The sequence below is a fragment of the Lepus europaeus genome, chromosome 5 (genome assembly GCF_033115175.1).
Source record: "Lepus europaeus isolate LE1 chromosome 5, mLepTim1.pri, whole genome shotgun sequence".
Taxonomy (NCBI): Eukaryota; Metazoa; Chordata; class Mammalia; order Lagomorpha; family Leporidae; genus Lepus; species Lepus europaeus.
In genome coordinates this window covers 125,925,090-125,997,178 of record NC_084831.1, presented here as the reverse complement: position 1 = coordinate 125,997,178, position 72,089 = coordinate 125,925,090, and the positions used below count along the sequence as shown (strand labels likewise).

The 72,089-nt window shown below is 42.8% G+C and overlaps 1 protein-coding gene across 1 annotated transcript; it reads left to right on the top strand.

Moving 5' to 3' along the window:
• The first annotated feature begins 32,795 nt into the window (after nt 1-32,795).
• SLAMF1 (signaling lymphocytic activation molecule family member 1) lies at nt 32,796-70,545 on the top strand. Its single transcript, XM_062193716.1, has 7 exons — nt 32,796-32,871; nt 41,850-42,188; nt 44,735-45,025; nt 57,415-57,513; nt 62,140-62,213; nt 68,968-69,060; nt 70,495-70,545. The coding sequence occupies exons 1-7, from the start codon at nt 32,796-32,798 to the stop codon at nt 70,543-70,545; spliced, it is 1,023 nt and encodes a 340-aa protein (XP_062049700.1).
• Nucleotides 70,546-72,089: the final 1,544 nt, after the last annotated feature.

Genomic DNA, 72,089 nt, shown 5'->3' with positions numbered 1-72,089 from the left:
CAAGATGGATCAAAGACCTACATTTAATACCTGAGACAATGAAGTTTTTGGAAGAAAATGTAAGAGAAACACTCAGAGACATTGGTGTAAGGGTCAACTTCTTGGGTAAGACCCCCAATGTGCAGGCAACAAAAGCAAAACTAAACAAGGAAGATTATATCAAACTCAGGAGCTTTTGCACAGCAAAGGAAATGATCAATAGACTGAAGAGACAACCAACAGAATGGGGGAAAAATCATTTAAAATTTTTGAAAAAGGATGCAGGAGTTTCCACAGTGGGCATTGCAGATGGTACCCAGTTTTCAGTTGTCTCACTCCTCGGGTCACCAGAGAAGCAGAACCCAGCAGCAAGAAGCTGTTTGGTTCAACGTCAGCGGAAGGAAGACCATAAGGGGCCAAGCACGAGACCACCTTCCACATCAGCACACTTTTAGTGTAGAGCTCCCCACCCCCATCAATGTTGCATAGCCCCCTAACACACTGGCACCCGTGCTCCATAAACAAGCCAACACTTACATGCCTGCCATAGAATCATCCACAGTGGGCCAGTATTAGCCAGAGAAACAGACATAACCAACAACAGACAAGTAACTGAGAACTAGTTTGAGCCTCTCCTCTTTGCCTTATATTACTCAAGGAACTGGAATTAAATGAAGTAGCATAGGAGGGAAAGATCAGACCATACCCTCTTCACTATTATAGATTTGTAGACCATGAGATAAGCTTGAGCAGAAGTGACAGGAAGAAGCAAGAGGGGAGTTTTACGTTGAACTGTACTGTTAAATTACTGGAAGTAATAAAAATGAAACTAAGGGATTTGCCCAAAACATCCTTAAGCAATGGAAAGCACATTTTACATGGTCCTCATGTGAATGGAGGAAAAGAATGCCTTTTGATTTTAGCTCCCAACCAAAAGTAGGTTGTTTTTAAAAAAAAATGGTTAGCTACATTATTGAGCAACTTCTATGATTCAAGCCTTGTTCTAGATTTAATACTGAAGAAGATAGACAAAGATCTTGCCTTCATACAGTTCATATTATAGTCTGAAAGGCAGCCATAAGGAAAATTAGTAATTTAATTTCAATTATGACAATAGCATCATGTGTCAAACATAACTGCTAGGTAGGAGAAGTGCTGAGGACTGAGAGGTCATAAATCAGGAAGGGTGGATCAAGTTTTGAGGGTCATAGACAGCTTCCCTTTGGAATCAGGGACTGGAAAATTAGGTCAGGGGCATGTGTGCTCAGAAACTGCTTGTGTGCAAGAGATCCGAACTAATGGAAAAGGTGAACATTTTACTGCCAGGTTTTGGAGTAACCTGAAGAATCAAGAGAAAAGTTAAACATTGGCATCTAGACAGCAAGATCTAACAGCAAACTTGTAGAGTTCTCCATCAAGATGAATCTGCTCCAGCTGTGTTCCACGAGTGTGACACTTTGCTTCAGGTGCAAATTTCCATACACCTGTACCATTTCTAAAGTGTTCTGTCCTCCTGAGATCTACTGGTCCATTCGGTAAAGAACTTTATACAAAGGAAGGAGGAGGAAGGGTGGGAACGTGGGTAGGAGGGAGGGTAGGATTTGAAGTACCACTATGCTCCTAAATCTGTCTATATGAAATACATGAAATTTTTACTCACCTTAAATTTTTTTAAAAAAGAAAAGAAGCAAAAGAACAAAATAAAATAAATGATGATATCTTAAGAAAAAGAACTATATACACATCCATGGTAGGGTGAGGTGTATTTTCTCAAAAACCTGGAAAGGCAGGAGTTACTCTGAAAAAAAATGCCAGTCATCAATTGCCAGTCTCTTGCAAGATCTCTGGAGAAGCGAGGCTGGAGGCCAATCAGATTAGTAGAAATGGGCAGATCACAGACCAGCGATTATAGAGGCACTATCTTCTCATCTTCTACCTCCTCTTACTTTGCCCCAGCACCAAAGATACAAAATTGAACTCCTTGATTCAGGAAGAAGAGGAAGTCTGGCATCCCCAAGTCACTAAACAAACATCATTAAAAGCAACAAAACCAGAGGGCTAACCTGATTTCCAGATTTTCCATGTCATATGATATTAAATGTCCAATTGTACCAGAAAATTTCAAAGCATCTAAAAAAATGTATGATCCACTTCACATGAACAACTAATTAATAGAAATTATTCCTGAAGTGCTAAATTGGGCTTACTGATAAAGTCTTTAAATCAACTCTCCTGGGGCTGGCGCTGTGGTGCAGTGGGTTAAAGCCCTGGCCTGAAGTGATGGCATCCCATATGGGTGCCGGTTCTAGTCCCAGCTGCTCCTCTTCTGATCCAGGTCTCTGCTGTGGCCTGAGATAGCAGTAGAAGATGGCCCAAGTCCTTGGGCTCTTGCACCTGCATGTGAGACCTGGAGGAAGCTCCTGGCTCCTGTCTTTGGATGGGTGCAGCTCTGGCTGTTGCAGCCATCTGGGGAGTGCACCAGTGGATGGAAGACCTTTCTCTCTGTCTCTACCTCTCTCTGTCTTTCAAATAAATGAAATAAATCTTTTTTTTTAAATCAACTGTCTCAAATATGCTCAAAGAGCTAAAGAGAGTTAAATGAAACCAGTGTAACAATATCTCATCAAATAGAAAATAACAAAACAGATAGAAACTATAAAAATGAATCAAACCAAAGTTCTGGAACTAAGTACAATAACTGAAATGAAAAGTTCACTAGAATGTTCAAGAGCAGATTTGAGCAGGCAGAAGAATCAGCACAGTTCACAATAGAAGAACTGAAATCATATAGCCTTAGATGTGAGAAGCCAAACTAGAGATGAGGTAAAGAAAGAATAGTTGCAAAGATAATGACCAAAAATCTCCCAGATTTGATAAAAGATATTAACTTGCACATCCAAGAAGTCCAGTGAATTACAAGAATGGTAAACACAGATAAAGACACAACTAGACACATTGTAATAAACCCATTGAAAGTCAAAAATGCCTGGTGCAAGAGAGAATCCTAAAAGTAGCAAGAAAGAAGCAACTAGCCACATGTAGGTCAGAAGACAGTGAAATGACATATCCAAAATTCTGAAAGAAAAAGACCACCAACCAAGAATTCTACATGCAGAAAAACTATCCTCCAAAAATGAAGGAGGGATTTAGAAATTATCAGATATACAGCTACTGAGAGAATTCATCACTCACACATCTGCCTTGTTAGAACTCCAAAAGGAAGTCCTTCAGGATGAAGTAGAATACCGAAAATAATTCAAATCCATCTAAAGAAATAGAGTACCAGCAAATGTAACCACATAGATTAAAAATACTACAAGTGTATTTTTGTTTGCAAGTCTTTTTCCCTTATTTAAAAGCAGTAATTATCAATTAATGTTATTGGCATGTCTGTATAAGGGTGTTTCAAAAAGCCCATGAAAGTGAATATTGTGAAAAAATTATGCTTTGTTTAAAATTTTTTACACCACAATACTTATTTTTAATCCAATTTTCCATGAACTTTTTGAAGTACCCTCATCATATAAAAATGTGATTTGTATGGCAATAACAACACCAAGGAGAGGGCAGGGAAACCACTCAGGAACAAAGATTTCTATATTACTGAAATCAAGAACATTGCAGTGTCCTAAGCAACCATGAAGAAAACAACTTTTTAAAATACAAGCCGTGGCTCAACAGGCTAATCCTCCACCTTGCTGCGCCGACACACCGAGTTCTAGTCCGGGTCGGGGCACCGGATTCTGTCCCGGTTGCCCCTCTTCCAGGCCAGCTCTCTGCTATGGCCCGGGAGTGCAGTGGAGGATAGCCCAAGTGCTTGGGCCCTGCACCCTCATGGGAGACCAGGAGAAGTACCTGGCTCCTGCCTTTGGATCAACGCCGCCGTGCGCCAGCCGCAGCGTGCCAGCCACGGCGGCCATTGAAGGGTGAACCAACGGCAAAGGAAGATCTTTCTCTCTGTCTCTCTCTCTCTCTCTCACTGTCCACTCTGCCTGTCAAAAAAAAAAATAAGTAAAAGATGGGAAATTATATGCTATACAAACATTAACAAAAAAAGAGGAATGGTGATTCTAAGACAGTTCAAATACAATTTTAAGACAAAAATATGACAAAGAGGACATTTCATAATGACAAAAGGATCAATCCATCAAGAAGATATAACAATTACTGACATATGTATGTCATAAAACATACATATGTCATATATATGACATACAAATACATATATATGTCTCCAAGAACAGAACCTAAAAATAAATGAAGCAAAAATGTACAGAATCGAAGAAATAAATAGGTAATTCAACAGTAATAATTGCAGACTTCACTCCAATTTTCAATAATGGATTGAACAACTAGATATAAGATCAACAAGAAAGTAAAATATTTGACTAACACTATAAACCAGCTAAACTTAATAAACATACGTGGAACATTCTACTCAAGGAGAATACATTCTCCAGAAATGCATGAACCATCCTCCAGGATAGATTACATTCTAGGCTGTAAAACAAGTCTCAGTAATCTTGAAATTATTAGTTGTAGAAACATTGAAAGAAGTATGTTTCTGATTACATCAGAAGCATGTTTCTGAAATCCTAAGTCAATAGCAGAGAGATATTTGGAAAAGTCAACAGTGGTCAGAAATGAAACACTACACTCCTAAATAACAAAAATCAATCACAAGGAGATTAGAAAATACTTTGAGACAAATGCAAACAAGAAAACTTACGAGATGCAGTAAAGGCAGAACTGAGAGAAACGTGTATAATTGTAAACGTCTCTACTTTTAAAAAAATCTCAATCAATAACCTAAGATTTTACCTTAAGAAACTAGAAGAAGGAAAAATTAAATTCAAAACAAGCAGGAGGAATTCAATAATAGGGAGAAGAGTGAAAAGAAATGAAATAGAGAAGAAAAACAAAAGAGAAATATTTTTAAAAGTTAGTTCTTTAAAAAGATCAACAAAGTTTACAAACCTTTAACTAGACTGACCAAGCGAAAAACAGGAAGACCCTAATAATTAAAATAAGAAAGTAAATAGGGGATGTTACTGAATCTAGACAAATGCAAAATTATTACAAAAGGACACTATGAACAATTGTATAACAATAAATTAGATAATCTAGATGAAATGGAAAAATTCCTAGAAACTACAAAACTGACTCAAGAAGATAGATGATGATAGTGGTGGTGGTGATGGTGATAGAGACAGAGAAACACAGAGAGATCTTAGATTCTATGCGAACAAATTGTTCTTAACTAAAACAGAAGTGAAACTATGGGATGGAGAAATCTGACAGCATCTTAACCAGCTCAGCAAAAATAGCATCACCAATGAGAATGCAACATGGGCCTCTAGATGTGATACTTTGAGAAAGATAGATTACTTATGTAGTACCTGGTTTGGGGCTACCAAATCTGAATCTAATTATAAGGAATTATCAGAAAACCTCCATCGAGGAGCTTTCTGTTAAAAAATGAGGGAGTGGAGAGGTTGTGTAAATGATTAATTTTAAATCTTCAACTTGACCTGATTAAAGAATACCAGAGAGGCCAGCACAGTGGTGCAGCGGGTTTCTGGCTTCAGTCTGGCCCAGCCCCAGCTATTATGGCCATTTGGGGAGTGAACCAGCAGATGGAAGATCTCTCCCTTTTGTCTCTCCTTCTCTCTCTCTCTCTGTAACTCTGCCTTTCAAATAGGTAAATAAATATTTAAAAAAACAATTTCAAAAAGGAATAGCTCGAGTGAAGAGGTTTTTCCAGAAGAGGTTAAGAAATGAGTCCGAGTGTAAAAGGGAACATCCAATTGACTGGACACCCAGATGGAACAAACACAGAAGGTGAATTAGCTTCTCTCCGAGACCTAAAATAGATACTCCTGTTGCTGCCTTGGACATCAGAACTCCAGGCTCTCTGGCCTTTGGACTACAGCACACGCACCAATAGCCTCCCAGATGGTTAGGATTTTGGCTTCAGCTGAGCCTTACACTCTCAGCTTTCCTGCTTCTGAGGCGTTTGGGCTTGGATTGAGTCATGCTACTAGGACCTCAAGGTCTCCAGCTCACAGGCAGCCTGAGCCAGTCCTCTAAGAAATCCCCTCAGCTGTTTATAAACACGCTCTACTGGTTCTGTCTTTCAAGAGAATCCTGACTAATACAGATTGTACTCTTCCAATAAATCCATGCTACAAAGGAGAAAAAATGGTTGTAGCTATGTTCCAGATTAAAGGAGACTCTAATATCTGACATTGGACTGGTTAATGTGGTGATAAAAGGCATTAGGGGCTCAACTGACAACACTGCAGTAGATAAGATTAAAATAAAATGTAAAATTTACTGAAGTGATAATCATGTTGAAGTTGTGTAATACTGTCCTAACACTGCCTACTGATGCCTTCAGGGATAAAGGGATATTATATATGTCATTTACCCTCAAATATTTCAAGGAAAACAGTGTGTGTGTGTGTGTCCTGGATTTTTGAGCTAATATTAAAGGAAAATGGTGCTAAACAATGAAGAACAAGTATCATAGCCATAGAAAGCTTGAAGCTCCCTTGTGGGCCGGGTGTAGCCAACTTACAAACTGATCTTAAGGGTGTTTGTTATACCACACTTTTCTTAAAACTCTTTTGGTTTTTTCAAATCAAACAGATAAAAGACAAACTGATGAATGGTCTGCCATGCTTCTCCCCCTCAGTGGTCCTCAGGACGTCAGGATCTGGCTTGCATCTGCTGTGTCCTCTTCTTGCCCTGAACAGGTGTCTCCTCTTGCAGACCCGTGAGCTCTCAGGACATATAATAATTTCCAATCTTGAATTCACAGTAAATCCTCTGTCAGGATAGATTATTTTTCTGTTGATCCAATCAAAAGAGGAGGAAAATATCCATGAACAACAAATAGATGGAGGTCACAGTGCACTGTAGCTCTGCTGGCCTCTGCCCACGTGTCTTTCCATTATGGCTCCCAGGCTGTATGTGCACCTCCTCTCTCAGTCCTGCTAAGTCTGGCAAAAGGCAGAAGGTTCTTTTTAAAGCTCAAGTTTGATGACATTTCCATGTTTAAAACCTTCAAAGATAGCCGGCACCGCGGCTCACTAGGCTAATCCTCCGTCTTGCGGCGCCGGCACACCGGGTTCTAGTCCCAGTCGGGGCACCGATCCTGTCCCGGTTGCCCCTCTTCCAGGCCAGCTCTCTGCTGTGGCCCGGGAGTGCAGTGGAGGATGGCCCAAGTCCTTGGGCCCTGCACCCCATGGGAGACCAGGAGAAGCACCTGGCTCCTGCCATTGGATCAGCGCGGTGCGCCGGCTGCAGCGCACTACCGCGGAGGCCATTGGAGGGTGAACCAACGGCAAAAGGAAGCCCTTTCTCTCTGTCTCTCTCTCACTGTCCACTCTGCCTGTCAAAAATAAAATAAAATAAATAATAAAAAAAAAACCTTCAAAGATAGACTCTTTCGAGAATCCAAAAGCTACTACTGATCCTTATGTGACTTAGTGTCTATGGATTTCTCTGGTCTCATTTCTAGCTTGGCCACTCCCTTTCACTGATCTTCCTGGATTATTTGCAATTCCCTGAATTTACCAGTGCCTTTGCTCAAGATTTTGCACTTCCTGAATCTCTCCTCCCCCTCATTGTTGGCCTAACAGCCTCCTACTCATTTGTGAAGATTCAGACCAATTGTTGGATCACCAAAGCCCAAGAAATGTTTCTTGGTAGTAGGATACTCTCCCTCCCCAATACATTACCTCTTTCAACTCTTCTATGTCATAGAAATGATTATTACAGAGAAAATGTGGAAATCATCAGCAGGAAAGCCCACTAAATTTACATTTCTCCTTATGAGCATTTTCTTTCATCTTGGAAGAACAAGAGAGGGAAGTTGCTTGCCCAGTGCCATCTGGAAAGTTACCAACAGAGCTGAGGCTGAAGGTCGAAGACAATTTTTCTTTGCTGACGCTTATTGGATACTTCTTGGGGGTTTGATCCATTATGTATCTTATGCACAAGAGGACTTCCTGGATTCTCTCAAGCCCTATACCCATGAACTTGGCAGCACTGCTAGGATGGTAGTTTTAGAAAGCCTGCTGGCTCCTAGGGAGTGGCAGAAGCAACATTTCCATCTCCAGGAACAACACGAGGAAGCGTTTGGAAGGCTGCACAGTGTAAAACAATGAGCATGACCTTTGGAGTCTAACAACCTTGGTTTTGAGTTTCAAATCCACACTTTGTCAGATATAGGGCCTCAAGAGAAGTTAACTTTCCAACCCATGGTTTCCTCATGTTAAATGGATGATCTTTTTGTCAGGCCTAAATTGGATATCTTGAGTCATCATCCAGCACAAGGTAGTCTGTATTAGCTGCCCTTCCCCCATCCCAAGCTGCTCTCCCCTTGTCTGAGCTTATGACTTTGACTGGACTGAGTCAAGACAAGACCTCTTGGCCTAAGTTCCTCCAAGTATAAAATAAAAATGAATTGCCTACATACTTTCTGAACTCCCAAATCGTACCTTCTTTCTGCTCTGTTTGCTTTTATTGGTTTCTACATCAGATCTGTGGATTTCGTCCAGAGGGTGCCCATGGGTGTGAGCCGAGCAGAGGTTTCGCTTTCAGAGGAAGTGGAGAGGGCTTGGGAGGTACCTGGGGAAATGCAAATGTTGTGGCTAAATAGGACTTCCCTGGGTCTGATGACTTCCAAGATGTCTCTGAGATAGAATTCCAGTGACGATATGGAGAGGAGGGGCTAGTCTTACCTCAAAGAATGGCTGCAGTCAGCATATTCATTCCACAAACACTTTTAGCACTTACTGTATGTCAGGCATTGTTAAATTGGGGAACCATGAAGACAAATAGAACATAATGAAACTCCAGTCAGGAGATGGGTGCATTGGTCTAAACCCAAGAGATTTGGTTTCTGGCCGTGTGGCAAGTCCCTCAGAGGTGTTAGCCTCTGAGTTTTAACCATCTCAGGATGAGATGAGGGAGCTGAAAATGTAGATTCTATGGGCTTTTTTCATATTTTATGTCTTTTCTGAAATTCCACTTTCTATGGTAACATAATCCCTGGAGGGATGGGCATTTGGTACCATAGTTAATATGCCACTTGTGGGGCCGGCTTTGTGGTGTAGAGGGTTAAGCCACCATAAGAGCATGGGTTTGAGTCCTGGCTGCTCCATTTCACATCCAGCCCCTGGCTAATGGCCAAGGAAATCAGAAGATGACCCAAGTCCTTTAACCCTTGCATCCACCTGGGAGATCTGAATGGAGTTGCTGGCTCCTAGCTTTGGCTAGACCCAGCCGGGGCCATTGCAGCTACTGGGGGAGTGAAGCAGCAAATGAAAGATCTCTCTCTCTCTCGCTGCATTTCAAGTAAATAATATTTTTTCTTAAAAAAGGTGCCACTTGGACCCTTGTTAATTGAACAAGGACATAAGCCTCAGCCATTTTAGGTTCTTGCCTTAAAGTAGATAAAATGCCATTTTTACCCCTTATCCCTGCCTTCTTTCAAGAGACCAGCTCAGTCTCACACTCTGTATTGTTCCACACCTTACCCCCTGCATTCTTCTTCAAGTTTGAAAGCCCACGAAAAACTTGAGGAGCCTGTATGGAGAAGTTCACCTCTCCTTACTACCCCCTCCCTCTCACCCCTGCTCCAGACCCTTACCCACCCTAAGATACAAAAAGGCCCAGCCTGCTGGAGTCTGGGCCCTCTGCCACGTGTTCGGTCTGCATGCACGCTGGCAGTGGGTCACCCACCTCGGCAAATAAATTATTCAATTTGGCTGTAAGTTCAATTCCTGTTTCTTCTCTGTTTCTGTGCCCTTTTCCTTACACTAGCATCCCATATTGGGGTGCCTGGTTCATGTCCAGCTTTCTGGGAGGCAACCGATGATGGCTCAAGTACTTGGGTCCCTGCCACCTACATGGGAGAGCCATATTGCTCTCCAAGCTCCTGGCCGTGGTCTGGCCCAGGCCTGGCTGTTGCAGGCATTTAGGGAGTGGATCAGCAGATGGAAGACCTCTGTCTTCTCTCCCTATCTTTCTGCCTTTTAAACCAAATAAAAATTTTTAAAAAATTTAAATACTCCCTTGGAAATCTCCATTTGGAGTAACCAACAACACTTCAACTGAACATATCACAAGTCAACAAAATAATCTTACAGCCCTTGCTCCCTATTTTGCACCAAAGTTATCTCTACTTCCTGTGCTTCCTTTGTCAAAGAACAGCATTGCTATCTGCAAAGAGACTAAATGAGAGGTCTTAAAGCCACAGCATACAGATCACCATCTTTCACCTCACAGCCAGTTAGTCACCAAACCCTACCAAATCTTCCTATGAAATAACTCTCCAATGAACGTCCTTTCCTAGCTCATTGCTACCTCTTTAGTTGAGATCATTATTTCTTCTAATCAACCCCCAGTCTCTAGCTTAACCTAAATCTCCACTGCATTATGGGCAAGCTAATCTTTCTAAATCAAAAATACGAATAGGTCACTCATCAGTTTAAAACTTTTGGTGGCTCCCATCAACTGAATAGTTTTCCAAGAATCTATTGAACCATTTATTGTCAAAAAGGAGTTTTCATCTGCTGGAGGAGAGAGTCTCACTCCTGTGGGCAGGTCTCAGTTCATTGTTTTGTTACTCTTCCCAGGCATGAATGAAACACAATAAAGAGGGCAAGGGAACTAGCAAATATTGAATGCCTACAACATTTCAAACACTGGACTTTATACACTGTTGTTTCTACCTTCAAAAATTATATGAGATACCATAGATCAAGTTCCCCCAAAAAAACAGAGATGGTGAGGATATATAGGAAATTTGCTGGACAGCTCTCATGAAAGCACACAATACTTGCAGGGTGCAGAGAAAGAAAACTGAACAAAGGGAGGAGTGCAACTGTAGATGCAGTTGTCACAAGGGCCCTCCCGACCCCAGCCTCATGAACAGTGCTGGAACTGGAATGACCCCTCAGCGCTGTTCTAATGAGGCAACGAGGTAGATTTTTAAGTTTTCAAAACTTGTTATTATCATGTAATAATATGGGGTACCAGACAATGTTTCAACAGACATTATACAGCATAAACTCATCAAATCAGGCAATTAACATTTCCATTTCCATTTTCCTTTCCTTATGCTTAGAGCCTACTAACTCCTTTCTTCCAGGTCTTTATATAATATATACTGCATTGTTGTGAGCTATAGTCACCCACTGTACTATGGAATACTAGAACCTAGTACTTCTATATAAATGTGTTTTGTTGCCCATTATCAAACCTCCCTTCATCTCTCCCTCCTCCTATTCCCACCCTTCCAAGTTACTGACTTTTTTTAAACTTCCATGTATGAGGGACAACATGCTATATTTGTCTCTGTGTCTGGTTTATTTCAGTTGCATAAAGACCTTCAATTCCATGCATTTTGCTACAAGGGCCAGAGTTTTATACTTTATATGGCTCTGTAATATTCCTGTGTGTGTGTATATGTGTGTATCACATTTTCTTTATTCAGTAATGCATCAATATATGCCTAGGTTGATTCCAAATTTTGGATATTGTGAGCAGTGCTGTAATGAATATGAGAGTTCAGGTATCCTTCAACATGCTAATATCATTTTCTTCAGATATATACCCAGAAGTGGGATAGCTGAGTCAAATGGAAGATCAGCATTGACCTTTTTGAGGAATCTCCGTACTGTTCTCTGTAAGTTATACTCATTTGAATTCCTGTAAAGAGTATATAAGCATTCCCTTTTCTCCACATTCTTTCCAGCATTTATTATGCTTGTTTTTATAACAGCCATTCTAACTGGAGTAAAATAATATCTCATTGTGGTTTTGATCTGTATTTCCCTGTTGGCTAGTGATATAGAGCATTTGTTCACACATTTGATGGCCATTTATGTTTCTTCTTTTGTAAAATGTCTACTCAGTTCCTCTAAATATTTATATTTTAAGATTTTTTTTATTTGAAAGGCAGAGTTCCGGAGAGACAGAGATCTTCCATCCACTGGATCACTCCCCAAATGGCTGCAAAAGCCAGATATAGGTCAGGCTGAAGCCAGGAGCCTCTAGCTTCCTCTGGGTCTCCCACATGGGTGCAGGGCCCCAAGAACATGGGCATCTTCTGCTGCTTTCACAGGCACACTAGCAAGGAGCAGGATCAGATGAGGAGCAGCCAGGTCTTGAGCCAGCACCCATATGGAATGCCAGCATTGCAGGTGGAGGCTTAACCCGCTACACCAAACGCCAGCCCCTCCACCCATTTCTTAATGGAATTGTTAGTTTTAGCTGATGTTGTTGCTATTGTTGCTGACTTTTTTGAGTTCCTTATATATTCTGGATACTATTCCTTTGTCAAGTGAATAGTTTTCACATATTTATTTCCATTCTGTCTGTTGTCTCTTCATTTTGTCCATTGCTTGCTTTGCTGAGAGGAGGGTCTTAAGTAGCTGTAATCCCATTTGCCTACTTCTGCTTTTGTTTCTTACTTGTTTGAGGACTCATCTAAAGAATAATTGCCCATACTGATGTCTTGTTTCCTCTACGGTCGCTTCTATTACTTTCACAACTTCAGTCTTACATATAGGTTTTTAATCCAATTTGAGTTGGCTTTTTCAAAAAAGTTATTTTTGTTTATTCAAAAGTCACAGTTACAGAGAGAGAGGGAGAGACAGAGAGAAATGTCTTCCATCCACTGCAATTGCTGGGGCTGGGCCAGGTCAAAGCCTAGAGCCAACAGCTTCATCTGGGTCTCCTACTTGGGTGCAGGGGCCTAAGCACTTGGGCCATCTTCTGCTGCTTTCCCAGACACATTTTCAGGGAGCTGACTGGAAGTGAAGCAGCCAGGACATGCTGGTGTTGCAGGCAGCAGTTTAACTGGTTGTGCTCAATGCTGATTTTTGGATATGGTGAGAAGTGGTGGGTGGAGGGGTTGTCAAGTTTCAATCCTCTGCATATTGAATGTCCAATTTTCCCTGTACTGTTTGTTAAAGAGACTGCCATTTCTTCAGCCTTGTAGAGGTCTTTCACATACATGGTTTAATTTTTTTTCCTTACTTATGAAAGAGAGAGAAACTCCCAACTGGTGGCTCACTCTCTCAAATGCCTGTAATGGCTGGGTCTGGGCTGGGCTGAAGCCAAGAGCTGAGGATCCAGTCCAGGCCTCCCATGTGGGTGGTAGGAATTTAGTTACACCTTTACCACTGCCTGCCAGGGTTCGTTTTAGCAGGAAGCTGCATTCAGGCATGGGAGGCAGGTGTTAAACCCAAGTACTCCAAGGAATGTGAGTATCTTAGCTGGTACCATAACCAATAAACTAAACACTCCTCATCTTGGTTTAATTTATCCCAGAGTATTTTATGAATTTTTTAGCTATTGTGGCTGAGAATGCCCTTATAGTATCTTTTTCAGCAATCATTATAGGAGTATAAAAGGGCTACAGATTTTTGTGTGCTGATTTTTTATCCCATAAATTTACAGAATTTATCACTTCTAAAGGTCTTTTCATGGAGTCTTTTTAAAAATATTTTATTTAGTAAATATAATTTTCCAAAGTACAGTTTATGGATTACAATGGCTTTTTCCTCCCAATAACTTCCCTCCCACCCGCATCCCTCCCATCTCCCACTCCCTCTCCCATTCCATTCACATCAAGATTCATTTTCAGTTCTCTTTATATACAGAAGATCCATTTAGTATATATTAAGTAAAGATTTCATCAGTTTACACCCACACAGAACATAAAGTGTAAAATACTTTTTGAGTACTAGTTATAGCATTAATTCACATTGGACAACACATTAAGGACAGAGATCTCACATGAGGAGTAAGTACACAGTGACTCCTGTTGTTGACTTAACAATTTGACACTCTTGTTTATGGCGTCAGAAATCTCCCTAGGCTCTAGTCATGAGTTTCCAAGGCTATGGAAGCCTCTTGAGTTTGCTGATTTCGATCTTATTTAGACAAGGTCTTAGTCAAAGTGGAAGTTCTCTCCTCCCTTCAGAGAAAGGTACCTCCTTCTTTGATGACCTGTTCTTTCCACTGGGATCTCACTCGCAGAGATCTTTCATTTAGGTCATTTTTTTTTTTTTTTACAGAGTGCCTTGGCTTTCCATGCCTGAAATACTCTCATGGGCTTTTCAGCTGGATCCGAATGCCTTAAGGGCTGATTCTGAGGCCAGAGTGTTGTTTAGGACATCTGCCATTCTATGAGTCTGCTGTGTATCCTTTCCACTAGGGTTTTTTTTTTTTTTTTTTTTTTTTTTTTTGCCAGAGTGTCTTGGCTTTCCATGACTAAAATACTCTCATGGGCTCTTCTGCCATATCCGAATGCCTTAAGGGCTGATTCTGATCATGGAGTCTTTAGGTTTCTCTGAATACAAATCATATTTTCTCCAAATAGGGATAATTTGACTTTAACATTTCCTGTTTGTATGCCTTTTATTTCTTTCTCTTTCTTAATTGCCCTGGCTGGGACTTCCAGTACTATATTGAACAAAAGTCATGAGAGTAAGCATACTTGTTTGGCTGACCCCAGAAGAAATGATTTTGTTGAGATGATAATATGATTTTTAAAAATATTTTATTTATTTATTTGAGAAGTAGAGTTACAGACAGTTAGAGGGAGAAACAGAGAGAAAGTCCATCCTTCCGTTGGTTCATTCCCCAAATGGCTGCAATGGCCAGAGCTGTGCCAATCCAAAGCCAGGAGCCAGGTGCCTCCTCCTGGTCTCCCATGAGAGTGCAGGGGCCCAAGCACTTGGGCCATCTTCCACTACCTTCCCAGGCCACAGCAGAGAGCTGGATTGGAAGAGGAGCAGCCATGACTAGAACCTGTGCCCATATGGGATGCCGGTGCAGAGGATTAACCAACTGTGCTATGATGCCAGCCTGATAACATGATTTTTATCTTTCATTCTGTTGATGTGATGCATCATGTTGATTGATTTCACATATGTTGAACTATCCTCACATCCCTGTGATAAATTCCACTTGGTCACGGAGAACGAACTTTTTGATGTTAGATTCAAGTTTAAGGTATTTTATTTAGAATTTTTGCAACTGTATTCATCAGAGATACTGATCTATATTTTTAAAAAGATTTTATTTATTTGAAAGGCAGAGTTAGAGAGAGAGAGAGAGAGAGAGAGAGAGAGATCTTCCATCAGCTGGTTCACTTCCCAAATAGCTACAATGGCTGGGGCTTTGGGCAGGCCAAAGCCAGGAGCTTCATCAGGGTCTCCCTTGTGGATGGCAGGAGTCCAAGTACCTGGACCATCTTCTGCTGCTTTTCCAGGCACATTTGTAGGGAGCTGGATCAGAAGTGGAGGGGCCGGAAATTGAGGAGGCACTCATAAAGGATGCTGGTGTTGCCAGCAATGACGTAATGTGCTAAGCCACAGCGCCAGTTGGTCCATAGTTTTTTGTTGTTGCTATTGTTGTTGCATCTTGGTTTGCTTTTGGAAGCAAGATAATGCTGGTCTCACAGGATGAGATTGGAATTTTTCTCTCCATTTTGATTTTGGTAGCAGTTTGAGAAGTGTTGTTAGTTCTTCCTTAGAAGTTTGGTAGAATCCAGCAGTGAAACCATCTGTTCCTTGGTTTTCTTTATTGAGAGTTTTCAATTGCTGATTCAATCACATTACTTACAATTGGTTTGTTCAGCTTTCCTATTTTCTCATGGTTCAATTTTGTTAAGTTAAATACTCCATAAATGTATCATATCTTTTAGATTTTCCAATCTATTTATGTATTGTTGTTCGTGATAATCCCTAATGATCCTTTGTATTTCTGTGGTATCAGTTGTAGCATTTCCTTTTTCATCTCAGATTTTATTTATGTGAATCTTATCATTTTTTTTTCTTGGTTAGTCTAGTTTATTGGTTTTGTTTGTCTTTTCAAAAAAATCAACTATTAATTTCATTGACCTTTTGTGTTGTGTTTAGAATCTATTTGTTTCTACTATTGTCTTTATTATTTCCTTCTCTTAACTTCTGGTTTGATTTGTTCTTTAAGATATCTCATTAGCTTAATCATTTGAGACTTTCAATTTTTTGATATAGACACTGTTGCTGTAAACCTCCCTCTTTAGGACTGCTTTTGCTGTGTCCCATAAGCTTTGGTATGGTGAATTTCCATTTTTGTTCCTTCAAAGGAATTTTTCAATTTCCCTTTTAATTGCTTCAATGATTCATTCAAAAGCAAGTTGTTTCCTGTATTTGTAAAATTCCTAAAGTTTCTTTGGTTGTTAGTTTCTATACTTATTCCAGTGTTGTTGGAAAAGATATGATTTATCATTTTTGGGGAGTTTATTGAGACTTGTGCAGTGGCCTAGTATAGGGTCTATCCAAGAGCATGTTTCACATGCTGATGAAGAGAATGTGTATTCTGTGGTTTAATTTTCTGTAAAATAGATAAATCCATTTATTCCATCATACAGCTTAACTGTCATGTTTCTTTGCTAATTTTTTTGTTTGAATGACTTGTTCACTGATGAAGATGAGATATTGACATCCCCCACTATTATTATATTGGCACTTATCTCTTCCTTAGATCTAATAATGTTTGTTTTATTAAATTAGCTGCTGAATTAGGTACACATACATTTACAATCAAATCCTGTTGAACTGATCCCTGGATCATTACAGAGTGACTTCTTTGTCTCTTTTTACAGTCTTCATCTTAAAGTCAATTTTGTCTGATATAAGAATAGTTATCATTAAATTACTTTAGGTTTATGTTTGCCTGAAATATTTTTTTCTAACCTTTCACATTCATTCTCTGTTTTTAATTGTGAAGTGAGTTTCTTATAGGAAGCACATCATTGAGTCTTTTATTAAAAATTTATCCAGCCAGTCTGTATCATTTTTTATTGGGAAATTTAGTCCTGTTAAAGTTATTATTCATAAGTAATGACTTATGTCATTTAAAAAAGTCTTATTTATTTTGAGTATGATTTGTTCTTTTTCTAGTGAGGTTTATGTTTTCACGTGTGTTCATGATATTAGTTATCTTCCTGTGGCTTCTGTAGGTAGCATCATTTTTAAGACTTGATGATAATGATTTCCTCAGTTTTTACTTGTCTGGATTATTTCTGCTTCCCTTCTGAAGGATGCTCTTCATCAGTATAATATTCTTGGTTGGTAATTTTTTTTCTCTCAGGATTTATAATCTCTCTTCCTATTCTCTCCTGATCTGTAATGGTCCTGCTGAGAAAGTTGCTGGTAGTCAAGTGGGGAGTCTCCCTTAAGTGTGAGTTAGCACCATTCTCTGGTGAATTTTAGAATTTTCCCTTTGTGATGTAATTTGAAGAGTTTGGTAATTATAGTGTCATGGTGAGGATCTTTTTTGGTCTTCTCTATTTGGGGGCCTGTCAGCCTTCTATTCTTAGTTATTGATATCTTTCTCAAGATTGGGGATGTTTTCATCTATTGTTTCTTTGAATAGGTTTTCTATACATTTACTCCTCTCTTCTGCCTCAGGGATTCCCACAATTGGAATATTGTCTTGCATTAATTCTTTGTTCCTTTTTTCTTAATCAGTATGACTTAAATATTTCAAAAGACCTGTCCTCAAGATCAGATATTCTTTCTTCTTCTTGATCTAATCTATTGTTAAGGTTTGCAATTGTATTTCTATTTGTCTTATTGAATTCTTCATTTCCAAGATTTCTGTTTGGTTCTTTTTCAAAATCTCTTTCTTTGCTGAATTTCTAATTCAAATCATGAGTTGTTTTAAACATCCTTATAATCAATAATTTTTTTGACAGGCAGAGTGGACAGTGAGAGAGAGAGACAGAGAGAAAGGTCTCCCTTTTCCTTTGGTTCACCCCCCAATGGCCACTGCAGCTGGAGTGCTGTGGCCAGTGCACCACGCTGATCCGAAGCCAGGAACCAGGTGCTTCTCCTGGTCTCCCATGCGGGTGCAGGGCCCAAGCACTTGGGCCATCCTCCACTGCACTCCCAGGCCATAGCAGAGAGCTGGACTGGAAGAGAAGCAACCGGGACAGAATCTGGCACCCTGACCAGGACTAGAACCCGGGGTGCCGGCACCACAGGCAGAGGATTAGCCTATTGAGCCACAGTGCTAGCCCAATCAATATTATTTTTAAGATTTATTTATTTACTTGAAAGTCAGAGTTCCAGAGAGAGAAGGAGAGACAGAGAGAGAAAAAGAGGTCTTCAAATCTGCTGGTTCTCTCCCCAGTTGGCCACAACGGTCGGAGCTGTGCCGATCTGAAGCCAGGAGCCAGGAGTTTTTTCAGGATCTCCTATGCGGGTGCAGGGGCCCAAAGACTTGGGCCATCTTCTACTGCTTTCCCAGGCCATAGCAGAGAGCTGGATCGGAAGTGGAGCAGCTGGGTCTCTAAACGGCACCCATATGGGATGGCAGCACTGCAGGTGGCAGCTTTACCCGCTACGCCACAGCGTCGGCCCCAATATTTTGAATTCCTATAAAAAGTCCATCAATCTCCTTTTCTTTGGAGTCTGTTATTAAAGTGATATTGTGTTCCTTTGAGGACATTGTACTTCCCCCCCCCCTTTTTTTTTTTTTGCTTCCTGTGTCCCTACATTGATATTTATCTAGCCAGTGGACTAATTGTCTCTATCACTTTTAATGGGTATCTTTCACAGTAAGACATTTCCTGAAGATGTGTCTTTGGTGGCTGTTTTTCTAGGCTATTTTGGCTGGATGTCATAGTATAATTTCCCTGTATCTTCTTGCACTGTGCTCAATGGCAATGGCACTGGGGACACAGGGTGCACCTCTGTCTCAGGAGGGGTGCATGGGTGTTGATGGGAATACAGGTGCACCAGCCCTCATTCCATAGTGGCTTGGGTCATGAGAGTCCAAGCTCAGAGTCCCCGAAGAGTCACTCAGTTATCTGCATAACCAAGTAGCAAAAAAGCTGGTCCAAAACCAGGCAGAGATGTGTGAGTCCCTAAGTCCTGGTCCAAGGTTTCTATGCAATGGTTTGGCACCCACCTACCTTTCCTTCCCCAAGCAATTATTCTATCTATATTACACTGCCTGGGATTTGGGGAGGAATGAGGAGGGCAGCCCTATGGCCGCCTATGCTGCAATGCTAAATCACACCTAGAGCCCCACCCTCAGCCCTGAAATACCACCTCAGCATGAGTTAGGGCCAAGGACCACTTTCCTATGTGCTTCCTGCTGTTCAAGTAGACTTTCACTTCAAGGAGATCCTGGACGGGCTATAAGTCCAATTGGTGGCCCATGGGTCTCCAGTTGGGACCAGATAGGTCCAGAGTCTCTATCTGTAGGCACTGTCCTGGGGACAGAGACCATTAATATATGTTTGGTGATGGTTTCATCAGTTCCAAGATGCAGTCCTGTTCTCATTTCAGTGCCCTACTCAACAGTGACTAGAATCTTGCTCTTTCTTATCTCTTGACAGTTGGGAGAAGGGGGGTAAAAACAGTCTCTTGGCTGCCAAAGCTGACATCAAGGTGGATTGCACCTGAGCCTTGCAGGTATAGGGCCATGTGCCATCTTCTGGATACACACTAGGCCTGCACAAAGCTAGGGATGATTGAAGCCTAACACGCATCTGTCCTACCAGAGTGTATGTCTCTACCTGGTGTTGGGGCAGGTCTAGAGACTCTGCATATCAGTATTGGCCTGTAGATACAGGGCTCTCTGGTCTTTGGGTAGAGCTAGATCTCATTGCAATGTGATGGGCACTGAGCTTGAAGGTAAAGCACTGGGCTCACTTTCCTGCCCTACTTCCCTGTGGTTAAATCTGAGCCCTCATTCTATATGAGGTTGAGAGAGAGGTGACAGAGGCAATGCCTTGGCCACCAGGCTGAAATTAAACCAGGTTGTACCTGGGTACAGTGACCTGGCGCACACTCTGGAGTGCACACTTGGCCTGCATGGCTGGCGGTAATATATACTAAAATGAGCCCATCCCTCCTGGGTACAGATCTCTACCTGATGACAGGTCTAGAGGTCGTGTCTTCAAGTACTGGTCTGGGGATAGAAGCTTTGGGGCTTTATCTGTGCTGGATTTTGTTGTAGCAGGCTCAGCTCTGAGCTCCAAGGTGAAGTTCTAAACTCAGTTTCCGCCCCACTCCCCAGCAGATGGAGTCTGTCTGCCAGAGGTCTGGGGAGGATTGATGGAGGCAGTTATTTGATTTCCTGGCTAAGGAAGATCCAAAGGCTCAGCCTTCATGTACCGGTCTGACAGCAGGGGCTTTGGGGACCTGTCTGGCTCTAGATTTCACAGTACTTCATTGTACTAGATTGTACTAGATTGTACTAGATTGCAAATCTAGGGTCTGAGCTGAATTCCCTCTCCCTCTCACAAGCAGGGGATCAGGTATTTCTCACCATGCTATGCTACTTGGAGCTAGAGGAGGTGTGGCATAAGCAGCTCTTTCCTTCCTGCCTTCTTCAATGTGTCTTTTCTTTTTGTTATGCTGGAGCCAGCCAATGTGATCTCTCGCTTGGCTTTCTTAGCTTTTGTGAGGATGGCTTGGCATCTGATTAGCTGCTCAAATTAGTGTCTCTGGGAAGACAATCAATTGTTACAGCAGATTACTTAGCTACTGTCTTGCTCCACCCCTTCAGAGATGGATTTTTATATCCTTCCAATGACCAGTTGGGTAAGAAGGAACTAACTGTATGGGAGATCTGAGTAGCACATTCAAGCATGTGCTACATGAGGTACCTGGGAGTATGCTGTTTGAAAGATAAGGAAACAGTGTCATCAACACTGGGACTTGCCATAAGTCATCTAAGTAGTGAGTGAAATCCCTGTGGTTCTAATTCATATGTGTCTGCATATGTCTTTGGCTATCATAAGTTACACAATTGAAACTTCAATCATGTAAAAGTTTCATGAACATCAGGTCAAACTGGAACCCTTGGATATATTAAGTGGCAGCATAAATTGTCATCCACATTAATCATTCAAAGAAGAATTCGAGGTGAGCAACAATGGGCCAGGTATCTAAGGTTTTTATAAGATTTATAAGAACAGACAGTGGAAGAAGCATCAAGGTCTTGGTGACAGGGGGTAGGCTCACTGTATAATTCAAGATAAGGAAAGAAAGCAGAGCTAGGCCTGTCAAAGATTCAGTTTGAGCCTTTTCAGAAGATTGGTGGTTGAGAAAGTCAACAAGGCAGCAATCATAGACCTAGGACATGGGAGGGGGAGAAAGAGAGCCGACGGTCAAGGCCAGAGCAATTCTTAGAAGCAGACAGGAAAGACTAAAGGAAGTAAAGAGTCAAAAAATCCTTAATGCTAAGCAGAATAGGACATGGGGCACAAGGTTCAGAGAGGATGTGACAGAATGAAAGCGAGGGTCACAGCTGTTTCTTTTTTCCTGAGCTCTCCTTATCCCATTTTCTAGCCTGGGATAGTAAAGACTTTGATGATGGCTTTTCTGGGCAGCATCCATCCTGGGCCAGTGTGCCAGAGGTGGAAGATTATAGATCCAAGTACTACATATGCTATGCACTTATTCTATGTCCCCAGGCAAGTTATTTAACTCTCTTAGCCTCCGTTTCCTCATCTGTGAATTGAGGATAATCATAGTAAAGTTCCACCCAGTGCATAGCTCAAGGGAAAGATAAGCTTTTCTGCTGTAGAATTCTCATTTCTTCTTTCTCTCCTATTCTGGCACACCTGTATGAGAAAATAAAAGTAAGGCCCAAGCTACTAACGTAGATTCTTGCATTTTTTGGAATTTGATAAACACCGTTGCTTCTCCTTCTCCCTGCCCTCTGTCCAGAGTTGGGTCTTCTTGATGAGGGAGTTTCCTAAAGGAGGAAAGTGGATGCTCTCAGCTGCAGGGAGATATCTGTACAGAATGCCCTGCAGAGTGTTCTGGCTGGAGGGAGAGCCAAGAACTGCTGGATCTCAGCATGCACCAGAGTACACAGGAGTTACTACTCCCAACACGTGGGGCCCAGATGAGACTGGGGCTTAACCTTATAGGGCCTTTACCTAGATTCTGTCCTTAGAATTGAGAACAATGAACCATCCTTAAAAATCACTACAACAGGCCGGCGCCACGGCTCACTAGGCTAATCCTCCACCTGCGGCGCCAGCACCCTGGGTTCTAGTCTCGGTTGGGGCGCCAGATTCTGTCCCAGTTGCTCCTCTTCCAGTCCAGCTCTCTGCTGTGGCCCGGGAAGGCAGTGGAGGATGGCCCAAGTGCTTGGGTCCTGCACCTGCATGGGAGACCAGGAGGAAGCACCTGGCTCCTGGCTTCGGATCGGTGCAGTGCACCGGCCGTAGCGGCCACTTGGGGGGTGAACCAATGGAAGGAAGAACTTTCTCTCTGTCTCTCTCTCTCTCACCGTCTCTGTCAAAAAAATAAAATAAAATAAAAATAAGAATAAAAATAAATCACTACAACAGAAATACAGGACTCATTCCCAGAAGAAGTTCTTAAGGGACCTACTTCTAACCGTTTTAACTTTACTATCTTGCTCCACCAAGCAAAGCTTAGAAACAAACAAACAAAAAACTAAAAAAAAGGAAGCATTTGTCTCTATGGTCTCTACCTCTTTTATTCTATGGGTAAAATGCCTTCCAAAATTTGACACTTTAAACAATCTCCTGGTTTGCATTTTTTTTTCAGGGTGAGATAATGAATGCAACATTTTGAAAATACAATATTTTGGAAAAACTAAGCACTAATATGTAACATATTTTTATGGTTTTGTTAAATACACAAGAGCATAAAACTATGTGTATGCCAGTGATTTTCATTACCAATATACCTCTGGAATGAGTAACCCACTGAGGCAAGAAGAACATTCACTTAAGCCATTGCCCAGTAAGGGGCACTGCTTCCACTATGCCTACTCCAGGTGGCTGTAGCTTGACTATAGTTACTATTTGGGATTTGCCAAACTATTAGATGTTTGTTTGTTATGCTAGCTCAAGGTATTTTTTGACTTGAAATTTCATAACATATAAACTGAAGTGACCAAACCTGTCCTACAAAATAAGAACCTTACACATGTTTCATATCACTAAAATAAACAGTACTTGCAATTATTACACCATGTGATTTGGGTGTTGACTACAAAACCTTTCACACGTGAATTTTGTGAAACCAAATCAGGTGTGGCTAAGGGTTCAGTTCATGTTTTCATTCTGCTTCACATTTTCTATTCTGATTCAATTTATTTTACTGTTCCTGCTCTATGTTATACATTGGTGTTATTTTTAAGAAAGGTGATAGTCTTTGCTGAGAATTTTCAGTTCCTTTATGATAGGATTTAAAATACTTGTTGTATAAAATCCATCTTCTTGTCTTAAATTCCTTGAAGTTCCAAAAGGTAGGTAATACGCTTCTGTCTCTAATTTCTGCTGCAAAGTCATTGCTGCCTCGTTTTGTAATTTCTCCTCTTTTCTTTTCTTTTCTTTTCTTTTCTTTTCTTTTCTTTTCTTTTCTTTTCCCCTTTCCTTTCCTTTCCTTTCCTTCCTTCCTTCCTTCCTTCCTTCCTTCCTTTCTTTCTTCCTTTCTTTCTTTCGACAGGCAGAGTGAATAGTGAGAGGGAGAGACAGAGAGAAAGGTCTTCCTTTTTGCCATTGGTTCACCCTCCAATGGCCACTGCAGCCGGCGTATCATGCTGATCCGAAGCCAGGAGCCAGGTGCTTCTCCCGGTCTCCCATGTGGGTGCAGGGCCCAAGGACTTGGGCCATCCTCCATTGCCTTCCCGGGCCATAGCAGAGAGCTGGCCTGGAAGAGGGGCAACCGGGACAGAATCCGGCGCCCCAACCGGGACTAGAACCCGCAAGGCGGAGGATTAGCCTATTAAGCCACAGCACCGGCAATTTCTCCTTTTTTTCAATTGCACTCATATATAGTAAATTTTAAAATAACCACAAATGATTAAAACATGGTAGTATATCATTCTCAGCCAATAGTTTGGCAAAGAAATGAAACAAAGTTTGACAAAGCCATATTTTATTGCCGCCTCTTATAGAGAAGCCTAAGAATGATATTTTTGTAGGGTACCTGAAGCATTCTTTTTTTTTTTTTTTTTTGACAGGCAGAGTGGACAGTGAGAGAGAGAGAGAGAAAGGTCTTCCTTTGCCGTTGGTTTACCCTCCAATGGCCTCCGCGGCTGGCACGCTGCGGCCAGCACACCACACTGATCCGAAGGCAGGAGCCAGGTGCTTCTCCTGGTCTCCCATGGGGTGCAGGGCCCAAGCACTTGGGCCATCCTCCACTGCACTCCCGGGCCACAGCAGAGAGCTGGACTGGAAGAGGAGCAACTGGGACAGAATCCAGCACCCCGACCAGGACTAGAACCCAGGCTCCTGGCGCCGCTAGGCAGAGGATTAGCCTATTGAGCAGCGGCGCCGGCCACCTGAAGCATTCTATTCCACATGTATGACAACTGTCCTTGGTCTTAAGCACATGGTTTGTCACCAGCTGCATCTACATGGGGTTCATCTCCCATCACTTTTGCCCACCTTCAGAAAACAAGAAAAACAATAGACACCAAATGCAAAATGACTACTACACGCCAAGCACTGCATTAATACCTTACTTGCATTCATGTCATTCACTTCTCCAACAATTCTGTGTGGTGGCTCCTCATCTTAATCCTTTACTGATGAGGAAAGTATAGCTTAGAGAGATCTAAACACTTGCCCAAGCTGGCATGATTTTCAAATAACAGGCTGGGGCTTGAACTCAGATCTTTCTGGCCAAGGAGCCAGAGTGCTGAACCAGTCTAGTGTACTGCCTTAGAGCAAAGATTAAAAACTTGAAAGAGGTGGGGACAAAGTCAGAACACGACAACATTTTATTTTCTTTCTACTTTTTAAGTGTTCTTTGATACTGTATTCTTCTTACAACTTTAAAAGGAGGGGATGCATATTAGCCATGGTTCTCCAGAAACACAGAATATATACATATAGGTTCTGAAGAAATTTATCATCAGGGATTTATTATGAGGCTCCCATGAGTATAGAGACCGCGAAGTTCCAAGATTTGCCAGCAGTAAGCTGTAGACTCAGGAAAGCCAGTGGGGTAATTCCAGTCTAGAAAGCCTGAGAACCAAGGGAGCTGATGGTGGAAACTCTAGGCCAAGCACAGATGAGGTAGACTCTCCCAACTCAAACAGGCAGTCAGAAGAAAAAGTGGTAAATTCCTCCTTCCTCCACCTTTTTGTAGTATTCAGGCCTTCTAAGGGTTGGACGATGACCACCACATTGGGGAGGGCAATGTCTTTTACTGAGTCCACTAAGCCAAATGCTAATCTCATCCAGAAACAGCCTCACAGACACATTTAGAAATAAAGCTTAATCTGCACATCCGATGATGCCATCAAGTTGACACAGAATTAACATCACGGGACAAAATGCTAATATTTAAAACCTCCAACTCCCTTTTCTTTCCACTTGATTGTTGTTTATGGCCCTTGCCTATATTCCTGCTGAAATAGGGTCTTTTTGCTTTTCACTTCTTAAACTTATTTGGAAAAGCACTGAGCCCTTTGACTGTAACATAGATTAAAAATGTGTTTTCTCAAAACTGAAAAAAGGGAGAAAGAAGGAAGGAAGGAAAGAAGGAAGGAAGGAAGGAAGGAAGGAAGGAAGGAAGGAAGGAAGGGGAGAGGGAGGAAGTAAAGAAGGAAATGTCATCATATTCTTAGAACTGATTCATATAAACTATAGAATTATCAATTCTTAGAATTGATTCATATAAACTATAATGAATCTGTTGAAAAACCAGCTAGAAAGAATAAAAGAAAATTTAAATAAAAGACTATCTTTCTCTTAACTAGAAATATTATCTGATAAAGTCATTCAAGTGATTGATAATTTGTTACTCCTTATAAGTATTACCATATCATTAAAGGATTTAAAGGATTTTTTTAGTCTACTACATTTTCAGCCAATTTCTTTATGTGTAACCAACTGTATTTAAGGTCATAATTTTTTCAAGGCAAATGGGGAAGAAGGCCAGTAGATGGAGAAAAAGAAGCTATCGGACTCCCACTGCTGGACTTCATCAGGTGTTGTTCCTCACAACAGCTCTCTTTCCAGTGATCCCATTTAGAATTCTTCACTGAAACTTTCTAGCCTATCGCTAAGCCTTCCAAGGTGCCCTGTGTCCCAGCTCTTCCCTCCAGGCTGGACTCGCTGCAAATTAGTCCACTACCTTGGTGTGACAGGGCAGACTGCATAAATGGCCAGTGAGTATCTCAGATGGTCACTGAAAACCTCGTGGAGCATGCCCCTCCCACTTACCCAGCTCTCTCCATCTCTCAGAGATCAGAACTAGTCAGAGAGAATGGAAACCTGCACCTCACCAGCCTTCGCAGGAAGAGGGCTCAGTGAACCTGCCAAAGAGAAGGAGACCTTGGACTTTGTAGGGAGGGAAGAACACGGCTGACAGTGGTTTGTCTGGGGTTCCTAGGAAGGGTATTGTCATATCTGGCGCTCTAAGAAGTTAGATCAGTGTGAAGGGAGGCAGTTTGGGTATACAAGAAAGATCCGAGCTGGGCTAGTAACTCAACAGCCACCGTCACTGGTTCCTGAATGTTGTTCCTTCCTAGAAGGAGTATGGGGACATGGGCATTTCCCTCTCTCTAGCAACTTACGCCAGCAAAAGGCAAGCTAGCAACCTACATGGCTGTCGTGCAGGGAATTTGAGAGATAGTAGGAAGCACACCTGACCCTACCAAGAATGCTTCTAAAAATGCCTGTGGAGAGAGTCCATGGGCCATGAGTAGTGCAGGGTCAGTCCAGGCAGACCTCGGGTCAGAACGATGACTGGCTAGCATGAACACTCAGGTAGGGGGCTGAGTACAGCTGGGCCTGGATCCGGGCTAGAGCCACCTCAGACAAATTTCCTCCTCCCACTCCTCTCACTGCATGCCCCCACCCCCAGCCCTGGTCCCACCATAGGGCTATCTGGTCTATTGGTCTGCTCAGCTCCCATATCAGACACCTGCCTCATGGGCTTCCTCCCTTCACCCTGCAGGGCTGACCCCAGGGTGTTTTTCCCAGTGTTTTCCCCAGGCTAGTTTTAGTCTCTTCAACAAGGTCTGCTAGGAGATGTTTGAGAGTTTAGGGGAATTTTGTATTTTCATTTTGTTTTTGTGGGTTTTTTTTCTTTACTTGTCCAGATAAATTTGCTCATCACCATGGGTTCCATGTGGCCATATGGTCTGGCCTCTTTAGCGACCCTTCCTTGTGGGGCTGGCTCAAGCTGTAGGGGACTTCTCTGGTCACAAATTGTAACAAGGACAGACATCGGCTGGGAAGCCAAGATGTTCTGAGGCAACCAAGCCCAGACAGCACCAGGCAGGTCACTTTCCCACCCCTGGGCATGAAGTGTCACGAGACAGGTTAGTGAGTCAATAGGAGACATTTCACACTCCGAATTCGGAGCAGGAGTCAGGCCCTTTGTGTAGGACACTGAGGTTGTTGGAGAAAGGCTGTTTTCCACAGAAATATGATTGTTCCTTCTTCTCAGGGTGGGGCTGGCCATAGCCAAAGGGAAGGAAGTGATGTTGTGCACAGGCTCTGGAGGCTGGGGACAGAAGCGGTGCTCATCCAGCCACTCCGCTGTCCACACTTTGGCCCGTGCCAGAGGGAATGTTCCAAGGATAAAGGGCCATTGGTTAGCAAGAATTTGATAACAGGCTGGGGTTCTTGCTCAGCATCATGGAAGTGGTATCCTGAATAGCTGGAAAATAGACTCTGGAGTTGGATAACCCAGGATTTGAATCCAACCTTTCCATCATGTGACTGAGCCATTGGGCAAATTATTCAGCAGCTCTGCACCTCAACCTGTAGAGTGGGACAATTATAGCCACCTCTTTCTGTTATGAAGATTAATGGAATAATATATGTGGAAGTCCCAGGCGCCTGGGAAGTGTGGTTAGTGAATTTCCTCTTGAATATTCAAGGGGATAACACACACACTCCTGGGGAAGGGAAAGAGCTCTCAACCCAGAGTCAGGATTCTCAAGTTTGGTCCGGACCCTGCCTCGCAGCACCACCAGCCTTTCTTCTTTCCTAGGACTGTTAGGGGGATCACATAAGGTAGTGAATGGGAAATTTTTTGAAAAAAGCTTTGTAAATACAAGGCATAATTCTCTGTGTAACTTCTGCTGTTGATCTGTTGACATCTGTTCTTTCTAGCTCAAGGAAGAAGACCGGTATATTAGATGCACAGACTGTGCAAGCCTCGAGTTAGTCACGTTGCCCTTCGGGTCATGCATTAGCTTCCTGTCACTGCCGTCATAAATTACCATAAACTTACTGACTCAAAACAACAGGAATGCATTCTCTCACCGAGAGGCCAGAAGTCTAAACTTAGTGTGTTGACAGGGCCACACTCCTTGTGAAGACTCTAGAGGATACTCCTTCCTTGCCTCTTCCACCTGCAGATAGTTCTTGGAATGCACAGCTTCAGTCTCTGCCTTGTCTTCATGTGGCCTTTTTGTGTCTTTCTTTAAAAATATATTTATTTATTTATTTATTTGAAAGAGTTACAAAGAGAGGGAGAGACAGAGAAAGAGGTCTTCCATCTGCTTGTTCAGCTCCCTGATGGCCACAACAGCCAGGGCTGAGCCAGACCGAAACCAGGAGCTGAGAACTTCTTCCAGGTCTCCCACATGGCTAGCAGGACCCCAAGCACTTAGGCCATCCTCTGCTGCTTTTCCCAGGCCATTAGCAGGGAGCTGGATCAGAAGTGGAGCAGCCGGGACATGAACTGGCACCCATATGGTTTGCTGACACTGCTTTACCTGTTTGCCACAGTGCCGATCCCCTTTGCATCTTTCTGTGTTCTTTCTGTTTTTCTCTTATAAAAGTACTTTCACTGAATTTAGGAACTACCCTAATCCACTCAGAGAGCTCTCATATGGATCCTTGCCTGAGTTACATCTGAAAGAGCTTAGATCCAGATAAGACCACATTCTGAGATTCAAGGTGGACAAAAATCTGGGGAGGGGACATAATTCAACCTACTGCAGGGCCTGACAACCTCCATCTAATCTTTCTATAACCCTTATTCAATGCAGACTTCTATTAATGTTTAGATTGTGTGGAGCAGTGGCTGGCGCCGTGGCTCACTAGGCTAATCCTCCGCCTGCAGCATCAGCACTCCGGGTTCTAGTCCCGGTTGAGGTGCCGGTTCTGTCCCAGTTGCTCCTCTTCCAGTCCAGCTCTCTGCTGTGGCCTGGGAAGGCAGTGGAGGATGGCCCAGGTCCTTGGGCCCTGCACCTGCAGGGAAGACCAGGAGGAAGCACCTGGCTCCTGGCTTTGGACTGACGCAGCACGCTGGCCGTAGTAGCTACTTGGGGGGTGAACCAATGGAAAAAAGAAGACCTTTCTCTCTGTCTCTATCTCTCTCACTGTCTAATTCTGCTTGTCCAAAAAAAAAAAAATAGATTGTGTGGAGCAGCAAAATCATTTGGATGAATATCAATGTGTGCCTGTGCAGAGAATGACAGGGAACAGAGTGCAGACACTCCATCTGAAGGCTAGCAAAGGACTCATTTTATAGGTAAGAGGAAGGGCAAACCACACAAGTGTCGTTGCCTATCTTTAGGAGAGAGGGGCTCGACCTAAGTAGACTGGAGCTTTCAGCCCAGTATCTGTGTGGCCTAAAGAGAGAAAACACTAGTCTTGAAGTCAAACGGGCTCATTGGTTGTGCATTTATAATATGAGGTTAATATTAAGATCCCCATCAAGATGTTCAAGTATGAAACTTCATTAGCACAAAGGAGCATAGCATGGTCTTGTCTCACCAAATATGCTTTCAAAAAGTAGAATAAACATGTATCAACAACATGGGGTCCACTCTGTCTCGATGCTATCTTTTAGTTGAGTGGCTCTGTGGTCTATATGAAAGCCTTATGGGACAAGTCCTGTGGGAATTTGGGATCTCAATAATCTCATATCATCTAGTTACATTCCAACTGCTATTTTATAAATAGTGAAAGTATACCACTCAGCCCACCACTTGTATCCTCAGTTATTGTGTGCCGGTAAATAGTTAAGAACCAGGTCTCTGAAAAATATTGTATGCATACCTACACATATAACATAACTTATTATAAATTTTACTTATATAAAGGATGTATAATACATTACTTACAAAGTACAACTTATTGTGTGTGTATTTAAGATTTACTTGTTTATTTGAAAAACAGAGCAACAGAGAGTTCACTCCCCAAATGCTGCAACAGCCAGGACTGGATCACGCCAAATCCAGGAACCTGAAACTCCTTCCCATGTGGGTTGCATGAACCCACATACTTGGGCCATCGTCAGCTGCCTCTCAGGCACATTAGCAGGAAGCTGGTAGGAAGCATAGGGTAGCAGGTTCTCTAATGAGGTGCTCTGATAGAGGAGATGCGCATCCCAGGCAGCAGCTTAACCCTCTGTGCCACAACACCTGCTCTCCAATTTGTTGTACATTAATAAGATGTACATCTCCTTTTTTTTTTTTTTTTTTTTGACAGGCAGAGTGGACAATGAGAGACAGAGACAGAGAGAAAGGTCTCCCTTTTCCATCGGTTCACCCCCCAATGGCTGCTGCGGCCTGCGCACCTTGCTTATCCAAAGCCAGGAGCCAGGTGCTTCTCCTGGTCTCCCATGGGGTGCAGGGCCCAAGCACTTGGGCCATCCTCCACTGTGCACTCCAGGGCCACAGCAGAGAGCTGGACAGGAAGAGGAGCAACTAGGACAGAATCCAGCACCCCGACCGGGACTAGAACTTGGGGTGCCGGTGCCACAGGCGGAGGATTAGCCTATTGAGCTGCGGCGCCGGCCACATCTCCTCTTTTAAATTCCATATGTTCTAATGATTTTCACAGAATTTCTGTATTTATATTGGCCTAACTCATACGATAGGCAACCTGTGATAACAGTTGATGAATGTAGTTACAATGTGAATGTTGGTAAAATGTCCTCTTTCATTTTTTTTTAATGATTTATTTATTTGACAGAGTTACAGACAGTGAGAGAGAGAGACAGAGAGAAAGGCCATCCTTCTGGTGGTTCACTCTCCAAATGGCTTCAACAGCCAGAGCTGCACTGGTCCAAAGCCAGGAGCCAGGTGCTTCTTCCTGGTCTCCCATGCGTGTGCAGGGGCCAAGCACTTGGGCCATCCTCCACTGCTTTCCCAGGCCACAGCAGAGAGCTAGACTGGAAGAGGAGCAACAGGGACTAGAACCGGCACCCATATGACAGAGGATTGACCTAATGCGCCATGGCACCGGCCCCAAAATGTCCTTTTTTTAAATTAAAAAAATGTGAGACAATAAAGACATGTGTTGGAACATCACTTGTTCATTAGTGACACTGACAAATCAGATGACGGTTTTTGAATACTAAGACAATATTTTCCTTGTTTTTTTTTTAATATCATCTTCAACATAAGGGCTATAGTCACAGTACATGTTTCCCCTGTCACTTTTCACATCTAGACAGTATTATAATAAATGTTGTTTACTGATTTCCATGGTATAAATCCCTATGTCTGATTCCAAGCTCCCAATATGATGTTGTTGAATGAAGAGCTGGGAAAAGAGTTGCAGCAGCATCCATGATCTAGTAACTTACTTCCACAATAAAGAGACATTAGCATTAACAATAGTAACTTTATAAAATAATCAGTAAGTATTGAGTAATTAGAGGGTTTATTCCCTCCATTTTAAACATAATTTATTCAGTGTAACTTTGTGTAAATACATATATCTTAATAATGGCTATGTTTATCAATCAGCTCACAGTTTCCTGAAAATATAACAATTGGCTTTTGTGAGTTGATCTGTACTGGCTCTATCACAGGGTAGAGTGTAGTGCTGTGGGAATGATGGTTGGCTACTGGGTAAAGAAGGAAGAGGAACAGTGAGAATAAAGAGCAAGTTCCCACATATAACCAACTCTTATCACCCTGATCCCCTTGGGGAGGCCAATAGGAGAGTGCCTTTGGCCTTTAAGGTGGATTCCAATTATGCTAACCTGGCCTTCCAAAGCCTCCTTGACAGCACGGGTGGTAACAGCCTCTTCCCCGTGTTCTATTCTCATAGCTCAACTCAGAACAGCACGGGGTCTCCTCCACCAATTCTAACCATTTCTCTTCAATGAAAAGCCACAAATTCCAAAATAAAGGTAACTCCCCAAAGCACGGCACAGGGCTCACTATATTCCAGCACATTGTATCCACAGGGAAACTGGATTTCTGCCAAGAGATCCACCGCCCCCCCCCCATGTCTCTGTGCCTGTGGCACCAGCACTGGAGTGCAGGCAGAAGTGTTCTTTGAGATTATGGGGCAAACCCATAGGAAGAGTTCTATCAGTTCAATAAAATTCAGTCATCTAAGTTGAGCTTGGAGCTAGCACATCTGAGGCTTGGCTTGACGAAACCCCCTCTTTTCTTTGCACTCTTAGAAGAGTTATCAGAAGGAACTGCTCAGAGAAGTCATGACATCCATTTCCTGGAGACAGCGAAGGACAGTAGGAAGGGAGCCCATTTCAACCCCACTCGGGGGTTTGGCCAGGATGACTACACAACCCTTTTCCCGGCTCCAGTAATGTAAGTGCCTGACTCGTACGTGTTTCTTGAGAACAAAAAGTGACTTCAGGCCTGAAGAGAGATGAGCAATCCTCGAGACACAGGCAGAAAAAGTCCCAAGTGAGACAGGAAGCTAGTTCAGGAACCTGCTGGCTGCTGATGTGTAAACTAGACAGCAGAGGCAGCACTGCTGACACGCAGCTCGCTTCTGCTGCCGTGCCTGCGAGCGGCCGCCGGGCTCCCGGCCAGGCCCCCTTCCCTCTCCTCGCTGGCTGATGGATACCAAGGGGTACTTCTCCTGGAGCCTCCTGCTGGTCCTGTCCCTGGCTTTTGGACTGAGCTACGTAGCGGGTGAGTGTTCTTCTGTTTAGGGGTTTGAGTCCCACAGCTAGCTGCTGGGGACCAGCATAGCCTTGTGGATGGAGAGAAGGCATAGGGGCTGGGGACTGTGGGTCAGCTGCCTCTTCCTTAGGGACTGGCTGTGAGTTTTGACTGCCTCTTTCAAGGAGGAAGGACCATTATGAGTTCCTGGGCCCTTGAGTTCCCTGCCTTAACCTCATCAATCCTAGTTTCCAAGGAAACCAGGAGCTCCTAGCCAAAGGCATCTGTCACACTCAAAACCAGCCTCTCATCATGAGAGGTTCTCACTGGGGTCCTATCCCAGGGGTCGATTTTGCATGACTATCCTTCAACAAGGCCCAGGCTTTGGGGGACAGATCCCTAGGATACGATTTGTCTGAATGCTTACATATACAAGCACACAAACCAGAATCTGGCCCAACAAAAAGCAAGGGCTACAGTGAGAAGAAAGGGTAAGAAGTGAAAACCCCAGGCCTTTGGTTGAGAACAAAAACAGTGGCCACAGTGTGGTCGTACTGGTGGCTACTTTCTTGGAAGAGAAGCTTCCAAAGCAACAGAAGGGGGTAATATTGGGATTTCTGAACCCAAGGCTGGTTACAGTATGTGGGAAATGCAAATTGAGAACCCTCAGGGTCAGAGTGGCTTCAGCAGTAGAGCCAGACGGCAGCTGAAACTTTGGAGCTGGGCTTGTCTGCCTCTCAAGGCAAACTATTGTTTTCTGCTTAGTAGTTTCAGGGCTTGAGATTTAAAAAAAAAAAAAAAAGCCAAACAAGAAATAGACATTGGGCTGTTGGCATGAGGAGGAGAAGGATCTCCTGCCTACTCCCCTGCGACTTAAGTTAGACTTTGGGAGACAACCTGGAATAGAAGAGGCATTAGAGAAAGGGGCCTGGGGGAAACCCTGAGGCCCAGGGTGTTTTTGGGGTTTTCAAGACCACAAATCCATCATAGACTTTGGCAGGAAAAGCCCCGGGATCTAGGAGGGATGCAAGGAAGCCATGTGTGGGATCTGCCTCGTGCCAGACCCAGGTGAAGAGGCCTTTCCATGTCTCTCTCTCCTGCAGAACCAACAGAGTCAGGGTTCTTACTTGTGGGATCTAGAAAAGGGACAACTGAGCACAGGGCTCAGCAGGCCACACTGGACCACTTAGAGTGATCACAGGGAGAGCCAAGCTTCCCTTGTTGTACCTCAATTGTGACTTAGGTTTTCAGCATGCTTGTGTGTGACTGTAAGGAGTGACGGATTGTCCTAGCGGTTGGATTTTCTGTCTCCGTGCTTGTTTGAATGGTCAAGTCAGTTACACTGGTCAGTCCAGCTCAACGTATTTCTCATACAGCTGACAGCAGCTCCGTTTAAGGCTTTGGAGGTGGTTGGTGAGGGAGAAATGGCCCAGCCCCAGAAGGCGTGTCTACTCAATTGGCTGCTGCTCCTTCACTTTTGTTCCATCTTCTGAAATGTATACAAAATTTTTTCGGTCTTTCTCTTCAAATATGCACCCTTTTGTGAAACCCCAATAAAACCCAGACGGAAACACTTTGCAAATGGGACAGGTCAGTCATGACAGATTTACCCAACCAAGATTTGATTCTTGTAAAATCAGCAACACTCTCCTTTCCATCTCTGCTCAGCTCAACTTCCAATTCCCAGTCAAAATCATAAAAGCCTAAAAATCCACATGTCCCATTCCCAGCTCCCGCCAAGGAAATTTTTCTTAGCAGATTTTATTTTTAGAGCAGTTTTAGGTTTGACAGCAAATGTAGCAGAAGGTAGAGACTAAAACCCTCTGCCCCACACAGAGGTATGTTATCCATACTTCCTACTATGGTGGTACATTTGTTAAACTTGGTAAACCCAAAAAAGATTTTTTCCTTTTTCCATGCAGGACTTTCTCACCCCCTTCACATACAAGGGCTAAGAGGTGAGAAGCAAGCACATGGGTTCTAGCCTTGACCCAACCTTGTGTGCTTAATGGTCCATTGTATTCTGGGATGTTGATCTAGGTGCTTGTAGTTCCCAAAAGCTTTCCTACTGTGACATCTAAACTAACCCCAGGACTGGAGTGGAAATCAGAACACCAGGACATTTTGGTTTTATCCATAGATGGACTTTGGATGATACCTTTTAAGCAGCTATTTATTAAGAAAACATGATATGGTAAGCATTGTGCAACGTGTGGAGAAAGCAAATAGAATGATCACAGCCACTGCCTAGCCCCTGATACAGTTGTTTGTATGTGAGAGTGCATCCAGAAATGTTTGTTGAAGGAACAATGTTAGTACACACTTCCTACTTGGTAGGTACCGGGCACTGTTCTAAGTGCTTTGTGTGTATCTGTCATTTACGTCTCACTCCAGTGCTATGAGATGTATTATCATTATTACCATTACAAATTTATAAACAAGGGAGGAGAAGTATGGAGTAATTTAGCAGTTTCTCCATGCTCATACAGCCTGACACCGGAGATCTCAATGAATGAAACTGGAGAACATTATGCCTGGAAAGCGGAGATGATGCTGAAATTTGCATCCAGCTCTCATGGTATAAGTTAGAATATGCTTTCTATAATTGAACTGTGTGAGTTGGATTGAATTACACTGAAGTATTGCATTCTCAAATGGTGAGAAATACTGATAAAATTATAGATTGTGGAGAGCATTTAAGCAATATTTTATCTAGAATTTGGAAAGTGGGTAGAGATTTTTTTCATCATGCCAGTTTTCACTTGATTTTTTTAAGCTAACCTGTTTATTATAAGAATATAATGTTTGGGGCGCCGGACTCTATCCCGGTTGCCCCTCTTCCAGGCCAGCTCTCTGCTATGGCCTGGGAAGGCAGTGGAGGATGGCCCAAGTGCTTGGGCCCTGCACCTGCAAGGGAGACCAGGAGAAGCACCTGGCTCCTGGCTTCGGATCAGCGAGATGCGCCGGCTGCAGCGGCCATTGAAGGGTGAACCAACGGCAAAAAGGAAGACCTTCCTCTCTGTCTCTCTCTCTCTCACTATCCACTCTGCCTGTCAAAAAAAAAAAAGAATATAATGTTTGTCTATAGAACTTTAACAATATGTGAGAAGACGCATCTCCCTTCCATGCCCCTTGCTGAAGGCAACCACTGCTACCAGTTTCTTATGTGTCTTTCTAGATATGTGAGTAGGTCTAGTAGGTTGGATTTTTATGGGACTTGCAAAAGAGTGTTCTACCTGAAGGTATAAGTGCAGAGGTGAAGGGTTGTAGGGGTTGAGGGGGGAAAGCAAGAGATTTGTTGTACCGAAACTTAGAGGTCATAGCTAATATGCTTCCATCTCTTCACCCAGAAAGTGGGGAAAGGTGTTCCCATTATTTTCCCCCATACTATACCTTTTACGGATGTTATAAAGACAAAGTCAAATACATAATTATTGTAGAAAGAGGAAAATTGTCCTTCTGTGTTGTCATTTATCCACTTATCCATTCATTCATCTCACTCTGTTTTGCTCATCAACTTGGGCTGCAGGATTTACTAAGCTCATGCTTTGTCCCAGGTGAGTATTAGGGATACAACAGTGAATAAAGCAGACACAGTCCATATTCTTAGAAGCTTGTAGAATGGAGTAAGGGTGACAGACCTTGAATCAGAGTTAAAAAGGTGATAAATGATGTGAGAGAGATGCAAAGTGCTTTGAGAGCATGAGGCAGAAAAACCTAACCTATGCTAGCAGTCAGAGAAGTCTTCCCTAAGAAAGAGGTGTGGAGGATAGAAGGTGTCAGCTAGGCAGATAAAGGGTGGTTACAGGCTTTCACGCTGGGGAATAGTAAGCACAGATAGTCTAAGAAAAGATCCAGCACTCCCAGTAGCATCAAGGAATGTGAATAGGAGTTTGACTGATGGGGCTTTAGTTTATTTATGTTTATTCTGAAAGGCAGAGGGAGAGAGAGAGAGAGAGAGAGGTCTTCCATCCACTGGCTCACTCCTTAAATGTCTGCAATAGCCAGAGCTGGGCCAGGCCAAAGCCAGGAGTCTGGATTTCCATCTGGGTCTCCCACATGGTAGCAGTTACTCAAGTACTTGAGCCATTGTTTGCTGCCTCTTAGGCTGCTCAATAGTAAGAAACAGGAATTGGAAGTAGAGTCAGGATTGGAATTGAAATTGGAGTTTAAAAAGTGACCTGGGACAAGTTATCTTTTTCCTTCTAGACCTCCCATTTACCGTAAGAACAACTGGAGTCAGTAAGTCTGGTCTCTTCTCTACCTCAAAGAAAGGCAGTAAAAAGTTTGCTAAAAGTACATGTGAAGTATCAGAACCAGGTATCTCTGCCCCCCTCAAAAGTTATCATTAGGTAGAATCCCAGCTTGTGGAAGGGATGGCTAAATTCTACTAATGTCAGGCCAATATCCATGGTCCCCTGTGAATCACTCTACTTTCGAAGTAGAATTACCCATGAAGGAAAGTGAGTTGGTGGCAACAGCTCTAAATGTTTCCTCCCCAACTCTCAGTAAACAGGGGCTGACTGAATCACAGGGCCCCTGGAAAACACTTATCAGACAGTCAGACGTTTCAGGAGCAAGGACTCCACTTGACGAGGTTGATGAGCCACTTTCAAGTCCCCATTGATTTTTCCACTTGTGCTGAGGTGGGGATGATCTCAAGTACCCCCTGCAGAGCTGGCCACTCACACACTCTGGTGTTACATCATCATTCTTTGTGTGGGTTGAGGGGTGATGGGGTCTCCAGTCTTGATGAATTTTGATTCCACTCCCTATGTGCGCAAACCTCTCAGCCTTTCCTTCTTATCTTCCCCCTCCTTTTTCTTTCCCTCTGTCTCCTAATATTTTCTTTCTTTCACTCATTTATTTTTGGCTACATCATATCCCATCTTGTATCTTCTTTCTCCCTTCCTCCAATTCCAAGTTCGGAAAGTAACTGTGGTTCAAAGAAGGACCCTGCAGGTTTAGGTCGGGAAAAAGGGCATGTGGGAGATTTGTGGGAGGGTGAAGGGTTATGGTCTGAGAATCAGAATAATTTTCATTCTTTTTTTTTTTCTCCATATCAAAATTAGGCTTGAAAAAAAGCTATCAAAGGTGTTCTTAATCTTGTTCTGAATCTCAGATGCTTCCGAGAGATAACACTGACAGATACACTCCCAGTAAAATGTGCCTGTGCTGATACATGCAACTTTTGGTACACAAGTGCAGGGATCCACGCTTGCACATGTGACTCTAGATTTTCTCTCACTCCTTTATAGAGAGAAGTTGGGTTCAGAATTCAAGAGCTCACTTTCTTGGGCACTATGCCTACAATTCAGACATGTGACAATCAGAAAGCCTCATCACTGGACAGTCAGACATTCAAAGTGCGGCTTAGAAAGTCCAAAGTCTTCCCTATTATCTGTGTAAAAATAATAATGACTACTGTAACATCTCTCAACTCATCAAACAACAGAGAGCACTTTAGTTAAGGAAGATGTATTAGCCCTATTTAACAAAGCAAATGTTTTATGCCTTTTTCACTTTTCTTTAGCAAGTATGTATTTAGCATTCCAATCCTGATTTTAACTCAAGTAGATTACTTTTTTCTTTTTTCCCAATCACTGAATCTCATATTAGCTGGGCCCTTTATTTGACAGTGTTGGGATTTTAGGGCATTTTGGTATCAAGAACATTTTGGCCAGTTTGGCCAGTTTTCTCCTATCCCATCTTAGCCCAAGTAGAATGTGGAAGGTCTTTTCTCAGTAGCTATCTTACCTAAGTAGACGGTTTTATTTAGCTCCTCTGCTTTCTTATCAACCAGAACAATCTATGCTCACTGTCTGAGTCATGGGCCCCTTCTTTTACAAACACTAGACTATGGTTAAGTTCAGTTATATACATAATAGGTAAAACTAAATAAGAGATTTTAGAAAAGTAATACAGTTTTCAGAATTTGTAGACTGAACAGATATTTATTAAAAGCCGCTTATGTGCCAAGTCGTATTGTGAGACTTAAAGACAAAACAGCAAGTGAAATGAAGCTCTTCTTGAGGGATTTGCATTCTAGTTGGAGATATAAAAATAAACAAATACACATTATCACATCAGGCATTGATTAGTTCAATAAAGGGGAGGCTATTTTGTACAATTATTGGAGAAAATCTCTCAGAAGGCATAGTTTTTTGAGCAGAAATTTAAAATAAACTGGGAAATGAAATATCCAGGCATGTAAAGGAAGAGATTTCCAAAGAGAGGAAGAGAAAATTCCAAAGCTTTGAGATATAAATGTTCTTGATGGGACCTGGGAGCCAATGTGACCACAGGGCAATGAGCAAAAGCAGGAAATGGATTTGGAGTGGCGCCAGGGACAGGGTGCAAGGGGGTTCTGAACCTGTACATTTCAAGGACTATGGAGTTTATTCTATGAATGCCAGAAGACTCTGCAAGTTTAAAAGCAGGAGAAAGACAAGACTCAGGCATGGCTTTAGAGGTTCCACTTTGTGTGTTATATGGATGCAGCGAGGTCAGTTAAAGACAGCGCTTGTTCCCCAGGCCTACAATGATGTGATAGAAAAAAAGGTGCGGAGTTCTCAGATGCCAGAAGTCCATTTAAATTGAGAGCCAACAGGACTTCCTGTTAGACTGAAGGTGGAGTGTGGAGAAGGAAAAGAGTCTAGAGTGCTTGCAACACTTCAGCCTGAGAAGCTGGCTGAGGTCAAATGTTTGTAGAAGGGGCTGTGGAGTCAGCAGTTCATTTGCTGAGAAGTTTCAGATGCCCTCAGACCTCCAAGTACTGATCTATGAAAGCACTCAGGAGTAGAGTGAAGGGTTTGGGTAGGAAACGTAACTCTGTAAACGTTCCAGAATATTCCAAACTGTGCAACTGGGTGAGAAACATGATGAGTGTAGAAGAGGAAAAGAAGTGTGAGTACTGAGCCCTGGGATGCACCAATATTTAAAGAGCTGAGAGCAGAAGGTCTTCACCAAGGAAATAGAAAAGGTGGAACAAATGAAGTAGAAGGAAAATCAGGAGAGTGTGGTGTTCCAGGAGCTAGATGAAGACAGTACTCCAAGAAGGGAGTGATGAGCCGTCAAGAGCTTCCAAGAAAGCGAGTCAGATAATGGTGGAGAATTGACCTGGCTACATGGAGAAGACAGACACTACCCTTGATAGGGGTGGCTCCAGTGAGTAGCAGAGAACACCTGCTTGGAATGGAGACAAGGAAACGTGGGTCAGAAAACGGGAACAGAAAGTAGAAATAGACATTAAAGGCCCTTCTATACAGAAAAACAGAGGCAAGAGTATTTGGTGCAGCCGTTAAGACTCCACTGAGATGCCCACACCGCATCCTGATAGGTAGCAGATGATGGCTGAAGTAGTTGAGTCCCTGCCCCTCCCGTGAGAGACCCTAGGTTTCAGCCCAGCCCAGTCCTAGCTGTTGCAGGCAATTGAGATGTAAACCAGTAAATGGATGATTCCTGTCTCTGTCTCTCGGATGTCAGTGTGTGCACCTTTCAAAAAAAATGAAAAGAAAGAAAGAAAAATTAAAGAAAAAAGGGAAAACAAAGCAATGAGGAGGTCGCTGGAGATGGAGCTGGGATCAGGAAAGGTATTTCCAAGAGAGGGGAATTACATATCTGTGTGTTGAATGCGGATGGAAACATGCCAGTAGGAAAGTGACAATGCAAGGGAAGGGGCGATTGCACAAAGCCTTGAGCTGGGAAGAGCTCCAGCAGGGAAGGTCCTGGCATTCAGTGGGGATGGAGACCTTCCTTCCAGTGAGGTGGGCTGCTTTGGGGTGATACAAGTGGAAATTCTCTTTTTACTTCCTCAATTTTTATTTTCAGTCATATCAAAAGCAAGATCATCAGCTACAAGAAGCAGGAGTAAGGCAGGTTGTGGGTTTGAGCAGAAAGGAGGTGTTAAATAATCAGCAGAGGATCCCTTACAGTGGTTTGAAAGGTTTTCGGGGTTTGGGGGTGTGATTTTCCTTATCTTTGTTGGTTCAGCTTTTTTGAAAAAAGAAATAAAATAATATCTCACCCTTGATAGTTTTAATTATCTCAGGGGTTTTTGGAGAGCAAGAATGCCACACCTTGAAAAAGCTGAGCTCAGCATCTTCCCAACTCTATATCCCTCAGATTTCTGTTTACCTCATCTGAGATGATGCTTCCTTCACTGTGGTCCTCCGGGTTCTGAGTTCAGAATCATTTTTGGTTGCTTCTCATCCTTCACTCGGTACACCCAGTGGTGGTGAGAACCCTGGCAGGGGCACCAATAGGCCTGGGTGCTCGTCCTGACTCTGCTACTCACCAGCTACGTGTCTTTAAGGCACTCATTCAACTTCTCTGTGCTTTGATTTCCTCAACAATGTACATGAATCCATAGAAACCCAATGCTTGTGTAGGTGGCTCACTGCACTAGGGGCTTTGGGTGAAGAAAGATGAAATTCAGCCCACACACCACGCACCAAGCCTGCCCCTTGGCACAGAACCACAACTCCCTACGGGCAGAAAGTGCCTTGTTCTTTTTTTTTTTTTTTTGGAAATGAATAATGTTTTATTTCTTTAAAGCTTTTATTTAATGAATGCAAATTTCATAGGTACAACTTTATGAATATAGTGGTTCTTTCCTCCATACCTGCCCTCCCACTCCTACTCCCGTCCCAACCTCCTACTCTCCCATCCCATTCTTAAGATTCATTTTTAATTTAACTTTATATACAGAGGACCAACTCTATGCTAAGTTAAGATTTCAACAGTTTGCACCCACACACACACAACAATGCACATGAATCCATAGAAACCCAATGTATTAGGCCATGTGAAGATTTTTATGGGGAATTTTTAAATATGGGTAATGCAGTGAGGGCCCTTGTGGGAACTGTAGACCCCTAAGAATCTGGCCACACCAGGGATAGCCCCAAGAGGAAGTAAGAGATACCCTAGTTTGTATTCCTGAGCCACAGACTTAATGTGATCCTTAGAGGGCTCCATGATAAAACACTCTCTCCTCGCTCCCACAGGTAGGGGCGTGATGGACTGCCCCAAGAGCGTCCAGCAGTTGGGAAGCAATATGTTGCTGCCTCTGACAAATGAAAGGATAAATAAGAGCATGAACAAAAGCATTCGCATTGTTGTCACCGTGGCAAAATCACCAGAGAGCAGCGTCAAGAGGAAAATCGTGTCTCTGGATCTGTCTGAAGGGGGCTCTCCAGGATACGTAGAGGATGGTTATCAGTTTCATGCAGAAGACCTGAAACTGGGCCTCTTGGAAAGCAGGAAGGAGCATGAGGGATGGTACTTTCTGAGCCTGGAAGAAAACACTTCAGTCCAGCAATTTTGCGTGCAGCTAAATCTTTATGGTAATGATGGGGACTTCCCCAATCCAGACTGGAGGGCCAACCAGGTCCCCCGTCCAAGAATATGGGCCTTTCTCAGAAGCAAAGGGTGTTCAGAATAGAAGAAACTTGAGAGATCATCTAGTCTGGGGGTGTCAAAACTGTGCTTCATGGAAGAGGCTTCAGAGTTGATTTTTTTTCCTAAATTGCACATGCATGGCAGCTGAGTAGCCGTTGCTCTCCTTCCCCAGACTTCCTAAAGGAAAGGGGTCCAGCTGCCTGGGGGCTCAAGGGTCTAGAGCCCCAAGAGTCTTGGTTTGCAAGGAAGAATTTACTTGACAAAAGTAAGTTTTTCCATTTAGAAGACAACTGATCAAACCCAAGTTCTCTTTCACAGATGGGGACACTGAAATCCAGAGAGAGGTGGTTTGCACATGCTCACACATTGCTTGTGTAGGTGGCTCACTGCACTAGGGGTTTTGGGTGAAGAAATATGAAATTCAGCCCACACACCACGCACCAAGCCTGCCCCTTGGCACAGAACCACACCTCCCTGCGGGGAGAAAGCACCTTCTTCTTCTTCTTCTTCTTCTTCTTCTTCTTCTTCTTCTTCTTCTTCTTCTTTTTCTTTGGGGGGAAATGAAGAATGTTTTATTTCTTTAAAGCTTTTATTTAATGAATGCAAATTTCATAGGTACAACTTTATGAATATAGTGGTTCTTTCCTCCATACCTGCCCTCCCACCCCTACTCCCATCCCACCTCCTACTCTCCCATCCCATTCTTAAGATTCATTTAACTTTATACACAGAGGACCAACTCTAAGTTAAGATTTCAACAGTTTGCACCCACCAACATACACACAACATATATATATATATATATATATATATATATATATATAGTACATTTTGAGAACAAGTTTTGCAGTTAATTCTCATAGTATAACTCATTAAGGACAGAGGTCCTACATGGGGAATAAGTGCACAGTGACTTCTGTTGTTCATTTAACAATTAACACTCTTATTTATGACATCAGTGATCACCCAAGGCTCTTGTCATGCGCTGCTAAGACTATGGAAGCCTTTTGTGACCACAAACTCCATCAGTATTTGGACAAGGCCACAAGCAAAGTGGAAGTTTTCTCCTCCCTTCAGAGAAAAGGACATTCTTCTTTGATGGCCCCTTCTTTCTACTGGGGTCTCACTCACAGAGATCCTTCATGTAGGATATTTTTTGCCACAGTGTATTGGCTTTCCATGCCTGAAATGCTCTCACAGGCCTTTCAGCCAGATAGGAAGACTTAAGGGTTGATTCTGAGGTTAGGGTGTTATTTATAGCAATTGTAATTCTAGGAGTCTGCTGTGTAGACTGCTTCCCATGTTGGGCATTCCCTCCTTTTTCTCCTTTTTAATTCTGTCTATTATTATTACCAGGCACTTGATGTTATTTATATGATCTCTTTAACACTTAATCCTATCTATATGTTCACTTTAACACTTAATATGATCACTGTAACAATTAAGATGTGCCTTGTTCTTAATCGAATGTGGGCTCTGGTCATAACATTGCTTAGTTGCAGTACATAAATTAGAACTCAGACCCAGCTAATCCCAAGCCAGAGGCTTTTTGAATCCCTTTAACTGCCAATTCCACTTGAAAGCACCTAGAGTTTATGTCGCTGAGACCTAGAGGCTCACCTGGCTTCACAGGAATTCTGACAGCCACATGGGACTTTCTCACTTGTTCAAAGTGACTTCCTTGTTGCTGATGCTGGGATATAAGGGACTCCACCTATCTCTCATTTCATTAAAATCTTCAGGCAACTAGAGCAACTAAGCCTCCTCTGCCTCAGCATTCCTTTTCCTTCAAACAGTGCATTCAGAATGTCCCCAGACCTCCCAACAGGTAAAGAGTATGTTTTACCGCTCTTGGACTCAGTTTCCTCATCTGTGAAATGGAAATAATTATGACCAGACGGTAGCTATGGAGAAGATTAAAGAAGACGATGAATGTGAAACATCAGCAGTGTGCTTGCCCTATTGTAGTTCCTAAACAAACAGGTTTTCCCTCTTCCCTTGCCTATTTTATGGTGTTAGAGAGGAATAGATTAAGGGGCCTATGGCTGTGACTGAGAACTACCTCATACACCCAAAAGCAGTTGCTGTACACACACACACAATGATGAAACACCACCACAAAAAGTCATCCTTTGGGGTCTAGGCGATACTGCTTGAAGTCAACTAAAACCCATGGGGGATGACTTGACAGTAAAGCGCACTTATAGAACACAGGAGAACACTCCAGATCAAGAACATCAGGAAGTACAAGCAGATCCCCACCAGTGTTGGTCGAAGGGAACTAAAAACTAAAAACTAAATTCTTTATTTTATCCCAAGGTAGTGTAATGGGGAGTGAGAGGTGGGGTGAAGCAGTTGTTCCCACGGCAGATGAACCACACTAAAGCCCCTCGAGGAGGGAAAAGTGCTGTACCGAGTTCTAACAAAGAGAATCAGGGAGAATTCAGGGGGTTCATGTCAGTGATGGCTCCCTTCCTCCCCCTCCTGACAGAGCAGGTCTCCACTCCAGAAATTAAAGTGTTGAACAGGACCCAGGAGAATGAGAACGGGACCTGCAGCTTGATGCTGGCCTGCACGGTGGAGAAGGGGGACCATGTGGCTTACAACTGGAGTAAGAAGGAAGGCCTCCACCCACTGGGCTCAGCCAACAGCTCCCACCTCCTGCACCTCACCCTTGGCCCCCAGCATGCTGACAATGTCTACAACTGCACCGTGAGCAACCCGGTCAGCTCCCGCTCTCAGGCCTTCAACCCGTGGTCTATCTGCAGGTCAGACTCCTCAGGTGAGTATGCCCGTGGCAGCTGGTGTACCGCAATAATGAGCAAGGGCTCCATAGCCACCTGGGCCAACTGCCCTGCTTACGCCGCCATGGCCTTCCTGTTGGTTACCACACTTTTACTATTCTTTATGGTTTGCAAAAGCCTCCCCTGTGTGCTTTCAGGGAGTGTACACTCATCTTGACCTGGATGACATTATAACACTCAGGACAGAGTTGACAGAACCAGTGGGAAATGATGGAGCCAGACCCAGAGCCCAGGTCTCCAAGGTGTGATCCTTCCCCTCTGCCTCCTGCCCTGGCTCCAATCTGTAGGGTGACGGGAAAAGGAGTGCAGGTGGCAGATCTTGACTCCCAAGTCCATGCTTCTGTACTGGTGGGACACTTCAACATCATCAGTATGTGTTTGTTGACCCCTTATACTGCAGGAAATCAGGACTAGATACACTATGTGAGCTCTGCTGTCCTCCCATGTGTATTAAAGACTTGACTGGCTAAAGAAAATGTGATATATATACACAATGAATACTACTCAGGCATATAAAAGAATGAAATCCTATATTTTGTAGCAAAATGGATGCAACTGGAGACCATTATGCTTACTGAAATAAGCCAGTCCCCAAAAAATACAAATATCATATTTTTTATCTGATATGTGGCAGTTAATATAGAATACAAAAACAACGTATAAGAATGAAACCGCTATCTTATGATTTGATTATTGTTTATAACTCTTGTCTGTATTCCTGTGGAACAGTGGTTTTTCCACTTTTTACTTGTTGAACACTATGGTTAGTGGTGCGTTAAGCTTGTGATTATACACTAAATTGAAAGTATGTTATTGCAAAAACTAAAGGAAAAAAAGAAAGGAAGGAAGGAGGGGGTATTGAGGAGGGAGGGACAGAAGGAGGTACTGTTATCTTCTTAGAATTGTTATCTATGAAAAACATGAGAGCTGTTCTCTTTATATTAATAAGATAAGAAAGGAAATAAAAAAGACCTAGAAATAAAAAAAATGCTAAAAATAGCAATGACTTTTAAAAAAACTATTATAGATGTTAAAAATGCTCAGTAATAACACAGGACGTAATGAAAGACCTCATTTTATGTAATAAATGGAATCCCAAGGGAGGTCAGAGAGTCAGGAATGTCAGAGATATGTGGGACTCTAGCTGGAGGGAACACTGATCAATTGCATAGCACTTGGTTATTAACAAAGCACTTTCAACTGTATGACCTCTTTTGACCCCTGCAGTGACCTTGTCAGATAGGAGTTATTATCCTCACTTTACAGATTTGGAAATTGACATTCGTAGTAATGTTTACATACCCTCCTCAAGTTTCTTCATCTTGTGAAGAGTGGAGCTAGCAGTGAAACCTGTCTTCTGTTTTTTCTAGAAAGAAAGCATAATTGTTCTCTTACCAAAAGGAAGAGAGAGCTGAATAAGAAAGTTCATCTAACTGCTTAGAAACAGGCTTGAACACTGCCTCCTTCACACCAACAGATCCTGTGTCCCCGTCTCAGGCAGGCTCAGGGACAGCAGGACAATGCTGCTGGCCCTGTAAGGCATGGCAAGGCTTATGCCCTGACATTCTCTTCTTTGTGTCTACTGAGGGTAAATAGGAGTCATTCCAAGGAAACCTCTGCCAAAGTAGACCTGGTGACCGTGCGGTGGCCAGGTAACCAGAATCCAGCCAGCTTATGTGCTCAGCAAAGCACCTCCTGCCACGAGACCCCCTGGATTGTTACCAGGTGGATGGCTGGGAAAATCCCCCTTTCATGAAGCTGGATGGCACCTCACCCAACCACTTCATGGCAAGCCAACCATCTGTGTGACAAACTGCATGTGTCTGGCCACTTGCAGACAAACCATAATCAGAGGCTATCTCTCCAGCTCAAACCGCTCTCCCTTCACACAGTTGTTCAGAATAGGCTAGCAGGACCAGGAGAGCAGTATTGCATAACAGACAGTTTACAGAATGAGGCCCCTGAGCTCCTAGATCTAGTGCTTCATTTTCTACTTAGAAGAGGAAGTCATTCAACCTCTCTGAGGCTTAGCTTCTTCATCTACAAATAATGACAACTAACAGTTGTGTGGCTTCTCATCACATCTTCCTAGCAGCCAAATCATCTTGATAGACTGCTATCCCCTCTTTACAGATGAGGGAGCAAAAGTATGAAAAAGTTGGGCAAGGTTGTACACAGCAAGCAATGGAGCTGGGTTCTCTGATCCTGGGATCCTCACTAGTATTAGTGTAAGAGACAATGCACCTAAATACTTTATAAATCATAATGAAAATGTAGTTTTTTCCCTTGGTGGGGAGGAAGTGGTAGCCATTACCCTAGCAGCATAACTCTGGTTATTGCAGCCCTATTAAAGGCAGGGCACCCAATGCTTTGTCTTGGCCTAGCCTTTAAAAGGAGGAGAGCTCTATCATGCTTCTCCATGTGGTTTCACAAGAATGTGACTAGTGTACACCAAAGTCTTAGTGAACCGTCAAGTTTATGCTTGGGGCTCTTGGCCAGAACAGCCTACGGAGACATGTGAAGATACTGTTTGCCACCTAAGCCACTTTGAGGACTGAGAATCCACTAGTCTGAACCATGTTTACTGACTATGAGGCAGCTCTTATCTATAATGTGGTGTGGAGGGACAAGAAGCAGCAGAGACATAGCACTGTAGCAAGAGCCCCATCACAGTCTTGGCTCTGTCATCAAGAGAGCTACCCACCATAAGACAGCTGTGTCCTTCCCGTAAGTCTGTTGAATCATCTGAAAGATGAAAAAGGTGAGCTAATGAAGTGTCTACCAGATGGATGGTCTGTGAATCATTGTGTGTGTATGTCAACAGGAATTGCTAATAAAGGATTGCCAAGGAGTACTGGTTGTTGGGGTTGTCACCACAAAGTACTACAAACTAAATGGGTTAAACAGTTTACTGTCCCATAGGTCTGGAGGTTAGACTCCAAGATCAAGGTCTTAGTTGATTTTGTTTCTTCTGAGGCTGCTCTCCTTGACTTGCAGGTGCCACCTTCTCATTGTGTGTGTACATGGTCTTTCTTTCCTGTTCTTATAAGGACACCAGTAAGAGTAGATTGGGGCAACCCTTGTGACCTCATTTTAACTTAATTGTCTCCAAAAAAAAAGGCCCTATCTCCAAATACAGTCACATTCTGAATAACTGGGCATGAGAACTTCAACATATTAATTTGGAGGAAGAGGCACAATTAAACTTCTAGCACTTTCCTAATGGCTTCCTTTTAACTTGATTACCTCTTTTAAGACCCTATTTCCCAACAAGGTCACATGTTGATTTGAGGAAAACACAATTCAACCTGTAACACAAGGATATCTCCTCTGGGGATGGGAGACTATACCATATCTAAACCAGATCACACAGCTAGTTTGCCCTATGTCCTCCCCAGTTCACCATGTTGTCTAAATTATTGGAAAAAAAGTTTTATTGGTACATTTATTTGTGTCCACAAATGTACACCACTAATTCTTAAGGCACTGTTCTTAGTTTGACATTCATTGAGGTTTTATGTTGCAGCACTGTCCTCAATGCTGAGTGCACATGTATGAGGAAGACATGATCTTTGTCCTTAGGAATGAGAGTTCCATAAATGGAATCCTAGATTGCAGTGTGAGACAGGTGCAAGGCAGCAATGCAGGCAAAGTAACCAAGAGGAGGGATACTGTTAACACTATATCAAGGAATTAGGGAGAACATCACAGAGGCTGCGACATAAATAGCCATTATCCAAGATGACAAAAGACTTTTCAAGCAAAGGGAAAAGCAGAGCCAGCTGGGTCTTGTTCTGTGTTATCCCTTAAGTGATGGGAACTAATAGTTTTAAATACAGTAATCCCATCAATTTTTTATTTCAAAGAGGAAATTCAGTCATGAGAGAATAGACTGAAGCAGGAAAGAAGTAGAAGAGAAACTAGTTATGGAGGGACCTGGTTGCCCTGATCTTTCAAGAGATGCTGAGGCCTGCACCACAGCTATGATTCTTGGTCTGAAGTAGATTTCTTTCATGGGCACTCGAAGGGAAGCCACAGCCTCAGGATGAAATGCTGGGGCAGCCAGGCTTATTAGAGGCTGCCATACATAATCAGGACAATGGTTTTAAGATATTTTTCACCTTCATTAATGAAAACCTCAAACTTGTTAATGATGTAATTAGACCAAACAGGACACCATGTCAGCACTATCTTTTGACACAACTCTCTCAAGCTAAACCACAGAAAAACATATTTTTCTTGAAATCTTTTTTTCTTTTAAATGGCATTTTTCCAGGCTGTTTTTCTTATAGTCATACTTGTTCCCATTCATATTTTGGTGTTTTTCAGTAAGAAACACAATAATGTCTTTAATAATGAAGCAGTTTTATTGCAAAATTCAATCCTAGTGGGCAACAAAACCGTCTATCTAGGTCATGTGAAGGATGTTGATGTGGGTCAGCGCTGGACAGCGTGCGACTTGCCGGTGCCCTTAATCACAGTGTTCCGAAATAGTTGTGTCTGTGCTAGGATAGTTAATATAAAACCTGTGACAATCAACTAGAAGGGAATGCCCCTGGAAGCTCATCTTGAAAAGGGGACCTCTTTCAGTATATTAACAAAAAGCTAGCTCAGCAAGTCTGAGTTAGCTGGGTGGAAGAAAGGGTTGACACCTGCCAGTCAACTCTAGGGGCTCCCCCTTTCTAACAAAGCCATTTCCTCAAACAGGGAGCTCCCATTGTTAGAGTCACCCAAATGTTCTATGCACGGGGGCCAGGCCCCATTCCACAGTCTTCCCAGTCCTGCAAGCCTGAGATCAGTGGTGGAAGCATGGAACCTGGGCACGTCATCAGCCAGAGCATTGTCACATGGTTACACCTGCTAAAGGGAAGTTGAGAAATGTGGTTTAGCTGGGAAGCACGTGCCTGGACAAGACTTGCATTACCATGAAAAAAATGAGAGAAGCAACACTGGGGGCACAGTCAGTAGCCCCTACAACACAATGCTAGGTGGGATAGGCAGGCATAATGGATTTTTCCAGAAGCTGTTGACTCTGTAAAAAATGTTTACTTGGTTGGTCCCAGACCTTAAATTAGTATGTAGTTCTGAGCATCCTTCCCCACCCCCAATTCTGAGTGGAAACCGCCACCAACAAGATCTCTCTTGAAGATGGCCGACTTCAAGGAGGCGCGCTCCACGCTGGCAGCCTTGCCGACAGAACCACATCAAAGGCAGGAAAGAGATCCGGTACTCTCGGGCCGTTACGTGAGCGTCTCCGTGTCTCCTGGGGGTGAACTACATTTGTTTCTCAGGTTCTTTTTTATGTTCTCCTTTACCCTCCTTTAAAAATAAGGTTTGGGGAGCTGAGGAGAGGGAAGCTTTCACGTTTCTAGGGCAACAGACTTGCAGACAGAAAAGGGCCTCTGGCGTTTTCCTTGGAGGCGTGGCTACGTGCCCGTTCCCACAACCCGCAGAGGAGAGGGCCGCAGGGTGGAGCCCGATGTGAAGTCGTCTTCCTAAGCCACACAGGAGTTCTCAACCGGCCTGCTCAGCCCCCTCTGAGAGACTCCAGTGGGGAAAGGCCCCCGATCTCTGGTCCAAGAGTGTTCAGGCAGTGTTTCTTTGTGAATGAAGGACGATGGGGTGTGAGATCACCACCTGGAGGCCTCTCCACATGACCGAACGAAAAAGAGGAAGAAATGAGAAATGGAGTTTCTGCCCCAGGAAATGGTGGTTTTGAAACAGGAGCACAGGTGACCTGCTTTAGGCAGAGACACACACTTGCCTCCTGGCTCCATTCTCGTTCTTATAAAGCAAATGCCTAGTAGGTCATTGCCCCTTCGCTCGGACTCCTGCCTTAGGCCATTCAGAAGGTGATCCTGAAACCTCCTTATGTTGGTCACTGAGATTATGCTTCCTAAAGGGTACATGACGCTCTTCCACCATACCTATTCAAATGGCCGCTGACTTAATTTAATTGAGTTCATCAAGTATATATTGAGTATTCTCCCCATAAGCTACAAGAATTACCTTCATGGGGTTCAGCTGGAACTTCCATACCTTACCAGGCAGCAAAATGATATCACCTAGAATTCCTCTTTGGAAGAGAACAGTATTTGTTTAGGCTAGTACTTTAATAAAGGCTTGGAGGCAGAAGGTGAGACACTTCCCTCCCCCCCACCCCCCCAGGAATCTGAGTGTGTGTTGGATGATTCTGTATGAGAAAGGGAGATATGTTGCATCTACAGAAAAAGAGGAAGAAAAGATCTGACCCTGTTAGGTGGTGAAAGCTGCCTGGTACACGATGGAGTCTGCTCCCAAGACCTGGAAATCTTATGCATAGAAGCCCTGGTGTAGGGTTCTTTTGTTTTTGTTTGTTTGTGGGAATTGGTGAAGGCACTGAGGCTTGAACCCAAGACAGCACAGAGTAGGAAGAACAGGAGCAAGGACTTAGAGGAACCCAGGAAATTTTCTTCAGAAATGACAAAAATCATAGGCAGCCTGGTCCCAACAAGCTGGGAAGTTGCATTTTGTGCACATTTATATGAATTCCCATGGCATAGATTTCCTGACACATGGTTCCCATATAAATATCACAGTTAGAATATAGCACCAAGTGAGTAAGCACAGAGAGTAAAATTAACTGAACCTGCAGCACAGATAGGGAAATCAAGTCATAAGCAAAGGGCAGGATGGAACAAGAACATCTCTGGATATCAGTGAGGAGACTTCTTTGGACTCGAGATCACACCCGTCTTACTGTCTCTCCTATGAAGCAGAAGAATTTACCGAAGACCTATTATGTGCTGAGTAATAAGAAAGCCTCCAAGGAAGTATTACATATGAGATGGTCTCTGGTCTCCAAGGAATTGGGGAAATGAGACTAGTTGAAGGAGTCAGTGCCCATTGACCACATAGCAGGTGCCAGGCACTTCTCTGGAAGCTTTCTGTAGGTTACTACTTCGTCAGAACAACTCTGCGAGCTGAATGTTGCTATGCTCATATTACAGATGAAGGAACTGAGGCCCCAAGGCTATGAGTAGCCTGCCTACCTTGTTTATTTATTGGCTTTACATTTTTTCATCTCAAATGAAATTTGAGACAAATATTATCTTTTGAAATGATATCAGTGATTGAAGTGTTTGTCCTCAAATTAGCTGTTACTTTAGAAGTTCCCAAAATACATGTGATGGAAGAAAAAAGAGGAAATGGTCTCAAAAGAGTAAGTGCTATCATCAGGGGATCTTCAAAAAGTTTGTGGAAAATGATTAATTACAAAACTAAGTATGGGTTTCAAAAATTTTTTGCACTGAAATAAACCTGTCCTTTAATTCCATTTTTCCATGAACTTTTTGAAGTCCTCTCACCTGATTGTGGAGTCAATTCCAGGGGCTTGAAAGAAACACTAAGCTTCAGCTGCTGGTTCTGCTGCTTCTGTTAGTATTTGGAAGGTTTCTTCTTGGTCCTTGATGGTCACAGCTTATAAACCTTGACTGAGTCTCCTTCTCTGGCCCACACAACTGGACACAGAGGATTCCTGGCCTTTCAGAGTGGTCAGACCATGGGAGCACGGGCTGTTCACAGCACACCCCATCAGGTTCACAGAGCAGCCTCAGAAGTCATCAAAATCTCATGCTTTGTTCAAATTCAGGAGTATTTTTAGAATTATCTGCTTGGGGTGGGCCTTGTGGCATAACAGGTAAAGCCACTGCCTGCAACATCGGCCTCTTGTATGGGCACCAGTTTGTATCCCAGCTGCTCTGTTCCCAGTCCAGTACCCTGCTAGTGGCCTGGGAAAAGCAGCAGAAGATGGCCCAAGTGTTTGGGCCCCTGCCACCCATGTGGGAGACCCGGAAGACGCTACCGGCTTCTGGCTTTCAACCAGCCCGGCTCCAGCCATTGCAGCCATCTGAGGAGTGAAGCAGCAGATGGAAGACGCCTCTCTCTCTCTCTCTCTCTCTCTCTCTCTCTCTCTACCTCTCTTTGTAACTCTGTCATTCAAATAAATAAACAAATCTTAAAAAAAAAAAGAGAAAAGTTCTATAGATATCCATTAGGTCGATTTGGTCTATAGTATCAATTAACTATTGTTTCCTTGCTGCTTTTCTGTCTGGTTGATCTGTCTATTGCTGAAAGTAGGGTATTTAAAAAAAAGATTTATTTGTTTATTTGAAAAGCAGAGTTACAAAGACGCAGAGGCAGAGAGAGAGAGAGAAAGTTTTCCATCCTCTGGTTCATTCCCCAAGTAGCTTCAACAACTGAGGCTGGGCCGATCCAAAGCCAGGAGCCAGGAGCTTCTTATGGGTATCTCATATGGGTGCAAGGGCCCAAGGACTTGGGCCATCCTCCACTGCTTTCCCAGGCCATAGCAGAGAGCTGGATTGGAAGTGGAGCAGCCAGGACTCGAACTGGCACCCATATAGGTTGCCAGCACTTCAGGTGGCGGCTTTACCAACTATGCCACAGTGCCAGCCCCCAGACTGTATCTTTTAACTGGAAAGCTGAGGCCATTTACATTCAAGGTGACTATTGATAAGTAACGACTTGGCCCTGCTGTTTTTCCATAAATATTCCTGTTGTTTACCTTGGATTTCCTTTGTACTTTTACCAGGAGATTTTCTGCCTTCACCTTCTTTCATAGTGATGACCATGTTTCTGTGTTTCTGTGTGCATCACCTCTTTATGCGTCTTTTGTAAGGCTGAGAGGTGACAAATTCTTTCAATTTCTGTTTATTATGGAAGGTCTTTATTTCACCTTCATTCATAAATGAGAGCTTTGCAGGATACAGTGTTCTGGGTTAACAGTTCTTTTTCTCTTAACACGTGGAATATAGCTCACCATTCTCTTCTAGCCTGTAGGGTTTCTGATGAGAAGTCAGCTGTGTGTCTAATTGGATATCCTCTGAGAGTAATCTGGCATTTCTCTTGTGCACATTTTAGAATCTTTTCTTTATGTTTGACTGTGAAGAGTCTCACTTCAATGGTTCGTGGTGATGATCTTTCTTGGTCATATGTATTAGGAATTCTATGTGCTTCCTGTACTCAGACATCCCTTTCTTTCTCCAAATTAGGGGAGTTTTCTATAATTATTTCACTAAAAATGTCTTCTAATCCATTCTGTCTTTCCATGCCTTCAAGAATTCCTAAGACCTGTATGTTGGGTCATTTGATAATATCCCATAAATCTCCAACACTGGTTTTTAGTTTCCAAATTTCTCCTCCTCCTCCCGTCTGTCCGTCCTTCCTTCCTTCCTTCCTTCCTTCCTTCCTTCCTTCCTTCCTTCTCCTTCTCCTCCTCCTCCTCCTCCTCCTTCTCCTTCTCCTTCTCCTGCTGGATTATGAAATTTCAAGAGATTTGTCTTCTAACTCAGATATTCTTTCTTCTGCCTCACCGAGTCTGTTAAGGCTTTCCATCACATTTTTAATTTGATCTATTGAATTCTTCATTTCCAATATTTCACTTTGATTTCTCTTTAAATCTCAATCCTATGGGAGAATTTTTCATTCATTTCATGTGTGGGTTTCTTTAATTCATGAATTTGATTCTGATTACTTTTAAGTAATCCTATGATCAATTTTTTAAATTCTGTTTCTGGCATTTCTTCAATCTCTTCATTTTCAAATTCTGGTATTGAAATGTTCTTGTGTTCCTTTGGGAGTGTCATGTTGTCTTCCTTATTGTTGTTTCTTGATTTTCTGCATTTATTTTTAGGCATTTGTGGAGATATTTATTGGGTTTTTTTTTCTCCTGTGGTGGCTTATATCTTTGGACTATGCCTCTGTGGATTAGTGGAGTGTCTGCTGGATGTGGCCAGAGAGCTCTGTTAAGTGCTCCAGAATGAGGGGAGTGTCCAAGGTGAACCCAAATAGGGTGTGATAAATCTCCTCTTTTTTTTTTTATTGGAGGGAAGGTTTAATCTATTCTGTTGGTGTAGTCTCATGCTCACCTCCTCTCCTCCAAGGAGACCAATGCCTGGGCGCTAGCCCCAGTGTATACAATATTCATCCGTGCTGCCACAAGAACCACACAAAGGATCTGTGCAGTCCTCGGTGTGAACATGGATCCTACGGCAATGACCCTCACCAGGGAAACCAAGGAGCCCCAAGCATGTAGAACTGCCCACAGTGACTTCCCAAAGACCCAGCCACACCCTGTTCCCTCACATACAGCCCCAGTGTTTTCACAGTCCTGGCTCACAAGGCTCATGAGCATCCAGCCACCTGTCAATTCTTCCAGCCAGACAGACTCAAGCATCTCCTCTTGTCTGGTTGCTGAGAGCGTGGACACAAGTTGTTGTGGCTGTTACATATGTCCAAAATGGCACCCACCACCTCTCAGCTAGTTAGAAGATGCCAGTGCCAATGCCAGGTGGTTGGGGAGAAATGTGCCCTCATCTTTTCCCCTCTAGGTTGGCAGGTACACTGTAACCCACAGAGCTCCAAGCTGGATTCATACCAGGCTCTTCCTACAACTTTATCACCAGTGCCTTGGGCTGCTGCAGTCTGGTCTCACCTCACTCTCTGAAACTGGTGCTGAGGCTCTCAGCTGCTGGGGTCCTGAGTTGTGTGAGTCCACACCCTCCACGGAGAACCATTGTCCTTCTAATTTGGATGGAGTTGCCTCTGCTGTTTTCTCCCTACTCTTCCCTGAGATTGCACTCTCTCCATGTTTTTTTTTTTTTTTTAAATTATCTTCCCCTAGACTAGAGCAGTAAGCTCCCTCCCTATTCTGCCATCTTGCCTCTCCTCCTCAGGTATCTTTCACTGTTTTCCCTGGCCATTAGCAGTGGGCTGGATTGGAAGTGGAGCAGCCAGGACATGACCCATAGCCCATATGGGATGCCAGTGTAGCAGGCAGCTGCTTAACCAGCTATGCCACAATGCCCATCCTATTTTCAATCAGATCATTTGACTGCCAAGGATGGTGTCTGGAAAGATTAAAACATTTTTAATTTGGGAAAGAGAATATATAATCAAAGCTTAGCAAGAAAAAGAATCTTTTTCACACCAAGAAACATGGTTAGCCATCAGGATGGACACCCACCTAGACCTTGATTAGATGCCTTTGATAACCTCAGTGAGATTTCAGCCTATTTCTTGGTCAGTTCTGTAAACATCTGAATTGTGCCTGCCATTACTCTGTTCCTCTGTAACCCACCTGTTCCTTCCTTTCAACTTTTTCCCAACACAGCCATCACAGTCTCAAACAGCATCCTTAATTAGAGAAAATGCACACTATCATTTCATTCCAGTTTTCCACGAACTTTCTGAGGCCCCCCTCCCCTGTGTAACCCTTACACATTAATACTTACATCTGGCATTACACAATCTAGAACCTTCATGCTATTACTTTGCTTAGAATGGTAATGCTTTACATTGGCTTCCAGTGTTCATTATCCTGGGATTAGTCTCCGCCAAGCCCATATGTATCTCTGATTCTCCAAGAAGTCTGTCTCTGGGATTCAGCTATGTTCCTACTCCTAGATTACACTCTAGTTCTTGAGGTTTTCTGTGCCCGTCTCCTTGTCCATAACATGAGAGTAATGAGAATACCTACCCTGTAGGGCTGTTGTGAGGACTGAGTACATTAGTGTGCATACTGCATTAAAAAAAATGTCCCATTGTAAGCACTCAATTATCATCTACTATTAGCTTATCAAGCTAAATGTCTTGCTCACTAGGGCAAGAGGTCTCATTCGCTGTTTTCCAGGGTTGCTCCCTGTTCCATGGTACTTGGTAAAGCGAGTAAAAGAGAGCTGGCAATAAAAGTTGGCTCTCAGTTTCAGCATGGGTGACCTCAGTTAATTTTAAACATGAGAGGATGATTGACAGGAAAAACTACATACTTTCCTCTCAGTTCAGGTCTAGTGGGTTCGACACAGTTATTTGCATGGAAGAACAATAATAGCAAGATTACATATTTTTTTCAAAAAGAAAAGTAGGTCTTTCTTCCTCCCAGCGTCTCATGAGAATTGCACTGTGGCATGGAGGCCACATGTGGAGCCACCATGTTCTTTTTAACAAAAATGGATGCAAGATTTATTAGAAATTTTAAAATAGAGATGAAGCTAAGCAGAGAGATTGAATTAGGAGCGATTAAGAGAAGTTTCATTTTAAATTGGCAGTTGAGGTGAAAATAAGGCATTTGTCCAGAAAAACCTTCATGGAAATTAAGAATATGAAAGTCAAGTATGATGAGCAAGATTAAGATAAGAAAACAGGCATGGAAATCTTGGGTGACCTAAAGCTGATCTCTAAACCATGACAATAAATGTCTCCCTGGGGAGAGAAGATAGAAACAGAACTCAAGATTCAATCTTCCCACTTCCGTGCAGGATGTTTCTAAATTCACTGTGTTTTTGAGATTGCCCTTTGACTTCTTTTTCAGGTACGAGACAGTGGGGACTGTATGCTGGGCTGTTCCTAGGGGGCATCGTTGTTGCCATCATGGTGCTTGAGGTAGTCATCCTACTGTCCAGAAGAAGAGGTAAGTTCCTAACTGTAAAGAAATTTATGTCAGACTGTGCTAAGCAGGGGGCTCTCTCCCTGCAAGCATAGATTGCTGTCAACCACTTTGGCTCTCTGCCTGGGGCCACCTTTGAAAAATATAGAATAAAAGTATCCTGCTGGCGCCGTGGCTCAACAGGCTAATCCTCCGCCTTGCGGCGCCAGCACACCGGGTTCTAGTCCTGGTTGGGGCACTGGATTCTGTCCCGGTTGCCCCTCTTCCAGTCCAGCTCTCTGCTGTGGCCCGGGAGTGCAGTGGAGGATGGCCCAAGTCCTTGGGCCCTGCACCCGCATGGGAGACCAGGAGAAGCACCTGGCTCCTGCCTTCTGATCAGCGCGGTGCGCTGGCCGCAGCACGCCGGCCGCGGCGGCCATTGGAGGGTGAACCAACGGCAAAAAGGAAGACCTTTCTCTCTGTCTCTCTCTCTCACTGTCCACTCTGCCTGTCAAAAATAAAAAATAATAATAATAATAAAGGAATAAAAGTATCCTGGGACCTGGCTTAATTCAGTCTAATTCAACACATATTGAGCCTCTATACTAGGGCATGGGGTAAGTTAGTGAGAAGAGCCACGGGTGTCTGCTGTCAAAGACATTATACAGGTAGTTTCAGTACTGCAGTAGAGGTATGCACAGGATGCTGAAGTGGTGCAGACAAGGGTCTTAACACAGTATTCACTGGGGAGCCAAATTCAGAAATTTCATTGATTTCCTTAAACAAGAAGTCATCCAAGGTAGTTCAAAACCATTAAGGAATGATTATTTCCTTGCAATTCAAGTGCCTACGGGTAGTGCCTCCTGCCTTGTCCCCCAAATTGTCCTCTGATTCTATATCTCAGGGAAAAAGCTCCCTTTGACCACACTGATTATTATCAACCCACACTGGAGTCAGAACGTCCTGCCCCAAACCAGGGCAGGAACCCTGACTGGTCTTCCTGTGGTAAAGATGGAACTTGATCCTTACTGATAGCTGATCTCATTCTCAAGTAGAACAGTGTTGTCCACACACAACCTTTTTAGAAAAGCCCTTATCTCAGCACTCTGGCATTGGTTTTGCTTATATAAGAAAATCTAGATCATAGCACAGCTACCTACTTTTGTCTCATTTCCTTCATTAACAGCTGGAGAGGAGCTAGAGGGTGGGGGTGTGATTCAGAGAGAAATTATGTTGACAGCCTAAGGAGATGTGGGGTGGGGCAACCACATTTGGTTTGCATTATAAAGAAACAGTGAGGTACCAGGCATAGAAAACAGATTAACTAATACACATTAACCTCCCTAGCAAAGGTATTGGGAACATAACCATGCTCTTTCCTCAATGAGAGTCTTCTCATCACCTGGTTGCTCCATGAAGGGAATAGTGCTCCCTATCCTGCAATCTCCCAGCCCCTTCCCCAACATACATGCCCATCCTCACCTCCAGTCATCATTTAGTCCTTGTAAACCAGTAACACAAAAAACTTTGCCTCAAACCCCTGGCAAAATTTGTATTAAGGTGTTAGACCTGCCACAAAACTTTACTCAAAAGATTCTTTCTTTTTTTTAAAGGCACAGTTAGAGAGAGAGAGAGAAACAGAGAAAGAGAGAGAGAGAGAGAGAGAGAGAGAGAGAATTTTCTACCCATTGGTTCACTCCCCAAATAGCTGCAATGACCTGGTTGGGCCAAGCCAAAGCCAGGAGCTCATTCTGGGCCTCCCACCTGAGTGCAGGGGCCCAAGGCCCATTTCCGCTGCTTTCCAGGCACTTTAGCAGAGAACTGGATTGGAAGTGGAGCAGCCAGGACTCAAATTGGTGTCCATAAGGGATGCTGGTGTCAGGACTTTAACCTGCTGAGCCACAGCATAGGCCCCACTCAAGAGATTCTGTTGGCAGCTTCTAATAGTATCAGCTCTTAGATAATGTGGTCTGACTCTGAAGATTTTCATCTGGACTCTGGCAAGTTCGTGTCCAGAAGAATCTACTGGTTAAGGACATAGGATTTGGCATTAGACAAACTACATGCAAACGTAGGCTTTGCCACTGATGAGCTGTGTGACCAAATGACTAAACCACTCACTTGCAAAATGGAGATAATCTCATACCTTTAGTACTGTTGTGGGGATTGGTTAAGTCAATATACAGAAAGCACTGCACATAGTGGCTTCCGTGGATGTATGGATGATACACACACACACACACACATCTCCATAATGTAGGTGAGCTACAACATCAGTGTTTAAATCCTATGGCCAGCAGAGGACTGCCCTGGAAGCATCTGGAAACAATACCTAGAGCAGGCTTAAAGTAATTGAAGTCACAACTTTATGCTTCATCTGAAAAGGATATGAAGTGGTCTGCAGCCTCATTGAGATGGCTGGATTTGCCCAATGTTAGACAATGGTGGTGACACAGACTAAAATGTGTGTCTGTATATGTGTATATTTAGATGCCCGACTTATAAGGCAAAGACCTTTTCTGTTAGACCCTAAGACCTTGCTCATTTTGAGCTGAGTCAAGTTGGCTCCTGAAAATTTGTTCTTGCACTGGGAAAAAATAATGTGAGATTATATTATCTTGATGCAGTGGTTTCTTTGAACTTCAAGGGTCAGACTCTTTCTCCATCTGACTAACCATTTCAGATGCCCCTACTAATCCTAAATGTCCTGAGCTCTCCCGCAAGACCAAAAGTCCTTAAGGACCAGAATCTGTTCTCTACTCATGTGTGTCCCTTCCAGTACCTATCACAGTGCTGGCAGACATGTCTAACTGAAAACACACACAGATTGCAACTTGAAGGGTCTATTGCTCAGAACTCAGAACTCAGAATTTGCACTCCTTTTGGTACCTCCACCCTCCTTTTTATAAGTGTGTGCATGTGTTCACATATATGCATACATGCATTGTTCAGTCAGGATCAACTGGGAAGAAAAAAAAAATTAAGCTGGAACCACCATGTGTATACTTCCAGTTTCTTAAGCAGATAAATAATTGATGTTAAAATAAATCTGCCCAAGGAATGTGTAATTTCTTCTGGATCAAGCCTCCATTGCTGCACCCAGCTTTTGCAATAATCCCCTAACAGGTGTCCATGCTTAAGTCTGTCCCTAGCATGAAAATTGTTCTCAATACATTTTGAGTGAAAAGGTCCATTTACAGAGAAGTGTATATATAATGACCTTATTGGTGTTTTTAAAAAAATCCCCACAAGATTGTATATTTACATGTTAAGAGCTGCATTTAACTACGCTGTCCAATATGATAGTCACTAACCACATGTGGCTATTTAAATTAAAATTAATTTCACAGCCGGCGCTGCAGCTCAATAGGCTAATCCTCCGCCTGTGGTGCCGGCACACCGGGTTCTAGTCCCAGTTGGGGTGCTGGATTCTGTCCCGGTTGCCCCTCTTCCAGTCCAGCTCTCTGCTGTGGCCCGGGAATGCAGTGGAGGAAGGCCCAAGTCCTTGGGCCCTGCACCCCATGGGAGACCAGGAGAAGCACCTGGCTCCTGCCTTCGGATCAGTGCGGTGCACTGGCCGCAGCGCGCCAGCCGCGGCGGCCATTGGAGGGTGAACCAACGGAAAAGGAAGACCTTTCTCTCTGTCTCTCTCACTGTCCACTCTGCCTGTCAAAAAAGGAAAAGAAAAAAGAAAAAGAATAAATTAAAATTAATTTCAAATAAAAAATGTAAAATTCAGTTCCTCAGTTTTACTAGTCACAGTTCAAGTGCTCAGTTGCCATATGTGGCATGTGACTACGTTAGTGTAGATGTGGAACATATCCATTATCTCAGAAGGTTCTATTATACAGAGTTGGCCTGGACAGATAGGTATCAAACTTTTGAAACTGCTAACTTCTGAGAATGAAACTGGACTGGTTAATAGGGGAGGGATCCAGTTTTTTTTTACTTTATGCATTCTAAATAATTTTTATTTTTATCATAAAAGTAATTATTCTTATAATTTAAAAAGAAAACTTTTTAAACTGGTTAAACATTAAAATGCCACAACTTATTAATTTCCAGAGGCCTAGGCTCTCAGCAAAATTTCCAGATGATGGGTAACTGAATAACATTATAGTTTTATCTTTCAAATAGTTCCAAGTGGATCATTGCTTCTATATACATATACCATCCCACATATGCACCAAGTCATTAAGAAATAAGGAGATGAGAAAGTTGTGAGTAAAGCAATGGGCTACCAGCTGCAAAGTACAAAAGAGATACAAATAACAAGGCCTTCCCCCAAAGAAAAGCTGTAAGACACAGACAATAATAGAGATTGCAATAATTGAATGACATTACCAATGACAATACCAATGAAAATAGCCTCCAACAAATATTGGTCATTTGTAATGTGCCAGATGCTGTTCTAAACATTTTACAACATCTCCTTTAATTACAGGGGCTCAATGAGGCAGGTATTTCAAAGATGGAGAAGTAGACATAGAGAGATCATGTAACTAACCCAACATCAAACATCAAATATGCACGAGAGTTTGCACAAAGGGCTTTGTTTTCATGGTACTCTTGGGAAAAGTGGGTATGCCATGAGGTGTAAAGAACAAAATGAGCACAAAGTTCATACTGGAAGCCAGAGGGAAGATATTCACTGTCATTTCTCTCTCCCAGGCAAAGCTAACCATTACCAATCAACGATGGAAGAGAAGAGCCTTACTATCTATGCCCAAGTCCAGAAATCAGGCGTAAGTTCTATTCTTTCTTTGGGATGAATCTTTTGTGCTTCCTGTGGGATTCCTGGCCAGTCCACCTTGTACGTCTGATATTCATGGTTCTTGCATGGGTTCTAGAACAGAGGAAATTGGGGGAAAAAGTCAAGAACAAGAGAAATGCTAAAGGTCATTAAACTTCAGTGTCGTGAGGGAGTGTTTATTATCTGAAAAACACTGGGTAAACATATGTTTCTTCATAGGAACAAAATGAGGAAGCTGCAAACACATGATATATGACTCCATCCAGCCCGGCTTCCTAGGCACCTATAGCTCCATGTTACCAAATGTATTGTGTAGTTGTGTCTGGATCAAGTCTAAGCATTTGCAAAGTCCAAAAGGGACAAGGAAGAGGGCATTGGATCTTGAGAATTATGACTAGAGTGTGGCTAATTAGATGCAAGATGCTTTGTAAAGTGGAGATGGAAGAAAGCAAACTGATGATGGAGTCGTTGGACGGAGAAGGATGGGGAAACTGGAGACATGATGAGATTGAGGAGGGGATGTACTGGAAGTAAGAGATAGGAAGGCTAAAAAATTGTAGTTAGATATAGTTTTTCAGACATGGAAGTACTGCTGGGTGAATGTATAGGCCAGAATCTGGCCATTTGGAATATGAGGGGAGGCAAATTCTATAAAAAAGGATGTTAAGATAAAAATAGCTTTGATTAGTATCTTGAAAAATTGCATCAGATAACCAAAAAATTTATTTCCAAGGGCCAGGATATAAATTAGGAAAAAAAAAAAAAAAATTCTTATTTATTCTGCCCCCTAGTGGTCTAGAGGGGTTATTATGCAATCTCTTGCTCCCTGCTAAGAACCAAATTCCATTTAAACATCTGAGTCCCAAGAGTAGCCCCTCTCAGTTCTTGCACTTATGAATTTAGGTAATCAGGTTCATTTTTTTCCTTATTTACACCTTTTGGTGAATTTTCATTTTATTAATATAAAGAGAACGGATTTCATGCATTCCATAAATACAGGACCAAGAAGAAAACCACACTTCTCTCCCCCCTCCAAATCCTCTCTCTCTCCTCTCTCTTCCTTTCATCAGTTTTTGCAATGACATAATGTTAATCCACCCTATATTCACATACTTAATTTGCCACTGGCCATAATATTTTTACCATGGTGTCTGTCCATCTACTCTATCCCATGCCGTTAGAATCTCCCTGTATTCACCAAAAAGTGTGACATATGTGCTAAAGATACACAACATGTAAATGTCAGCTCAGTGAGGACCCTAAAGTGCACATCTTTATATCAGTTAAAGCTAGTCTCCCCACCTTGTTTATCTTCAAGAGTTTGGGGGCTATTCTTATCTCTTTATGTTTTCATATGTATTTTAGAATCAGCTTCTAAAGTACCACAAGAAGAAAAATATCTTATCAGGATTTCATTGCACCTACAGATCTATTTCAGGAGAAATTACACCTTTCAGAATTGAGCCTTCTAATATAATACAACTCCCATCCAGATCAAGAGGATTGCCAGTAGCTCTAGCAGACCTCCTGTGCCACCTCCCAATTATCACTCCTTCACTTCTGCCTAAGGATGACAACAATCCTTATTTCTACAGATACAGTTTAGTTTCCCTCCCTCTTATTGTTTAACTTTATAAAAATGTATCTGTTACTGTTTCTCCTCTTGTATTTATCTTCTTTTACTCAAGAGTACCCTCATGAGAGTCATACATGTCTTTGAACTTAGATATAAAGCATTTATTTTCATTACTTTATATATTACCAATCTTTGAATATACTAAGATTTACTCATACAGGTAACTATTGATTTCCAGTTTGAGGTAATTATGAAAACTGCAGCTATGAAAATTTATACCCATGTCTTTTGGTAGATATATGCATAAATTTTAATATTTTTGTTGAGTAGAGGTAGAACTCATAAGCCCTAGAGTATGCATAGCCTCAAACTGACTAAGTAAGGCAAACTTTTAAGATTTATTTATTTAGGGGCCGGCACTATAGCGTAGTGGGTAAAGCTGCCACCTGCAGTGCTGGCATCCCATATAGGTGATGGTTTGAGTCCTGGCTGCTCCATTTCTGATCCAGCTCCCTGCTAAGGTGCTTGGGGAAGCAGTGGAAGATGACCCAAGTGCTTGGGCCCCTGCACCCACGTGGGAGACCCAGAAGAAGTTCCTGGCTTGTGGCTTCAGATTGGCCCAGCTCTGGCCATTGCTGCCATTTAGGGAGTGAACCAGTGGGTGAAAGACTCTCTCTCTCTCTCTCTCTCTCTCTCTCTCTCTCTCTCTCTCTCTCTCTGTAACTCTGTCTTTCTGGCTGAAGCCAGAAGCCAGAAGCTTTATCCAGCTCTCCCACAAGAATGGAAAGGGCCCAAGCACTTGGGCCATCCGCTACTGCTTTCCCAAGCACATTAGCAGGGAGCTAGATCAGAAATGGAGCAGCTGGGACTTGAACTGGCAACCAATTGGGCTGCTGGTGCTGCAGACAGCATCTTAACCTGCTATACCACAGTGCCTGTCTGAGGACAAATTTTTTAAAAATGAGTGCACCAACTTACTTTTCTATCAGCTATATATGAGAGTTAATTGCTACAAATGCTAACCAAGACTTGATGTTATCAGTTGGATATGTCTCACCGTGGCTTTATTTTGCATCTCCCTGTTTATCAAGGAAGATCAACAACTTTCTTATGTTCAGCAGTCATTTTTTAAAAATATTTATTTATTTATTTATTTGAAAGAGTTAGAGAGGCAGAGGCAGAGGCAGAGAAAGAGATCCTCTATCTGATGGTTCACTCCCCAGATGGCTGCAATGGCCCGAGCTGCGCCTATCAGAAACCAGGAACCAGGCGCTAATTCCGCATCTCCCACGTGGGTGTAGGGGCCCAAGCACTTGGGCCATCTTCTACTGCTGTCCCAGGCCATAGCAGAGAGCTGGATCGGAAGGGGAGCAGCTGGGACTCAAACCGGCACCCGTATGGGATGCCAGCATTGCAGGCGGTGGCTTTAGCTGCTAAGCCAGAGCACTGGCCTGCATTAATCATATTAAAATACTTTCTCAAAGTGCCAATTAAATCTCTTACCCACTTGCCTTTGAGTTTCATTTCTTTTAAATGGATTTGTATGAGTTTTTTATCTGTTTTGAATATGAGCCCTTTATCAGTTGCATATCTAGGAAATACCTTCACTTATCTGTGGTTTGCTTTTGCAATGTCTCAGAGATATCAATAAAGACAAGTTCTTAATTTTAGTGTATAGCAATTTGGTAATCTCTTCCTTTACTGTTAGCATTTTTGTGCTCCTGAGAAATCTCCATTCCTAGGTAATGAAAATATTTTATCATCTGAAAAACTATAAGATTTTTAGAGTAGAGTGTGAGAAGAATCAAATGTCGTGTTTTTCCATGTGACTGTCCTATTAGTCATCTATTGAAAATAATGTGTTTGCCCTACTGTAGGGTAATTTTTTATCACAAATAAAGCTTCCATATGTGTGTGGATCTATTTGATGTTCTCTAGACTATCACATTGATCTGTTTATTTGCTTTACTTGCACAAGTGTCATACTATTTTCATTACAGATTTATTATTAATTTTGATATCTGATAAAATGAGCCTTCACACTTGTTCTTGTCTCCAGGAGTTTTTGGCCATTTTTGTCCTTTGCATTTTCTTATATATTTCAGAATCAGTTTGTTAAGTCATGGCTTCTCCTTTTGCATTTGTCAGGCATGTTCAGCACTGGATTAAGGACCTCACCTAATCCAGGGTGATCTCGTTTTGAAATCCTTACTTTAATTTCATCTTCAAAGACCTGTCTTCTTAATAAAATCATATTAATAAAATCATATTCAGAGATTCTGGTTGGACACATCATGTGAAGGCCACAATTCAACCCACCATGGTGTATATTTCCTCTTTCTCTGGAAATGCTTAGTAGGGTTGATCTGCGAGAATTCACTAATGAAGCTCAAACTGGGGTTTCTTTGGTGGGGGATTTATTTTTATTTTTATTATTCCATCTTCACTATCAGTAATTAAACAATCTTTCCCTGTTTGTTCAGTGACTGTTCTAGAAATTACAAAATGCATCCTAGACTTGCCAAAGTTTGTTATTCATTTTCTGTCTTAGCACTTTAGCTCCTCTATAACTTCACCTCCTGATTTATGTACCATTTAGGGAGTATTATTTTAATTTCACATATATTTAAGCACATGAGATATAATTATTATTGTTTGATATAACAATACCCACTCAAACTTATTCATATCCTTTGTTTCCTTTGTTAATATCTCTAATGTCTATATTATATTATAGACATTTTTCAAAAATTAACATGTTCTCTTTTCTTACTTGTACTAGCTGCATCATATCCTTACCAACAACACGATAACATGGAAAGTTATTCAGCAAATGTTTATTATCTACTAAGAACTCTCCTTGGACTTATTAGGCTTGCTGCCTTTCATGTTTAGTTCCAGGGGCCACCATTTACAAAGAACATGTGAAAATAGTGCCCCAGGAGCTGCTTGTAAATGATGCCCCTGGGTGTGTGCAAATCAGTGGCCCTAACTGAAGATACTAACCTTGAAAAATGCACTAAATTGTTACATTTATGTTCCTATGCTTATATAAAAATTCTGAAGGGAAACTTAACAATGTGTATAGTACCGATAGGACTCTGAGTGATTTATTTTATTTATTTTATTATTTATTTTTCTCATTTCTGAAAATTTCAATTAAATATTAAAAGGGGGCAGACCTTTGGTACAGTGGTTAAGTACTGCTTGGGATGTCTGTATCCTATGTCTGAGTGCCTGGCTTAATTCTCAGTTCCTCCATTTCCAATCCGGCTCCCTGCTAATGGACCCTGGGAGGGAGTAGGTGGTGGCTCAAGTACCTGGGTCTCTGCCACTCACATGGGAGATGTAGATTGAGTTCCAAGCACCCTGGCTTCAGTCTGGCCCAGCCCTGGCTATTGCTGGCATTCACGGACTGAACCAGCAAATAAAAGAACTCTCTCTCTCTCTCTCTCTCTGCCTTTCAATAAAAAATAAAAATAATTATTTATTTTAAAATATAAAAAGCAAATGTTAAAAGCATAAATTATTCCAGTCAGGGAGACTAAATGGAGTTATCTTAATGAACTGCTTTCATATTCTCCTTATCCATCTCATTGCTGCATAAATTTCTTCCTTAAATTCAAATGTTCTTCAAAAGGTGATATCTAAAAATTATACAGATCTTCAACGTCATCCATTTGAACCTCCCAATTACTGCTTGAATCGTCTTCTACAACGTTTCTCTAAAGTGCTGACAAGTCCCTTTTTACTAAAATAGAGTCAGAACAAGCAACATCAGCATCACCTGGGATCACAGAAATGCAGGCTCTGAGGCCCCACCCCAGAGCCAACCTCTCAACAAGATCCCCAGGTAATTTCTGTGCACAATAAAAGCACGAGAAGCACTTCCAATAATGGGAGATCTCTACCTCTCAAGGAAGTCTAGCTCACAGTTGATCGTCTTTTCACTATTAGAAAGTTCTTCATTACATTGAATCAAACTGTTTCCCACAAATTCCAACCCCTGAGAGGCTCTACAGACAAATCTAAATCCATCAAATGTATGAAGAGATGGATCATGTCCTACCTTGAATCTTCTTTCCTCCAATAAACTTTTCAAGTTCCTTAACTCTTGGGTTACATGATGCAATTGCTAGCTCTCTCCCATTATAACACAGGAGTTGTGGTTTCAAATCTTGTGGAAAGCAACATTAGCCAATCACCAATGTTCCCAAAGTGTGTTTAAATGATGACTTCCTTATCATAAGTTATGTCATTCCCATCTTACAAGGTTATGATCTTACTCCTACACTGACTTTGTCTTGGGATTATGGACTTTAATTCATTCAAAGTAACATCAATATGTATCAACTAAAATGTTTTTAAACTGTACCCAGCACTGTTTTCTTATGAATGTAAATATATCTGTGTGTGTATGGTATTTCTCAAGAAATTTACAGTCTGAATGGAGAGATAGTGAATAAATATATCAAAGTGTGTTAGATAAGCATAGAGTTGCCACAATATGTGAATTAGACTTTTATACCTGAAGAATTTAAGTAAAGGATGGGTCAGTATAAGTTGACATAACCAAAGAATAGTTCTGGGAAGAACATGCTCTTTCAGTTAAAAGACCTTGGTGGGACTCTTGGCTTTGATACTTCTTGAATTGCACATTAGGAAAGTAGTTCATCTTTCTGAGCTTTCCCTTCATCATCTGTCAAATGTGAGTAGCAACTATACTGAACACTCAAAACGGTTGTGATGCAAATGAAAAGACATGTGTTAGAGTGGGCAATAGCAGGACCAGCAGCATGCGATGGAATGAGCTCTGTGTGTCGAGGGAGACAATTCTGTTAAAATCCTGTGCATTCGGCTGCTCCTGGAAGAGCCACATCAATTTTGGTTTCCTATGAGGAAGATTTTTAAATTACCTGAGAATCATGAACAAGAACTGCCTTGGGAGACTATGAGCTCCAAGATGTCACTTGGGGAGTCCAAGCAAAGCCTGGAGAATTGAGTTCCTTGGGAAGCTGAGAGAGAATCCACACCTGGGATGGAGGTTGACCCAATTGACCCTAAGGTGCTTTCTGAGACAAGGCCTCCTGGATCCATGCTTCTCTGTGAGAGAGTTGGGTGGGAATTAGCACGCTGCTCAGCTAATCTGCTTGCTTTTCTTCTCTTATAGCCTCTTCAGAAGACACCTGAGACCCCAGTAACCCAGGACCCCTGCACCACCATTTATGTGGCTGCTGCAGAGCCTGTGCCAGAGTCTGTCCAGGTGAGGCATCTCTCTGCGCCTCCTCTCTGCAGAGTGTGAATAAGAAGGTGGGGAGGAAGGGTCTTTTTGGTAGAGACGAAATGGAGCAAATTGATGAGTCGTGGGCTGGGGAAGGTAGGCCACAGCAAGCAGACAGCAAGGAGTGCCTGTGGCCTTGATTTCAGGCTCTCATAAAAACCCTTGCACCCACTGACATAGGGTGAGCTATGGCTCCCTCCCTTTTGGCTGGTGTTTCTCTGAGAGTCATCCAAGGACCACATCAGAATCAACTGGCACACTTGCTCAAAGTGAAGATGCTTGGGGCCTTCCAATGTCTATGATTACCCAGGGACCTGCTCATTAAAAATCAACATAGCCCAAGTTGTTCTGATATACTCTAGTCTGGGAATTGCTGGTTCAGTCCGAGAATTCCAACTCCAGCTGCAGAATAGATCATCAGGGGAGCTCTGTAAAAATGCTCATGCAGAGGCTCCATCCAGCCCCATTTAGTCAGGATATGTGGGATGGAACTCTACATATGAGTCCATAGAGTTATGTGCAACTCAGAAGAAGACTCACCTATCCTACCCATGGACTAGGTTTACTTCTGACAGGAATCTTTCCTTTACTAAGTGAGCAGAAATCTGGGCTGAAATCCATATTCCAGCTGGACTCTGTTAAACAGTACATTTTATGAGAGAGCCCATGATGCCTACATCTATGCCTCTTCTTCAAAGCTCTTCCTGCATACACACCCAGGTATGCCTGGGTGGGTACCCTGTTTCAAGATGAAATAGACTTTCATGTTGAGATCTATTCTCAGTACTATGAGAGGGAGATAAAAATGTAAATCTGACCTCTAAAGCTTTTATGTAAAAAAGATCATAGATCTTTATTTAATAGCATTTATTTGGGAAGGAAAACAGTATATTTCACGTTATATACCAAAACCTCCTAAATTTCCCCATTCCCTCTTTCTTTTTCTGATGCTCCTTGCCCTTTGAGAGATCTTTGCACATGATTCTCTCCTCCCCTGCCTCCTGCTCTCCTGCTGGTACCACTTCCTTCTGGGTCTTGCTAGCCCATTTAAAAGCTCAGTAGTTTTGAACTCTCTTGGTTTCTCCAATTTGTGCTCCGTGTCTAACTACTAAAAAAAAAAAAGTTTTCCTTGCAAGGGAAGGAGAGAGAAGAGGGCCACATGTAGATAAGACACTGCATGCTGCTCCTCAGGTCCCTGGGACAGGTCTCCCTGGCAGCTTGCTTTTGCTGGAAAATGGGCTGAGCCCATTAATGTCCACGTGGGGCAGAAGCCAGGCACCTGAGTGCTGCCTCCAGCAATGGACCCATCCTGAACAAGTCACTCTGCTGCTTGATTGCTGGATCCTTCCCTTTTCTAAGCAGTGAAGCTAGTGCTGCATGCCCCCCGCTCACAGACTGCTTCTGCTTTGTCTGCAGGAACCAAATCCCATCACAGTCTACGCCAGTGTGACACTTCCAGAGAGCTGACACCACAGACACAGCAAAGGGACTTTCTGAAGGAACGTAGAGGAACCAAAATAAACACTGACCTTGGGCCCAGGCCCCAGGTTCTCCATGACAGACGTTCTATAACTTTGTACTCTTCTCGAACCAACCTCCCAGTGGTGTTTCTTCCATGGACAACTATGCACTGGACAAAGAAGTGAGGCTTCTCAAGCATTTAACCCACTCTGCCATGGGCATGGGCACAGGACAAAGAGCTACCTGATAAGCTTTTCATCTTTGTGGTATAGCAGATGGAATGGACAGTGTGAGTCCAGACTTCTGGGCATCCTACTCTTTGGTAGGACTGGATAACGAAGACCAAGGAGAGCTCCAGGGCATCTACTAGCCATCTCAGACAGCTGATGACCTGCCACAAAACCTGGAAAAATTTACATCTTCACTGTCTCTGCTTTGTTCTGGAAGCTGGTCATGAGCACCTGCACACCTGACCAAGGCTCTGTGCCTCAGTTTCTCTCTCTGGATGAAGGGTGCATGAAGAGTGAAGGAGGAATTCCTTATTATATATAAAACACTCCAAGGTTACTCTACAAAAGAAGCTAAGGAAATCAGTATTTTATTTGCAAAAGCCAGAAGCTAACAAGCCAATAAACTGCACAAATGACTTTGAGGTCTCTGGGCCCTCACCGATGGAACGGAAACCATCTAACAGTCTTCTAAGTACGGGTCTACACAATGGCATTCACTTGTAAGGAAAAGTGGCAGGTGTCTGGTGATGCTGGTACAAAGGAACTTGGTGTGCTCCACTTGTCTCATGGTGATTTTTCACATTCCAAAAAGGATTCTTAAATCCTGCTTTTTTTGTTTACTCTCTTGAGTGACAAACCTGAGGTCTCAGCTAAGACTCTCCACCTTGGTTCTGAACCCACTTCACAACCTGGGCCTCATGCAGGTTAAGGGTCCCTACCAGACACTTCCTACTCCTGGTATACCTCTCTTTGCACTAAATGTACCTTTGAGTAAAAAATTAAATTATTTTGGCCCAATAGCTTCAAATGAGTGGATGCTCAATAACTTAGATTCAGGCTGCAGGCAAGAGTTTCTTTCAGTAAAGTCCTATTTTCTTTATATTCTCTGCTTTCACATAAGCTATCTTTATTTAAGCTCTTCTTTTTCTTGGCTTGTATACCTTTGGTGAATACTTTAAGAAATAACCAACTCCAGTCCCATTGTGTAGCTAAGGGAACCAATTTCCCAGCTCAATTCTCTGAGGTCAATTCACCTGCTGTGTTCTGTTGCTCAGTACTATTGTACCATTCCCTGGTCCAACTTCTGAAATAGGGCTCTTGGTTGCAATCAATAGAAACTGAATTTGCTTTATGTAGAAAAAGAATGCGTTGAAAAGACATTGGGGGGCCAGCGCCGTGGCTCACTTGGCTAATCCTCCGCCTGCAGTGCCGGCATCCCATATGGGCACCAGGTTCTAGTCCTGGCTGCTCCTCTTCCAGTCCAGCTCTCTGCGGGAAGACACTGAAGGATGGCCAGGTGCTTGGGCGCCTGAACCCACG

Coding starts and splice junctions, on each gene's coding strand:
- SLAMF1 (XM_062193716.1), top strand. CDS start 32,796: ATGGATACCAAGGGGTACTTCTCCTGGAGCCTCCTGCTGGTCCTGTCC. Junction 42,189..44,734: donor CGTGCAGCTAAATCTTTATG/GTAATGATGGGG, acceptor CCCTCCTGACAG/AGCAGGTCTCCACTCCAGAA. Junction 69,061..70,494: donor CTGTGCCAGAGTCTGTCCAG/GTGAGGCATCTC, acceptor CTTTGTCTGCAG/GAACCAAATCCCATCACAGT.